Genomic DNA, 72089 nt, shown 5'->3' with positions numbered 1-72089 from the left:
GTAGCAGGAGAGGGGAGCCCACACGGGCAGCCTGTCATCACATACAGGAGGACATGGAGAGCATAAGACTATCAAAGCCATGGCTCTTGGATGAGGCAGATCCAAGTTGAAATCCCAGCTCTGCCGCTTCAAGACTGTGGACAAATTCCTTATTCTTCAGCTTCTCCATTTGTAGAGGAAGCTAATAGTACTGACCATGCAGGGCCATTATGAAATAATGAATGAAATAATCCCTTACAGCCCTTAGAACAGTCCTGCTGCTGCCGCTGCTGCTGCGTCACATCAGTCATGTCCGACTCTGTGCGACCCCATAGACAGCGGCCCACCAAGCTCCCCCGTCCCTGGGATTCTCCAGGCAAGAACACTGGAGTGGGTTGCCATTTCCTTCTCCAATGCATGAAAGTGAAAAGTCAAAGGGAAGTCGCTCAGTCGTGTCCAACTCTTCGTGACCCCATGGACTGCAGCCTACCAGGCTCCCCCGTCCATGGGCTTCTCCAGGCAAGAGTACTGGAGTGGGGTGCAGGTGCCTTCTCCGAGAACAGTCCCTGACACATAGTAAACTCTAGTACAGTTGTCCCTGAGTATCCTCAGGGGATTAGTTCCAGGCCCTAATACAGTGATAGTCAAGTCCCTTATATGAAATGGCATAGTATTTGCGTATAACCTATGCACATCCTTCTGTATACTTTAAATCATCCGTTCAGTTCAGACTTTCAGTTGCGTCTGACTCTTTGCGACCCCATGGACTGCAGCATGCCAAACCTCCCTGTCCATCGCCAACTCCCAGAGTTTACTCAAACTCATGTCCATTGAGTCGGTGATGCCATCCAACCATCTCACCCTCTGATGTCCCCTTCTCCTCCTGCCTTCGATCTTTCCCAGCATCAGGGTCTTTTCCAATGAGTCAGCTCTTCGAGTTAGGTGGCCAAAGTATTGGAGTTTCAGCTTCAGCATCAGTCCTTCCAATGAATATTCAGGATGGATTTCCTTTAGGATTGAGTGGTTGGATCTCTTTGCAGTCCAAGGGACTCTTAAGAGTGTTCTCCAGCTCCACAGTTCAAAAGCATCAATTCTTCAGCACTCAGCTTTTTTTACAGTTCAACTCTCACATCCATACATGACTACTGGAAAAACCATAGCTTTGAGTAGACGGACCTTTGCTGGCAAAGTAATGTCTCTGCTTTTTAATATGCTGTCTAGGTTTGTAATAGATTTTCTTCCAAGGAGCAAGCGTCTTTTAATTTCATGGCTGCAGTCACCACCTGCAGTGATTTGGGAGCCAAAAAAAATAAAGTCTGACACTGTTTCCATTGTTTGCCCATCTATTTGCCATGAAGTGATGGGACCAAATGCCATGACCTTAGTTTTCTGAATGTTGAGTTTTAGGCCAACTTTTTCACTCTCCTCTTTGACTTTCACCAAGAGGCTCTTTAGTTCTTCTTCACTTTCTGCCATAAGGGTGGTATCATCTGCATATCTGAGGTTACTGATATTTCTTCAAAATACTTAATACAGTATAAATGCTATGTAAATAGTTGCCATGCATATGTATTCAGTAGCTCAGTCATGTCACACTCTTTGCGACCCCATGTCACTGTAACCCGCTAGGCTCCTCTGTCCCTGGGATTCTCCAGGCAAGAATATTGGAGTTGCCATTTCCTCCTCCAGGGGATCTTCCCAACTCAGGCATCAAGTCCGAGTCTCCTGCATCTCCTGCCTTGCTGGCAGATTCTTTACCACTGAACCACCAGGGAAGCTAAATAGTTACCAATATGTGGCAAATTAAAGTTTTGCTTTTGGGAACTTTCTGGAATTTTCCCCCAATTATTTTCACTCTGCAGTTGGTTGAATCAATGGATGTGAAACCCATGGATACAAAGGGCCAACTCTATAACTTACATATCAAGAAAGTAGGCTCAGAAATTAGAATACCACAGTTCAAAGCCTAAACCCAACACTTGCTAACTGTATCATTTAAGTTGCTAAACCTCTCTAGTTTCTTCACCTAACAAATGAAGACGGCAATAAAAATGGGTACAGTAGCTGTCTAAATAAAAGCACCAAGAAGAGCATATAACATGAAGACTTACATGTTGCTCTGGTGGCCTGCATACTCCTTTCCAGTTTGTCCCCTGCTGCGGTTCTCAGAAGCGCATCTACACAATCTCCAGGGATCACTGGAGCACTGTTTAGACACTGCTAATTCAGGGAAGGAACTGGCTCAGTTGTGTGTGACTGAAGTCAGATCCAAAAGACTTAACAGAATCAACAGATGTGTGTGGTCAATCAGAATGGAGGAGAACTCCTGCATTCTAACTTGGATAAGCTCTTGCCTGATGTAAATGAGAGTCTTGTCTCCACTGTAGAATATGGAGGTGACCGAGTTCTGAATAGTCCATAGATGCTATAGCTTAACTCTAAAAGGAGTCATGCAGAAAGGGTGCTGGATAAAATCTCTGGGTTTTACTGATGAAGCTTCAACCCTGAATCTCACTGTAGAACTTATTTCTAGTAAATAGGCAAAACCATGTGTGAAACAAGATGTCTCCTTCTCCTTAGGTTTCCTTCCCCTAGATTCCATCCAGACCTAAGAATGTGAAACAAAAGGAAGAAGCAAGAGGAAGATCTAAGAGTCTATACTGAAATTCCAAAGAGAGGACATAAGGAGAAAACCAAAAAATAAAGGAGAGAGAGAGAATCCAGAAGAACTTTCACTGGAAAAGGCAGTCTCATGGACCCCCACTCAGCTGCATAAAATGAATCTTGGGTCTGGAATTCTTCCTTATCAACTGCTAAAGAGCCCATACAGACTATGTCTGGTTTATTACCTGTGTGGGAAATCTTTCCTTGTTTTAATCTCAGTGAGTACTCTCGTCCCTGCTTAAACCACATGTGTCTCATGGTACCTGGCCAATCCTAACTGTTATGATGTCCTCTGAGGTGAGGGAACAGGGTTCCTTTCACTGCAGCATGAATGGGTGCAGTGCCTGACTAATTGCCCTGTGTGACACCTGGGAGAGACCTGCTAGCCATGGGGTACAGATGCCCACTATTAAAGCTGATCTCATTCTGCCTCTTCTCTGTGTAACTAAAATGCTGTCCCATCTAGGGCTTGACTGCATTGTATCTTTTTTTGGAATCTCCAGTCAATACTGAGATGCAATGGGCTGAAGTGTTTGGAGATATACCCTAGGATCCATCACCAGGGCTCGGTGCTCTGCTTGACACCATGCCGTGTGGACACCAAAAATTCTATCCCTAAGGACTGTGACCAGAGGCCTGATGGTCTAGGTCTAACCCACGTCGGTCCTCTGGCCCCTTCCCAGGGATGAAAGGAAAGGAGAGAGCACTGAGCTCCGCTTAGAGTTTGGAAGGTGACAATAAACTAGAGACTGAGGAAAAGAAGTGAGTTTTGATCTATTCTTTTTCAGTTCAACAAACGTGCTTTAAATGTTTATAATGTATGACACGCAATTCCATGAGACATGCATGCATGCTTGCTAAGTCTCTTCAGTTGTGTCCTACCCTGTGCGACCCTATGGACAGCAGCCCACCAGGCTTCTCTGTCCACAGGATTCTCTAGGCAAGAATACTGGAGTGGGTTGCCATTTCCGGCTCCAATTCCACGAGACAATGGTGAACAAAAATGGTCATGGACATTGCTCTCATGAAGCCTGTAAGTCCAGGAGAAGAGAGACAAACTAATGAAAGAAGTATTCAGCTAAATGTAAATTTACAACAGGGATAAGAGTTATGAAAGGGAACTACATGTTCTCCTAAGAGCATTTCATAAGAAGGCCTGGCCTGGTGGTGGAAGGCAGGAAGAGAGGCGGTAGATGAGCTGGAAGAAAAGGATGAGTTAATACGGAAAAGGGAACTCCCTGGGAAGGGGAGAGGAGGAGGGGTGATGCAGGCAGAGAAGTGCACAGGCTCAGTGGCCACAGAGAACTGAAAGACACCAGTGTGCGCAGTGCCCAGGACAATGAGAGGCTGCAGGAAGAAGTCAGGCCCTGCTAGGGGTTGTGGTTCATGGTAAAGACTTTGAGCTTCCCACTGGAAAACCAGTGAACTATTTTCAGTAGAGAGGTGACACGTTAGACTTGCATTTCAAAAGATGACTCCAGCTGAGTTCCGGAGAATGGATTAGACGGTGGCAAGAGTATGTACATGTAGAGAGAGGTTAACAGGTTATTTTGACTTCCAGTTTAAGGTGACAGTTTGAACTGTATTTACTTTCACTCCTTTCAGAAGTCCTAATAAAAAGTCAGAAACGGAAGTTTTACAGGATTTCTGACAAGAATGAAGAAGATAGGGTAGGAGACAGCAGCAATAAAACTTTGCAAGCCAGAAGCAGATGGATAGATTGTCATTTCTTTTGTGAATCCAAGAGGATTCTGAATTGACAGTGGAGGAAGCTAAGATATGACCTGATATTCAGCAAATAAGTTCTCAGAGGCTTAAGAGGCTTCAATATCTTCTGCTGGGGAAGGAGGTGAAAATAGCTGATTGAACAAAGTTTATAATGCACTGAAGACACACTCTTAATGCTCTTTCCTAAAGAAACCTGTCTCTCCCAGACTATACCCAAAGATCAAAGGTTTATTCTCTGGAGAGAGTACGACTAGGGGACAATGAGTATAGATGAGATCAGGGGCTTGATATAGAAAAGAGGATATCATGTCAATGATGAAATTGAATGATGAAACACTCTATTTCCCCACTAAACCTAGCAGCCAGACATAAATTCTTCAGGAAGAAGATTATTTCTGGGGAATTCGATCAGCACACGGCGGGAAACTACCAAGTGTGGGGGAAGAGTAAAGATGTTTTCAGACATGCAAGTTCTCTAAAATTTACATGTTATGCACCCTCTCAGGAAGCTGCTGAAGTATGTACTTTGCCCAAACAAGGAAGTGAACCAAAAAAGAGAAGATATATATAATCCACTAAATTTGAGATCTCTCTTTTCCTCTTCCAGCCTAATAGATTGCATATTCTCTTTAATCGTGGTTTACTCCCTTGAGGAGGAATCAGATAACACAGTGGTTAAGAACATGGGATGCCTGAGGCACTAAAAGCAAAAATAAACTAGTGAGACTAGATAAAACTAAAAAGTCTTCTGCACAACAAAGGGAACCATCAATAAAATAAAATGAAAAGGCAACCTACCAAATGGGAGAAAATATTTGCAAATCATATATCTAATAAGCTTGCTCCTTGGAAGAAAAGCTATGACAAACCTAGACAGCATATTAAAAAGCAGAGATATTACTTTGCCAACAAAGGTCTGTCTAGTCAAAGCTATGGTTTTTCCAGTAGTCATGTATGGATGTGAGTTGGACTATAAAGTAGGCTGAGGGCTGAAGAACTGATGCTTTTGAGCTGTGGTGTTGACTCTTGGGAGTCTTGAGTCTTAAGAGTCCCTTGGACAGCAAGGAGATCAAACCAATCAATCCTAAAGGAAATCAGTCCTGACTGTTCATTGAAAGGACTGATGCTGAAGTAGAAGCTCCAATACTTTGGCCATCTGAAGCAAAGAACCGACTCATTAGAAAAAACCTTCATGCTGGGAAAGATTGAGGGCAGGAGGAGAAGGGGATGACAGAGGATGAGATGGTTGGATGGCATCACTGACTCAATGGGCATGAGTTTGAGCAAGCTCCAGGTGATGGTGAAGGACAGGGAAGCCTGGCATGCTGCAGTCTGTGGGGTCTCAGAGTTGGACACGAGTGAGCAACTGAACAACAACAAATATCTAATAAGAGTATATAAAATATGTAAACCACTCATACAATTCAATAGGAAAACCCCCCAAATAATCAGATTTTAAAATGAGTATAAGATCTGAATAGACATTTTCCCAAAGAAGACATGCAGGTGGCCAACAGGCACATGAAATGGAGCTCAGCATCACTAATTATTCAGGAAATCAAAATCAAAATCACAATGGGATAACATCTAATATCTGTGAGAATGGTTATTATCACAAAGACAAGAAGGAAGCATTAGCCAGCATATAGAGAAAAGAGAACGCTTGTGCACTGTTGGTGGAAATGTAAATTGGTGAGCCATTATGGAAAGCAGCATGGAGGTTCCTAAAAAATTAAAAATAGAACTGTCATATGATCCAGCAATTCTACTTCTGGGTACTTACCTGAAGAAAATGAAAATACTAGTTCAAAAAAATGTATGCACCTCTGTGCTCATTGTAGAATTTACAATAGCTAAGATACAAAAAATGACCTAAGCATTCATCAATAGATGAATGGATAAAGAAATTGGGAGATAGATATATATTTATTTATTCATAATGGAATATCACTCAGCCATCAAAAAGACTGAAATCTTGCCATCTGCAATAACATGAATGGATCTTGAAGGCATTATACTAAATGATAAGTCTGACAGAGAATACCATATAATTGCATGATTTCACTTGTGTGGAATCTTAAAAAAAAAAACAGAGGTCATAGATACAAAGAACAAATAGGTGGTTGCCAGAGGCAGGAGGTGAGAAAAAAGGGTGGAAGGCTTCAAAAGGTACAAACTTTCAGTTATAAAATAAGTCATGGGGATATAATATATAGCATTTTGTGTGTGTGTGTGTTAGTCACTCAGTTGTGTCCGACTCTTTGTGACCCCATGGACTGCAGTCCACCAAGCTCCTCTGTCCATGGGATTCTCCAGGTAAGAACACTGGTTGCCATTCCCTTCTCCAATAGCATTGTGAATAGAATTAATAATACTGTATTGTATATTTGAAAGTTGGTAAAGAGACTAGATCTGAAAAGTTCTCATCACAAGAGAAAAATTGTACCTTTGTGTGGTAACAGATGTTAACTAAACTTATTATGGTGATCATTTTGTAATATATATAAATATTGAATCTTATGTTATACTTGTACACCTGAAACTAAAGGCCACGTGTCAGTTATACCTCAATAAAAACAAATAAATAAAATATAAATTATTTTCCTAAAAAGAGAAAAAAGAATATAGATGCCTGGATATTGCCTTGCTCTGTTCCTAAATTTCCTCATTTGTAAACTGGGGATAACAAGACCTACTTCAAAGGGCTACTAATAAAGATCAAAACCACTGGAGGAGAATGTGGCCCATAGAAAAGGTACTGAATATACTTAAAGGAGAATCATAGTCCCGAGGAAGAATTGAGGACTTTTTAATGAAGCAAAAGATGATTAAAGAAGCAAAGAAGACACTTATTCAAATAAGAGAATGATAAATATTATGGTATGGTGGCTGAGGTGAAGTCACTCAGTCGTGTCTGACTCTTTGTGACCTCATGGACTGTAGCCCACCAGGCTCCTCCATCATGGGATTTTCCAGGTTGCCATTTCCTTCTCCAGGGGATCTTCCTGACACAGGGATCAAACCTGGGTCTCTTGCATTGCAGGCAGAGGCTTTACTGTCTGAGCCACCAGGGAAGCCTGGTATGGTACGTGACTCAAATGTGAATAGCAGTTAAGTAGTAACAGTAGTGTAAAAACTGATTACTACTCCAACTGAAAACATAAAATAAATAATATATATTAGAAAGATGGAGAGGTTCAGAAAACGTGATAAAAAGCAAATCTTCATCTTTCATAGCAGGCAGACAATGGAGAATGCCTACGGTTGAAAAATTAAGTTTAAAATAGGCTGCTGCAGTAATTTAGAGGAGGGGAAGGTTGCACTTAGGGTGACAGTGATGACAGAGATTAAGAAAAGTAAGATTTCAAAGGCTATTTGGACAATAAATTCAAGAGATATTTAGAAGATAAAAACCAAGAAGTCTTGCCAGTGCGCCGATATGGTAAGTTGAAGGAAAGTAAAGCATCAAAAGCTACCCCTAGATTTTTGGCCTATTTTATAGTTTGATGATTGCCATCAACTGAGATGGAGTACACTTAGAAGAGGGAATGTTTGGGGACTGGGGAAAGGGGTGGAGATCATGAGCTGTTTTTGGACATCTGGGTTTAAAAATACTTCATTCCACCCAAATGGAGTTTTTCAAGAAAACAGTGGAAATACTGATTCAGAGCTCAGAAAAGTTATTTGTCCTGAATTTACAAACATATGTTAGTCATCTGCAAAAAGTAGTCATTGAAATCTTGGATATAACTTTCCCCAGCAGGGGAAAATCAAAGAATGAGAGGAGTCAAAAGTCTACAGCTGAGACAGTAGGGATTCCATATCTAATGGTTTGGTAATGGAGTCAGAGAGCAAGAATAACCAGAAAGTTTGTTCTAGGAATAACCTGGAGGAAAACCAGAAGACTGTTCTATCATGGAAGTCAAATTCCGTTTAGAACATACTAAATGTGAAAGCAGCAGTTGTTTACATCTAGTTGTTTATAAGTAAGAGTTTGGAGATTGGGAAAGAGTACAGGACTCACCACACAAGGTGCCCCAACTGAAGGATCTTGACCTAATTCCTCTTTGGACCACAACCTCCACTTTTGCACTTTGAATTTGGCCTTCATATTCTTTGCAATATTTTAATTCATTAATCCTCTCATGGGCTCACTTGCCTTTTCCTTTTATTTATTAATGCCCAGGAAGGCACATCCAGGGATTCAGGAGCACGAGTAAAGAGTCAGGGTTAAAAGCATGGGCTCTGGTGTCAATTGCCAGGGTTAGAATTATGATGTGAGTGTGACCCTAGAAAATCACAGATGTTTCTATGCCTTGGGTTTTCTCACCTGTAAAGTAAAGGTGATGATAATGGCTCCAATTTAGTGTTAAATGAGATATTGCAGTGCCTGGCACATTGAAAGCAAGCGATTAATATCAATTATTTCAATTATTATCCATGGTCCTAACTCCCACCAGCATACTAGAAAATTCCTATAAACTGAATTTCTACTTTAGTTTTTTTTTTTCAATTTGGTGAAAAGCCTTTATCTGCCCCAAGTATTTTCAATGTTCCTTTAATGTCACCATCCACCCAACCACCTAAATCAGGAAACCTGGGAATGATCCTTGTTCCTGTTTCTTTACTTCCTCCATCCAAGCCTAAAATTCTCACAATAATCCCTCCTAAAACAGCTCTTTCATTTATCTTCTCCTGCTTCTCCCTTCTTCCCCTGCCCTTGGACCCTAGATTTCTGCTTTAACCTTCCAAGGCATCTCTATCTCTAGAGGTTTCCATATGCTTTTTCTCTAGGATATTTTCTAAAATGAAAATCTGATCAACAGTAGAAGACACATAACAAGCATTTAAGAACCTTCATTTTTATTTCTTCCTGCCTTTCAAGCTTCATCTCCTGCCACTGACCATACACCCCCCACACCTCAGGCATGCTGACATACGTGTCATTTGCTGGTGTGCCTGTTCACTGGTGCCTCTGGTTCTGCTCTGGTGGAGCCGCGACTTATCCTGTCCTTTGTATCTTCACTGATCTCCCTCCTTCCCAGTAAGGCAGGGGTAATAACATCTGCCAGTTGCACAGTCTCAAAGACAGCATTCGTCTCAAAGTAATTGTTTCTGTGTCTGCTTCTCTACAAGATTATGAAGCCGCTGAACAAAAGCACCAGGGATAGCTCTTGTCCCCAACAATGTCTACTCATGTATGTGTACGCTCAGTCACTGAGGTGTGTCCGGACTCTATGTGATCCTGCGGACTGTAGCCCGCCAGGCCCTTCTGTCCATACAATTTTTCCAGGCAAGTATACTGGAGTTAGTAGCTATTTCCTCCTCCAGGAGATCTTCCTGACCCAGGGATCCAAGTAGATCCATGTGCTCAACACATGTTTGCAAAATTCTCCACCAAAGATGAGCTGCCTTCTGACTTCTCACCTCAGGCTCTCTTCCCTTGTGATTCTGCTTCCCTGGTGGCTCAGAGGTTAAAGCGTCTGCCTCCAATGCGGGAGACCCGGGTTCGATCCCTGGGTCGGGAAGATCCCCTGGAGAAGGAAATGGCAACCCACTCCAGTATTCTTGCCTGAAGCATCCCATGGACTGAGAAGCCTAGTAGGTTACAGTCCACAGGGTTGCAAAGAGTCGGACACGACTGAGTGACTTCACCTTAACTCTGTTTAGGGATTCAAATACACAATAGTCTTTGGGATACTCAAAATGATTTCCATTTCTGGTTCCAAACTCTTCATCAAGCCCAAGACTATCACATCCATTTTTGTTATATCTCTCTACCTGAGTAGGCAACTTGCTCAACATAATCAAACTACACTCATCTTCTCCATAAACTATTCATTTTGACCCTAGAACCTTCCTAACCCTACCCTCTATCTGCTCCCACTCCGACATGATTCAGCTTTGTAGTTAAGATCTAGACTTGCTGCCAACTTTCAACTCTAGATGATTCCCCTTCCAACCAATTATCTACTCTATCTTTTCAAAGAATTTCTCCCTTTTACCTATGTTCTTTACTTAGAAAACTGATCTTACTCAACTTCTCTAATCCTTAGTCCTAGATTTCTGGATGGCTTCACTCACCTTTCTCTCTTCTTCTAGTCTGAGAAAGAATGACTCTCTTCCGATTAGGTGGTCTTCCTCCGAGTCTTGGTGGCTCAGATGGTAAAGCGTCTGCCCGCAATGTGGGAGGCCCAGGTTCAATCCCCGGGTCGGGAGGATCCCCTGGAGAAGGAAATGGCAACCCACTTCAGTACTCTTGCCTAGAAAATCCCATGGACAGAGGAGCCTGGTGCAGGCTACTGTCCATGGGGTCGCAAAGAGTCAGACACGACTGAGTGACTTCACTCACTTTCCTTTCCTCTCCACTAATAGACATATTCTTCTTATCCTAAGCAAAAATTAAAGTTGTTTTAGCTCAGTCCCTTCTTTTGCTTTCCTTTCATTGTCAAAATAATCTACATCTGTTGGTTACTCTTTCTTAGCACTGCTCTGTGACTTACTTCTGCTCTTATCGCTGTAATAGAGCTGTGCTGTAAAAGACAAATAATGATCCCCTAATTGCCACATCCAAAGACTTTTTCTCCATCCTCAGCCCCTTGCCTTTCTGTAGCATTTATATTGTTAGGACACAGGGCACTGTGGTTAAGCAGCCCTGAGAGTTAAACTGCCATAATTTAAAGTTACCTCTGTAGATTGAAATCTTTGTATTTTGGTAAGTTTGAAAAATCTCCTTGTTGCTCCATTAATCTTCTATAAAAAGAGATGAGAATAACGGTATAGGTTTCATAAGGTTGTTGAGTGGATGATAATTTTGGTAAGGCATGTTGCAGTGCCTATCTCATTATAGATGTTCAATAAGCATTCACAACTGCGTTTGAACACACCCTTTCACCTTTGGGGGGTAAAGTTCTTCCTAAGCTTATTTAAACCATGTTCTTCTTCTCATCCACTTCTATGTATACCTCTTTAACTTCTTAGCTGGGTGATATTGGGCATGTTTTTAAGCCTGATAAATGGAGATTATTACTTATTCATAAAAGATTGAAATGATGCATGTAAGAAGTTTAACTTTAGCATAACATCTGGCATTCAGAAAACACTGGCTTTCCTGACTAAAGAGACAGAGAAAACATCTCTGATTCAGTAACTTTCCTTCTTCTTGTCTTAAATCTGAATGTTGATTTCTGGTATAAGGCAATCACAGGGCAACTAGGAGAGAAAAACCAAGAGAACTGCAGAGATGACCATCTGATATCATTGAATAAACATCAGCAGCCCCTATGTCAGAATTTTCATGTTTGCTTTTGTTAAGCCATTGTGAACTGGCTTAAGCTATGTGATTTTCTATTACTTGCAGTGAAAATATTCCTAATGATACAGTCCCAATTTATGCTTCACAGTTTAAGCTAACAGTCTTTCTATTATCCTTCTAGGCAGTTTATGAAGATGAACCCAGAGTATCCACAGTTATTTTAAATGTAACTACATCTATTTTGAATACTTCTGCTACAAATAAACTCTCTATTTAGCTCTTTGGGAAAGATGGTTTTTAGGTGAAATGCCTGAAGGTCTTAGACATCCATCGTTCCCCTGCCTGTGGTGTAAAATGGCAGTATCATCTTGTTAACTAAAGACAACAGGTTTGCCTACATATACAATATGCCAGATTTTTTTCTCTAACTATTCCACTAAGAAGCCACTTAGTAGATTGAAAAGATAACACGTTTTGGAGTTGGACAGATGGAGATAAAGTTTGGTTTCACCACTTCCTAAAATATAAGTTTTTTAATCTTCAGTTTCTTTGATTATAAAGTACCCAAAAAAGGGGGGATAATATTCCTGCAAAAGGTTATTATGAAGAGTTAACGTTAATGCTGCCAAGGGCCTAGCATAGTGCACAGTGTGGAACACAAATAACCTGCTCTTTTACTGCTTCAATTATATAGTAGACAGTGAGTAAATATCACCACCCTGAAGCCTCTCACAGAGCATTAAAAAAGACGAGTTAAAATTCACCCATAAGAAGCTTTTGTAGATTAATCTCAACTATTCTGACCATACCCTTTCTGAGCTCCTATTAACATTTGTACAGTCATATGTTTTTCAAAAATTATTTCAGATAAGTAACTTCTACTTCAAATTATAGACTCTAACAACATGGTAATTACTCAAAAACATTTTTTATAATGCATATTTAAGGAAGAGTTTTCAGAACATACACCTCTTTCTGTCATAGATATTAGTGACAGAATGAATGTTGGTCTTTTGCAGATGGTCACATGACAAATACTAAGCCTAAATATGGTTAATAAATTTATCTAAATTTTTTAGACATATTTTCCCACAGGTACTGAGAATATTATGTGTGTGTGTGTGTGTGTGTGTGTGTGTGTATTCTCCTTAATAGTAATAAAGTCATTTCAAGGTATACTGATGAATAAGGTGGTTTCAAAATATGCCAGTTTTATTGGGGAGGAAGGACAAAATAAAACAATAAAACAAATAGAATACAACAAAAGCAGAAATGAAATTTAAATATTAAGAAACAATTTTTTCTTTTATGACCCAGAAACTGGCTTTGAAGGTAATTCTAAAATGTTTTGGGCCCAACAGCCTCTAAGAGTGCCCATTTTGAAAGACAACAATCATGTATGTGTATATTTGACTTAAACAATAGATTCCTTCTTTATTTACAACTGGACTAAAGATCTCATTTTATGAACATGATTTCTATGCTCAAAACAAAGAACATAGAAACACACAAAAAAGGTCTGTCAGGAAAGATCTTTTTTCAGTGAAGTGAAAGTCACTCACTCGTGTCCCACTCTTTGCAATCCCATGGAGTGTAGCCCACCAGGCTCCTCCATCCACGGGATTTTCCGGGCAAGAGTACTGGAGCGGGTTTCATTTCCTTCTACAGGGGATCTTCCTGATCCAGGGATTGAACCCTGGTCTCCTGCATTGCACGCAGATTCTTTACCAAGCCACCAGGGAAGCCCTCTTTTTCAGTGCTTGAGCCAATCGTCCAACATTACATATTTCAAATCTGTGGTTTTTTCCCCTACTTTTTGGACAAGTGTATCTTGACAAATACATTATTGGGTGTGTCCTTTAACATGAAAATGACCATAAGTTTTATTGTAAATATCATTTAACGACTTAATGAAACAATACTTTTAATTTGTGTGATAAAATCAGATATTTTCTTGGCTGCGGTTACCTATTTCGAGACTTCTGAAATTGATTTCCCGTCCCGGAAACGGGTCGCTTCATAGAATCTGAAGTCTGGTCGTGCCTGCCAGGCTACAGGGTTAGCTTGCCTCTAACTGATGCTTTTGAATTGCGGTGTTGGAGAAGACTCTTGAGAGCCCCTTGGACTGCAAGGAGATCCAACCAGTCCATCCTAAAGGAAATCAGTCCTGAATATTCAATGGAAGGGCTGATGCTGAAGCAGAAGCTCCAGTACTTTGGCCACCAGATGTGAAGAACTGACTCACTGGAAAAAACCCTGATGCTGGGAATGATTGAAGGCGGGAGAAGGGGACGACAGAGGATGAGATGGTTGGATAGCATCACCGACTCAATGGACATGAGTTTGGGTAAACTCCGGGAGTTGGTGATGGACAGGGAGGCCTGGCGTGCTGCAGTCCATGGGATCGCAAAGAGTCGGACACGACTGAGCGACAGAACTAAACTGAACCGAACCCGTCCTTTCCCAGATCGTCAGATTCCCGCAGCTTTTGGTAACCTAGCAACCAGGAGAAGCAGGCCGACATTTCCGGAACACCGGGGCGCCGCGATCCAATCAGCTCTGCAGAGTCGCCGCGGAGGCTGACGGGCCGCGGGAGACGGCCTGGCCGGCGGCGTCTGCACCATGGCGACGGGAGGCCGCGGGCCTGTAGTGGCGATGGCCGCTCGGTCCACTCTGTCGGCTGAGAGTGTGACTCTGTTCCTCTTGCTGGTCCTCCCTCGCGTCTCACAAGCTCAGACCTTCTTTTTCCCTTTCCGGCAGCCAGAGACGTGCGGCCACAATCAGTACTTCGATATCTCGGCGCTCTCCTGTGTGGCGTGTGGCGCCAATCAGAGGCAGGATGCCCGAGGTGAGACGGCTCCGGACGGGCCCTGGCCAAATGAGCAGCCCCGCCTTGATGCTGTGTCCAGATCCCGGCCCCGCCTTGATGCTGTGCCCAGATCCCGGCGTTGCTGAAACATCTTTTTTTTTTTTTCTTTTTTCCTGCGGAAAGAATGTTTCAGAAAGGTTAACTGCCAACGCCTGAAAGGAGGGTCTTGAAGGTTTGAGGCTTAAACACACAACGGAGGAGGTTGGGGAAACCTTGAGTCGGCTACCCGCTAGGCCTCGTAATGAATTTCTTGGCTCCAGTCATTCAATCAGCGGGCCCTTAGGGAGGCCCCTGGAAGCTGACTACCTAAGAAAGCGAAAAGGAGAAGTAATCTTTGGGGTCGCAGAGAGTCGGACAACCAGGACTGTCTGAGGTGCTAAGAGCAGGTGACAGGACCTGTTTGGGAAGGAATGCAAATGAGCGCTCGTAAACTTTGGTAGTTTTTTTTTTTTTTTTTTAATCTCAAATCTAGAAATGTAGAGCTGGAAGGGACCTTAACCATTTATGGTCCAGCCTTCTCAATTTATGGATTAAAAAATGGAAGTCCAGATGAGGTCGTCACGTCTTCTTTGTCCTGTAAATTGGAGACAGGAAGAACTCCTGTATCTCTTTGCCCTCTGCCCTCTGTATTTCCACTATACAAAATGTCCATAATAGTATAGATTTCCTTAGTACTTAGCCCTTTCATTGTTGAATATTTCTAATTCCCTCCAAAGTATCTTTATAATAATTTTTTTTTTCTTGAGATGTTCATCATTCATCCTAGTTGTCCTTTGAAACTGCTCAGGATAAGATGTTCCCCGTATTCTAAAGTCTAGGATGTTTTTAATCTCAGTTTGGTCATCCATGGTATTAACTTTCTGCCATCTTGAAATTTGATTTGTCTTTAAGTCATTGTGTAGGACAAGTCAGGCTTCTCAGGTGAGGAAGTAAGAAGAAAGCATTTCCCAGACTCATTCTATAAAATGTAAGGTTCATAGTCATGCACCCTGTTATCATAAGCATTCTACTACATGGATTCCTATTAAGTATCCACTTAATGCCTTCTTAGAGAATGCTGTCCTTACCTAGCCAGCAAATTGAATAGTGATTATCTTATAAAGTTTACTTTAATCTTTCCAAACAGAGGAAAACAGTGATTTATCTTGGTAACTTTCCTAATAAGATTTTGTTTTGACAGAATTTGAATTCAGTGAGTATATGTGTATGGTTGGGTGAAATAGACATGTAAAATCTCCCATAGCAATTAGTCAGTAGTTTGGTTATTAGTTTAATATTTATAATTTAATAATTTATTTATGCTTGCACTTAAAATTATAGCAAACACAATACCTAGTGTATGCCAGACACATTGTAAGATATAAATATAACACTTTAATATGCTAATAATATGACTAATTTAGTACTTATATTAACCCCACAAGGTACGTACTGTTCCTAATTGGAAGCCAAGGCACAGAACAGTTCCTTGCTCAGGGTCACAAAACTAAGCAGCAGAATCAAGGTCAGAACCCAGGCAGTACTGGCTCCACTGTCTTGCTCTTAGCTCCTGCTTCTCAAGATCTTAAGAGTTATTAAAATTTTCCTATCTTGGAATTTTATTTATCAAGGTCAAAATTGGCTCTTCTTTTTAGGAACTTCATGTGTGTGTTCACCAGGATTTCAGATGATTTCTAATAATGGAGGACCTGATATTACTTGTAAAAAGTGCCCAGAACACATGGTATGGAGTATTTATTTTTTTAAAAAATCTTACTGTAAAAAATAGCAAATATCATTTTTTAAACTGTAATTTAATGCTGTACTCTAATATTTTCCCACAGACTTTAAAATTATTAAGCCAGCTTTGTTTTTACTAGAGTAAATTTTGGGAGATCGGTGAAATTTTGCATACTTGGAGAAAAATAAAAAGGTATTTTTAAAATCTGAAATTTAAAAAAAAGCCATATTTTGTTTATTTCTATTTCATAGAGAAACTACTTTATAAAGGAAAATAGATGAATGAATGATATATAGAGTGAGTTCAGTGTCTTAGACTTACTGTGTCAACAGTTTTACATAATGATTCATGTTCATAATGATACCTGAGTGATAAGTTCATCAAATGCCAATTTCATCACTAAATAAATAATACCTGATGCTGTTTTATTAATCATTTCATTATATCATAATTTTTGGAAAATTAATGTATTAATAGTTACTATATATGATGATTCTTGATTAACAGAAATGTATCTTCAATCATTTTGAATAATAAAGAGTCTTAGTGTGGCAATTCTAACTTTCATAGTAATATTTCTTCTCATTTTTTTTCAAAATGCAATATTACCTCTTCTCATTATTGTATTTTAAAAAAATTTAATCTGGGAATTTAATATTTACCATTTGTCCTGGTTTATGACTAGTACTTATAGGTTTAATGATCATTTTCATACTTGAAGTTTTAGGAAATATTGACCCTAGCTGAATTATGATGAGCAAAAGCTACTAATATGAAATGGTGCCAAAGCAGACTAATTTTTCAGTGATGTTACTAAGCTTGGGGGCTTCACTGATGGCTCAAGTGGTAAAGAACTCACCTACAATACAGGAGACACCGGAGATGCAGGTTCTATCCCTGGGTTGGGAGGATCCCCTGGAGTAAGAAATGGAAACCCTTTCCAGTATTCTTGCCTGGAAAATCCCATGGATGGAGGGATGGGAGAATCAGATATGACGAAGCACACACACACACACAACTAAGCTATCATAATTTTTAAATAGTCCTATATGTATATATGTATTAACAAATACAGGGGCATTTCTTGATAAATCCATTCTTTTCAACCAAAACTTACCATAATTTGTGTCATTGTTTTGTTATTACCATTGTTTTCTATTTATTTTGTTTATATCCATGTTTGTAATAAAATTACTGTGTTTTTACCCCAGGCTTTTTTCTAAATCATGCAAGTCCAGTTTTGGATGATGTCATATTTTATCAGAAATCTTTACTAGTACAAACTATTAGTGGATTAAAAAAGATCTCATAATTTAAACAACTTTAAGTATATTTATTTACCATAAGATTCATCCATTTTGTATCATAACTTAATTGCTAAAAGCTAATTACTTGAATTTTAAAAAATTAGAATAATTATTTTAGAACAGGTAAGGCTAAACTATTAATTACCTATTTGTAGATTCAATACTGTTGAATTTTGTTGCATTTTATCTTGGTAAATTGAAAAACTGGATGACAATATTAATCATGGTAATAAAAGCTCATTTGAATTGAAAATCACAATGAAGAACTATTGCCTTTAGTTCTTAGTAGTTAATAGTAGTCAGTACATAGTTATAATATATAGCTTAATGTTAGAATATAAACACAAATTGTCTTTCCAGGAAATTTTTATGTAGCTCATATGTGTATAATTTATTTACATAATGCCTACTAATTATACCCTATTGTGACTTTTTAAACTCACATGATCAGTTAAGAAGGAGAACATTAATTAAGAAAGGGGAAATAATTTTTTTTTTTTCTTAAATTTAGAAAGGTGTTACTGAAGATGGCTGGAACTGTATTTCTTGCCCTGGTGGTTTAACTGCAGAAGGAAAATGCCACTGTCCCACTGGCCATATTTTAGGTGAGAAGTAGATTCTAGAATGTGTCCTTCTAGACTTTTTTTTTTTTCTGTTTTTAATGTATACATTGTAACCACAGGAAATATAAGTGCTATTTTTTCTGTAGCTATTTCATAGGCAAAGAATGTTCTCTAGCGCACTCTTTTCAGTTAATGGTATGATTAAGATCATACCATTTAGATCTGCCTCATTCTTTTTAATCCACTCCATGGTATTTTATAACTTTTTGCTATTTTAAATATTTAGATTGTTTTCTAATTAGTAATGTTTTGATGAATATTCTTATGTACATAATCAAGTGTCTCTGTAGGTTAGGTATCTAAAAATGAAGTTTTAGTATTATAGAGTGTGTGAATTTATAATACATACCACCAAAAGCCCTCTTAAGTTGAGAAATTTACCATAAGTCTGTGAAAATACTTGTTTCCCCAAACCCAGTGTAACAGGAGTATGCAGGTAAGAGGAAAGAAAATTTTTTAAGGAAAATATATTAATTTATGATGATGATGATGATTTGGAAATTTCTGTATTATTATTATTTTTAATGTGGGAATGGGGAAGGCTTCACTTTTCAATACTTTATGTAAGGTGTTGACATACGTTTTGTTCTAACAAGTTGTTTTGAGAATTATTGGAATAATTACAAGTGGGTTTTACTAAGTGTATAGAAGCTTATATATTGATTATGAATTACATCTTATTGTTTCTAAATTGTTTAGTGGAAAGAAATGTTAATGGAACATTGTTGTCTCAAGCAACTTGTGAGCTCTGTGATGAAAGTGAAAACTCTTTTACAGTAGCAAATGCTTTAGGAAACAGGTAAGCAGTATGCTGGGTGCTGTCTTCATTAATATCTTATTTACATATTCCTTAGGCTAGAAGTAGGCATTAACAGGTAAAGAAGCTGAGGTCTGAGAATGAGACAGAATAGGATTTAAATGGGCTTCCTAGGTGGCTCAGCTGGTTGAGAATCTGCCTGCATTGTGGGAGACCTGGGTTCAGTCCCTGGGTTGGGATGATCCCCTGGAGAAGGGAAAGGCCACCCACTCCAGTATTCTGGCCTGGAGAATTCTGTGGAATGTATAGTCCATGGGGTCGCAAAGAAGATTTAAATCTTGTTTCTGTCTCTTGCTGGTTGTTTGACCTTTGTTTGTTAAGCCAGTGTTCTTGTCTTCAGAAACGGGACATACCATCCACTTCATAGGCTATTATACCACAGCTCAGAAACATACTTTACATACCTAAAGTTTTTAGCTAAGTACTATAGAGTAAGTGCTCAGTAAAAGGTAGCTATTTTTAGCTATTTTTGTTTTATTATTGATATTATGTAATTTGCACATATCTATAATATATAGTATATAATAATAACTTTTATTTGCAATCTACTTATATTTTCTAGGTACTATATTTATATATATTATTGATTTTATTTATACCTTGCCTTTTAATACAGAGTAGTATATACTTTTGATATGTTTACTTTATTGCAAGTAATTACTTAGTTGAATGAACCTATTCTAATCTATTAAGTTAGAAAGACAAGCCCTCAGTTAAATTAGAGCTAGTTCATTAACGTTTTAAAAATAATTTTTGTTGTATTGACAGGTGTGTCCGATGTGAACCAACATTCATTAATACCAGCAGGTCCTGTGCATGTTCAGAACCTAACATTTTAGTAAGGCTAATTACATTGATAATATATATATTTTTAAATTGAATTGCTGATATTCTTACATAAACTGTGTTTTTTTTTCTTATTTATTTATGAAGACAGGGGGCTTGTGTTTCAGCAGCACAGGGAATTTTCCTCTACGTGTGATTTCAACTGCACGTTATGGAGAGCTAGTGAGTATGCTTCAGTTTTTTTGTTCTAGTGTTAAGGATATTTGTGCTTTTCTTCCTTCGGTAATTAATTTGGGGCTAAAATGAGCTTCAGTCCATTGTTGCCCAAATTGTCATAGGTTTGGCCATTAGCAGCCCTTTGAGTTTGTTCCTATGTCTTTTGGACATAACTGTATTTTTCTTGGAGCATTTCCTGTCTGGCACAACAAAATTTCCAGGCTCATCTTATACTTTTCCTGCTTCGATCCTAGAAACAGCTATTTCTCTGAGAAGCTCTTAAGGATAATATTTAGAAACAAAGATTACCATGCTTAGTATGCCCTCATTAGCAGACATAGCTAGAAAATATATACACACATTATGTATAGACGTGTGTGTGAGTGTGTGCTCAGTTGCTCAGTCGTGTCCGACTCTTTGAGACCCCATGGACTTAAGCCCACCAGGTTCCTCTGTTCATGGAATTTTCCAAGCAAGAATACTGGATTGGGTTGCCATTTCTTACTCCAGGGGATCTTCCTGACCCAGGAATTGAACCCACTGCTCTTGCTTCTGCCACATTGGCAGGTGGATTCTTCACCACTGTACCACTGGGAAGGCCATGCGTATACATACTCAGATCTATAAATGTTTCTGTGTTTATCTTATTGTTTTATGTAATTTCTAAGAGAAACATCTAGTCCTCTATAGTAATATATCAGACAGTCAATAAAGAATTTCCAAATATTTGAGTCAGTGTCTTCACATTCCCTTTCCCCGAAGACAATGAGCTTACATCTTGGTTTGTTTTTCCAACTTTAATTTTGAAAAAACTTTATTGCAGAAACGTTAAAAAAAAAAAACAAACAACAAAGACCATGACTGTGCATGGATCTTTTACTAGTTTAACCAATTATTAATGTTTTGCCAAATTTGCTTTCTCTCTGTGTATGTAAACATGCATACACACACATACATTCATTTTTTTTTCTGAACCACTTGAAAATAGGTTGTAGCTGTGTAACATTTTACTCCTAAATATCTTGTAGCTCCTAAGGAAAACAGCATTTTTCTGGTATCACACCTAAAAAGATTAATAGAATTATTTGATATACTATTCATATCTAAATTTGCCTACTTATTTCAATAAAGTCTTTTATCCCTGCTCTCTTTTTTGGCAAAGGGACCCAGGATCAGTGAAAGATCCCACATTGAAATTAAATCTCTTCAGTCTCCTTTAATTTAGAACAGAGATCTTTATCCTGTTTTGCTTTTTGGATTATTTTTTTCTTTTCTTTTTTTTTTTTCTTTTATGGTCATTGAGTCTTGCAGAGTCAATGCCAGCTTTCTTGTAGAGCATCCCAGAGTCTGCATTTTTCTCATTTTTTTCTTATGATTAGACTCTGTGAAACATCGTTTTGGAAAAATATGACATGGGTGCTGTGTATAGCCCATTGTATCATAACATGGAGCACATAATGTCAGGATATCCAATTATTGGTGATGCTAAATTTGACTGGCCGGGCATGGTGCTGTTTGCCTTTCCTCCCCCTTGTAAAGGTACTGTGACTAATAAGTTAGTCTGAGACTTTACTGTGAGACTATATACATATCCTGTTTAGCAGTCATTGATTAATCTTATCTGAATCAGTTATTAAATTGGTTCTATCAAAATGGTTTCACAATTTTATTGTTCCTTTTTATATTTTTAAGTTAGCAATCCTCTGTAGAGTGCTCTCTTTTCTCTCTGTGCTTTTTTCTCTTTAGCTTCACTGCAAACCCCTGGTATCACTAGTATGTTATGGACTGTCACTGTTATTCCTCTTTTCGAAGCTCAGTTCGGTTCAGTTCAGTCGCTCAGTCGTGTCCGACTCTTTGCAACCCCATGGACTGCAGCACACCAGGCTTCTCTGTCCATCACCAACTCCCGGAGCTTGTTCAAACTCATGTCCATTGAGTCGGTGATGCCATCCAACCATCTCATCCTCGGTCGTCCCCTTCTCCTCCTGCCTTCAATCTTTCTCAGCATTAGGGTCTTTTCCAATGAGTCAGTTCTTTGCATCAGGTGGCCAAAGTATTGGAGCTTGCAGTTCAGCATAGGCCCTTCCAATGAATATTTAGGATTGATTTCTTTTAGGATTGATTGGTTTGATGTCCTTGCGGTCCAAGGGACTCTCAAGAGTCTTCTCCAACACCACAGCTCAAAAGCATCAGTTCTTTGGCACTCAGCTTTCCTTATAGTCCAACTCTCACATCCATATGTGACTACTGGAAAAAGCATAGCTTTGAGTAGATGGTCCTTTGTTGGCAAAGTAATGTTCTGTCTAGGTTGGTCATAACATTTCTTCCAAGGAGCAAGTGTCTTTTAATTTCATGGCTGCAGTCACCATCTGCAGTGATTTTGGAGCCCCCAAATTAAAGTCTGTCACTTTATTTTTATTTCCATTTATTTCCAACAATTCCATTGTTTCCCCAGCTATTTTCCATGAAGAGATGGGACCAGATACCATGATCTTAGTTTTCTGAATGTTGAGTTTTAAGCCAGCTTCTCCACTGTCTTTGATTTTCATCAAGAGGCTCTTTAGTTCTTCACTTTATTCCATAAGGGTGGTGTCATCTGCATATCTGAGGTTATTGATATTTCTCCTGGCAATCTTCATTCCAGTTTGTGCTTCTTCCAGCCAGCCTTTCTCATGATGTACCCTGCATAGAAGTTAAATAAGCAGGGTGACAATATACAGCCTTGATGTACTCCTTTTCCTATTTAGAACCAGCCTGTTGTTCCATGTCCAGTTCTAACTGTTGCTTCTTGACCTGCATATAGGTTTCTCAAGAGGCAGGTCAGGTGGTCTGGTGGTCCCATCTCTTTAAGAATTTTCCACAGTTTGTTATGATCCACACAGTCAAAGGCTTTGGCATAGTCAGTAAAGCAGAAATAGATGTTTGTCTGGAACTTTCTTGCTTATTTGATGATCCAGTGGATGTTGGCAATTTGATGTCTAATTCGTCTGCTTTTTCTAAATCCAGCTTGAACATCTTGAAGTTCATGGCTCACGTACTGTTGAAGCCTGGCTTGGAGAATTTTGGGGCATTACTTTACTAGCCTGTGAGATGAGTGCATTTGTGTGGTAGTTTGAACATTGGCATTGCCCTTCTTTGGAACAGGAATGAAAACTGACCTTTTCCAGTCCTGTGGCCACTGCTGAGCTTTCCAGATTTGTTCGGCAGTGGCCAAATTTTCAAAGCTCAAATTGTCCCAAATTTGGACTTCCCTTTGGTATAGCTTCTGTGTTATTTTAACATGTCTCCTTCAGTCTTCAGGCACTACTTTGGTTTCTCTATACCATGTTCCAGGCTCAACCAATAATTATAATTTTAAATTGTCACATAATACTCTAGTTTATGCATTGAAATTCATGTAATTGTATGTCTATTGAATATTTAGGTTTTTTGTTATTAATATTGCTGTTAACCATTTTATGCACATAGATGTGTTTTTCCTTTTGGAGAGATTATTGACTTAAGGCACATGTCCTAAGTGTTTTTAAATTCCTGGGTTAAAAGTATGTGGATATTGTTTTATAAAGGATCATGCAGCTTTATCCTTGGTATTTGTCTGTGGCTTCATTTTGCATGCATTTGCCAGTACTGTTGTCAATACTTTCCATTTTTACTAGGTTTTTTTGTGTGTGTTAGCCAATGTTCTACACATATGTTTTTTTCTAACAAAATGAGAATTTTTGCTTGTTGAGGAGATGAAAATAGTGACTCATAATAATTTTATTTTAGATTTCTTGGACAGTTATGGTGCCATATTTCATATAATTTGGTTTTATCACCTTTGTCCATGTTCAGAGAATTTACTACGGATGGTGTTTCTCAGTGTCTCATTTTTAAGCAGGATATGCAGATGAGCTTTACAGCAGTGGTTCTTAACTAGAGGGAGGCCTGTATCTGCAGTTTTCAGAGGATGTGTGTGCCTGGGTCTCATTCTAGAGCTTCTGATTCATTTGGTTTAGAATGAAGCCAGGCATTTTCTGTTTTCAGGAAATTCCACAGTTGATTCTGATATTCATCATTGTTTGAGAATCACCACTTTGGAGATTTTAAATCTTAGTTTCTCTGTGTATCCCCAATCTCCTGTTGCTTAGAAATCATTCACAAATATTTCTTTTTTATTACTTGCAATTTAATACAGTGTAATAATCCTAAATCACCAAATGTTAACCAAATCTGTCAAGATCTAATTTTTCTTTTATTCTTTTGCACTTTGATTTTCATTTTAGTGAAATGGGCATAATAGGTTTTTTAATTATTATTATAAACATACTTTATTTCCTTGTATCTTTTCTGAGCGATGTGATTTTGTAATTCAGTCCTACTTGTAATTACTGACATTGGTTGGAACTAATTGTTTTATTCTTATTAGAGTCTATTTTTCTGATAACACTGGGAAAGTAATATTAGTTATTTCCCACTCAGCAATGTGCACAGTAATGTCTTCCTAAGGGTGTAGGGTTAAGGAATTTCTATTTAAACGTAAAACTGAAATTCATCTTTTTGTTTACAGGGCATATCTTTCACTTCAGAATGGTTTGCAAAGTATTTGCAGTCATCAGCAGCTGCTTGTTGGGTATGTTTGAATTTCTAGAAAACAGTTTTTATTTCATTTCAAAGAAACTATGGAACCATTTTTTTCCCCAGTTAATAAAACTTTTCTAAATAGATATATCTCCTTGGTCATATTCTATTAAAACCCTTTCTAAGTGGACTGAAAGAGACTAATAAAGAATATGTTATTCATTTCACACTTATTATACATAAATATGTCCAGACTTACTTAGCTGAAATTGAATGTTAGGGGAAACTGATTTGTACTATCATTTAGTAAATGTTTGTTGATGACCTACTGTATGCCCGGCCCTGTTCTGAAATCTTTTAAGTTATCTATTTTAGGAAAAGACAGAGAAAAATCCCGTGTGGAACTGTAAGTAATTGTCAGGTGATGCCAAGTGCTATAAAGACAAGCAAATTGGGATAAAGAGCATAGAGAGTAGAAGGTGGGCCTAACTTATGGAGGATGGTCAGGACAGGCGTCTCTGAGAGTATGATATTTGAGCCAAGACTTGGAAGTGGAAGTGAGCCATGAAAATATCTAGGGGAAGAGAATTCTAAGCAGAGACCACAGTAAGTGCAGAGGTCCCAAAGCAGGGGTTCTCTGGCATATTCATGCTAAAGAAACAGGAGGGAGACCTAAGTGGCCAGATCAGTGACCAGGGAAAGTGGAGAAATGAGTTGAAGGATAAAGGGAGTGACTATAAGACCTAGAGTTTACTGGAAGGGGTGCAGAAGATTTTGTGCAAAGGTACGCAGTGGTTGGCGTCAGGTTTTGAAAAAGATCATTCTAACATGGAAAGTAGGTTTTGTTAGGGCAAAAACAATCAGGGGGAGCAATTAGGAGGTTATTAGAGTAATCCAAGTGAGAGGAAATGGACCTTTGGACAAAGGTGGTTCCATGGAAATGAAAGAAGTGTTAAGCTTCTGGATATATACGTTTAAAATTGAGCCAACGAGGTTTAGTGATGAGTTGGATATGAGAAGGGAGAGAAAGAAGATTACTGCAATGATTTTTATTTGAATAACTGTAAAAACGAAGTGGTCTTTTCCTGAAAGAGAAAATTGAGAAAGACGTTTGAGGATCAAACTCCGCAGATTTTGTTGTTCATAAAACAAATTACTTAAAATAGATTAGCTTTATATGCAATAGATATAAAATAGATTAAATAAAATAAAAATAGGTTAGATTTCTATTCTAATATTAGAAACCAGTTATTATTCTTTCAAATATAATTATTTCATGTAACAGTTTTTTTAAATGTCATGTTGTAGGTTTTTAGTTGGTTCTTCTTCGTTCAGTTGCTTGTCTTTATATTTTCACCTAAAATTTCAGGTAAAATTTATAAATTATTAACCTGCCATATGGAAAGTTCTTTTCTGCTTTAATTAGAGGAAAGGTATTAAAAGCAAAAGAATATCCAAAAAAAGAATTTGCAGAATTCAAATTCTAAGCATAATTAAATTAAAACTAAGCATAATTTTTGTATCAACTTTTGTTTAGGATATTAAAGTCCGTATATTTCTTTGTCATTGTTTTCCTGTAGGTGTATGGCAATCTAACATCTTGCCAAGCTCTTGGAAATATGTGTGTAATGAACATGAATTATTATGACTCCTCTACTTTTGATGCATGTGGATTGTTTCAGGTTATCTTTGAAAATACTGCTGCACTGGGCACTGTTCATTCTGTTTCCTTTTGGTAAGGTTATTCTAATTAATGAACCAAATTTGCAAAATTGGTCATTGTGACCAAATTCAGTGCAATTACTTTCACAAATATGTACTAAGACCGTTCCCCCAATATTAAAACAATTGTGATTGTTTATAGGAGACAGAATCTTCCATGGCTGTTTTATGGAGACCAGCTAGGATTAGCACCTCAAATACTTAGTACTACACCTCTTCCTACAAATTTCAGTTTTAAAGGGGAAAACCAGGTACAAATCTCTATATTATTGAAGGTTAACTACATTTTGATTTATAATTTTGAAAGGTAACAAGAATATTACTAGACATAATTCTTGATAGATTTAAAAACTTTTAGTGACCAAACTAAATCTAAATATTAGCTACTGAGGAACTAAACAGTATAGAGTCTAGTTTTCTTACTTGAGTGTCTGGATGCCTCTGGATTGTGTGTTATGGCAGCAAGAAGTACCTGTGGGTTGGGAGGGGTTTCATCACCAAACACAAAGCCTTTTCTGTCCTATATCTCCACATTTTTCAAAGGGCTGCCAAAGATTGAGTGGGATTCTATGTGTTTCCTCAGCATGTCACAGGTCCAAATTCTTACCTTCATTTCTTTGACCTTCTAGAATGAAAGAATAGATTATTTCCCCCTCTATTCATCCCCCATTTGCGCACACACACACTCATTTAACAGGTTTGGAAAGAAGTTATCTGTCACTGCCTCTCAATTCTGAAGTAATAGTTTTTGTGCAAAAACCCAATCCATTTATATTAAGTGTGTTTAATCAGAGAGATACACTGATTAATTTTTCCTCAAAGTAATGATTGATGAATTCAATATTTGGTCTCTAGAAAAAGAAAAGATCATTTGGCAATGAAAAAATTTGTATAGACTATTATATATACTCTGAAAGTCTGAACTCTGAAAGTTTTTATAGACCGTTATATATATATTCATAGACTTTCAGAGTATGTGACATTATTTTATTCTTGTTTTTCTGTAAGCAGAATACAAAACTGAAGTTTGTTGCTGCTTCCTATGATGTGAGAGGAAACTTTCTCAAGTGGCAAACTTTAGAAGGAGGGATTTTACAGGTGAGTATGATTCTAGAGAGAATCCCTAACGTGTTATTTTTGACTGAGGCAAAATGAGGAAAAAACTAGATTATTGCTTGAATAGAACATCAGTTTGCTTGCTAGAGTTGATTTTTCTTGTTTTAAATTGGAATTTCTTAAAACTAAGTTATAACAGAGATGCCCCCTTAATTTTTCACTCCCTTGATAACATTAAATAAGTATTATATAAAGTATATATCCATGTTAAGTCTTGAGAACCCTTAACTATAAGCAAAGAAAAGATTCGTGAGACATATTTATCAGTTGTGTTCTTTTGTTGTAGCTTTGTCCAGACACAGAGACGAGACTAAATGCTGCTTATTCCTTTGGAACAACTTATCAACAAAGTGTAAGTTGGAACTATTTTAGGCAGTCTACATTTTGGCTTTATTTTTCACATCAGCAATAATTGGAATAATTATTGAATTTTGAAATTAGTAATTTTTTGTGAAAAGAAAGTGAAAGTGAAGTCGATCAGTCATTTCCAACTCTGCAACCCCATGGACTGCAGCTCCTCCATCCATGGAATTTTCTAGGCAAGAGTACTAGAGTGGGTTGCCATTTCCTTCTCCAGGGGATCTTCCTGACCCAAGGATCGAACCTGGGACTCCTGCATTGTGGGCTACTGAATAATTTATGAATGATTTTTATTAATATAATCAGCATGAAAACAGTACCTTGTCATCCATAGAGTCTTAAACATCATAATTGTGTATTTGCTTCTGGCATATAGGTCTTAAAAATAATCCCTACTTTTGAGCATTTTAGAATGAAGCAGAAGTACTTCATTTTAAATAAACAATAAAGTGTTATCACTGCCTCCTCCCTCCACCCTCCAGTAACAAAATGCTTCCTTTTCTCTCTCTCCATACTCGCCTCCCTCCCTCCCTGACCTTCCTTCCTTTGGTAATGCATTTTAAAACTACAGTATGGGACAAAGCAATATTATGAGCCGTTAAACATTTGAAAGACCTTCAATAGTCTACAAAAATACTTCTTGATAAAATGCTTATACACACACCAGAGAACAAAACTGTGATTCCAGCTTTGTTAAAACAACAAAAAGCACCACTGGGGAAAACAGATGAGAAAAAGAAACATTTTTAACAGTGGTTATCTCTGGATGGTGGGATTACAGATTATTTTCTTTCTTTTCTACATTTTCCAGATTTTCTATCATGAACTTGAATTTGCTTTTATTATCAGAAATGACTTGTGTTACTTTAAAGAACTGATGTGTGTCTACTTTGGGCCAGAATAGTCAATACTTTTTAAATGCCACTGCTCTGTCCTCAGCATTTTATCATTTTTATCTCATCTGATCCATGAAATAGCTTTGTAAAATACATACTAGTTGTGTTTTGTCGATGAGGAAATGTTGCTCAGTAATATTAGGTAATTTGTTCAAATTCTTTCATCAAGTAAATGTTCTGTTAGGCTTGAAAACCATGGTTTTTCCGTCGAACACAGTTGCCTCTCAGGGAGTTCACAGCCTACTAGAGAAAGCAGCTATATAGACAAAGAATTGAAAAGAATGTGATGTGTTGGTCTATAGATATGAACAAGGAACTGTGTTGGTTCGAAGAAGTGTCCTTAACAGTTCCTAGGGAAGTTCAAAAGGCTTTACGCAGTGAGTGACGCTTGAGCCTGCAGAATGAATATCAGTTTCCCAGGGAGCACAGTGGGGAAGGGAATACCAGGCAGGAACACCATTTGCAGTGTCAGAGAGATGTAGAATAGCATAGCATACTTAGAGACTAGAAGTAGGTTAGTGTGACTGAACCAGAGACAAAGAGGAAGCAGTGGGAGATAAACCTGGCACTATTAAGGGGAGTCAAATCATAACCAGTGTTTATCCGGAGAAAGAGTTGGGACCTCACCCCACAGGATAGGAGTTTTTAAACCTTTTTATTGCTATACAGTTACAGTTGAGAATGAATGTATAGCCTCTACAGCTGGGTTGTAGGACAAGATTCAGGTGATTCTTTACTGTTATTTTGGCCCTTATAAAAGAATCATATATAGTATTCATGTTTTAAAAGATGTATGAAAATGTGTATAAACAGTATAGTTGGAAGATACTTTTACAATTACAAATCTTTTAAAGATAATAAATATGCTTTCTAACTTTCAATTTGGGTACTTTTATTTTTAATTTTATTTTTCAGTGTGAGATTCCTATCCCTAAGATCTTAACTGACTTTCCCACTCCTACATTTTATGATGTGTACCTTGAATATACTGATGAGAATCAACACCAATACATTTGGGCTGTGCCTGTGTTAAACTTAAATCTTCAGCACAAGAAAATGTTTGTGAACCAAGGTAAGGCATCCATACACACCACTCTTTCTCTGAGCTGAAATCAATAAATAAGTCAACCAACATAGCTTAATAAACCACAGATTATAAGAAAAGTCATGGATTCTCTATGATGGTAAGCTTGTTTGTTTTTTTAAAATATTTATCTGTTTGGCTGCACCAGGTCTTAGTTGCAGCATGTGGGATCTCAGTTCCCTGACCACAGATCGAACCTGGGCCCCCTGCCTTGGGAGCACAGTGCCTTAGCCACTGGACCACCAGGGAAGTCCCTGACTGTAAGGTTTTATGTAGCATGCCCCACAGTAAAACAGTAAGGTTGTTGGTGTATTTACTCAGTGTGCTTAGTCACTCAGTTGTATCTGACTGTGCAATGCCATAGACTGTAGCCTGCCAGGCTCCTCTGTCCATGGGATTCTCCAAGCAAGAATACTGGAGTGGGTTGCTCTTCCCTTCTCTAGGGGATCTTCCCGACCCAGGGATCAAATCTGTGTCTCCTGCATTACAGGCAGAGTCTTTACTGTCTAAACCACCAAGGAAGCCTTATTTACTAAATATATCAGGCTTTTTATTAAGAAATTTTATCATTCCTGAAAGTTTATCTTGAGAAAAACAGTAGAACTATAACATCAGGGCTTCTTCAAACCATCCTTGAGCTGCTTTTTGGACAAATTAGTTTCTTTTGTTGTTTCTCATTTTATAAAATCCTATTTATTCAGGTAATTTGCAGGGAAAATCCTTCCAAACTGAGGAAAAGTCCAGACAATCAGAAAACATTCAAGTGTAGGTAGGGAATGCTATTAGTAGGAGTTTCTCACAGCAGGAGTTGTTTTTGCAACCATCTTATTAAAGTGTACTAATTTTATGTTTTAAATTTGTCTAGTAATCTTCACCTTGAGTGCCATCTTGAACAATTGAAAGTATTTTTTTAAACCCATCTTTTTTTTTTTTTAATTGATAAAAGACAGTAGTTCGGGCAAGTGGCTTCTGACTCGGCGCATTTTCTTAGTGGATACACTAAGTGGAAGGGAAAATGACTTAGGAAGCCAGCCAAGATTAATTAGAGTCGCCACCCAAATATCACTGAGGTAAACAAATGTCTAATTTACTGAATGAGGCTTGGAGTATATGGAAAAATGTCATAGTGAAAGTGTTGACCTGTAATTGTCAGATGAAAACAGTAAGAACACCTGAACTGGAATGATACATAATGTGTTCTTAGATGTCTATATAGATTGGGATAGACTAATAGAGGGGATAATTACTTCAGAAGGGCTTCAAGAGTTTGCCAAAATCCATGTCCTAAGCCCCACTCTAGACTTGCCAAGTTAGAACGAGTTGAGAGGTGGGGAGCAGTGAAGATCCACGAGCTGATGGGGCTGAGTTAGAGCCCACCAGATGATTGCAGCAGGCGGGCCTCCCAAGGCTCCATCTCCTTCAGCACCCGCTGCTCCAGGTTGGGCCTCGTTAGTTACCAGCACCTCGCTGTTCCTCGGATACTTGGACGATGGCCTGCCTTAGGGTAGTGCCATGCAGCCCTCACCGTCTCTTCTCCGCTGTGAGATTCCCATCTCTGACCTTATCCGGCTTTCCCACTCCAGTACCTTATGATGTGCACCTTGAATACACCGATGAAAGCCACACCATCATCTTTATGGTGTTTCAACATACACTGCTTTTCCATTGTTTTTTCATTTTGATTTTCATGACAGTCTTCATGAGGTAGGCAGTACAGAAGCTTTGTCCTAACCCTTTCTGAAATCTACCTGTGCTCTTTTTAGCATTCCCTCAATCTGCCAGTGTAGATTCCCCAGTGAAAATGAAGTTGAAACCAGCCAGGTCTGACTTTATACTGATGAAACCATGCTGGCCGCTGGTACTTGGCATTTTCCTTTCTGAGTTTACAGATAGTATGTTACTAATTCGTTGAATTCAGCAAAATGTACCCTATTATATGCCACAAATAGTACTAGATATGACACGTTATCTTTAAGAATTCATCTTTTTTTTAGTATTTATTTTTATTTTATGTATTTATTTGGCTGTGCCGGATCTTAGTTGTAGCACGTGGAATCACTAGTTGCGGCATGTGGGATCTAGTTCCGTGATCAGGGATTGAACCTGGCCCCTGCACTGGGTGTGTGGAATCTTAGCCACTGGACCACCAGGGAAGTCACCAAGAATTCATCTTTTTTTCAAAATCAGGATATTATCTGCCTTTCTCTAGGCATTACTTTAAGTTCTCAAAAGTGGTATACAGTACTTCATTGATTTTGTTTGTAAACTTTGTAGGGCCTAGATCAAGAAGTGTTTTTTGAGGGTGTATTTTAATATAAAGTTTTGACCACTTCAGATAGCCTGTGTTAGTACTGTTAGTTTACATTTAACCTTTTCTAGTTTTTAATAACTGCTGGTTCTGAGATCACCAAGACTATGCATATCACATTCAGAAGAAACAGTAAATTAAATGTTATGTTTAAGGGCCTCAGTGTATTTTTAACTGAAAATGAATTTTCTTTTAAACAGCATCCACCTTGTACCCAACACAAAAAATGGAAACATTTACCCTCCCTTAATTACCATTGTCTACAGTGATGTTGATATCAAAGATCCCAACAGCCAGTCTGTGAAGGTGAGCTCCGTCTTGGGCATTGCCTGTCTATGTGTTAGTGTGGAACTGAGAGAGTTTTCATTATGATCAAAAGACTATTAGTCCTTTTCAGAGTTTTAAATAAACATAGCACTTTATATAGTCAAGACAGTTATTTCTTACTAATGGTGAGCTCTTATGGATTCTGCATATAAAAAGGCAAGAATTAAGTTTGTCAGCGGGTAGTGTCACCAGCCGCTGGGCCTCCCTGTTCTGGATGCCAGGACATGCTGAGCCATATGGCCTCTCCTCTCATTCTCTTTGGCCACCTTGCTTCTGTTAAGATTTTGCCTCTTTGCCTAACTAAACCAGGAACTCAAACCTTAAGTGGGCATGTGTGTTTCTCTTCTCACCAGTCTTGCCCACTTGATAGAGACATACTTAAACAGGCAGAAAGAGAATCTAATTTTTAGTTTTGTAACTAGTAGCACTAAAGTGAGATAGAGAATGCAGTTTGGACCTACAACCAGTCTTCTGACTGTTTCCCAACTCAGTTAAACTTAACCCCAGAACCCGAGTCCTCCCCTGCCTAGAAGGGTCTGTGTGTGGAAGTGAGACCATGTACACACTGAAAGCAGGCTGTACCAAAGAAGGAGCCTGGCAAAGGCCGAGCTCTGCCTCACCCTGCGATTGAAGCACCCCTGCCTGAGGAGGGGTAGATAAGAGCAGATGGAGGTCGGGACCAGAGCTAATCCTTCTAGACTTCTTCCTCATCCCCTGTCTCCTCCAGAAGCATGACAGTTGGAAGGTGAACATTCCTTACCTCCCAGACTCACTGATAGCTTTTAATTTCCACTTTTTTACTTTTCTGAATTTTAATATTCTAGTTCCTCAGCCAGAATTTTTGGCCTCTCTGTTGAGCTTGTACTTCTACTCTGCTACTGTTGGGTTCAGGCTTTCATAAAGCGAAAAGTAGGCACACAATATGACTTCGAGGTTTCACATCCTCATTTTTATTACCTGATTTGATGTTAAAATTCATTTCTGTTGCCTGAATTTATATACACTGTAATGAGAGGAGAAAATCCAGGAACGTGCTTAGTAACAACAAAAGACTGCCTTGTTTAAATTTTCCTGGAAGGTCATTTTTGGGTAGTTAAGAGTATATTTATCTTAATATAAAACACTTCTGGGTGTTTTCTTTAAATATTTTTCTTGTCAAAAATATATCTAAACTGTTTTGACAAATTGGAAAATAAGCGATAGGAAAAAAGTTGAGAGAATCATAAAACTATACTGAGGAAGCCCACCTCAATCATTCTAATTATAGAATGCACAGATTTCATCATTTCTTAATTTCTCATGACAGCTATTGTAAAAGTTCTACATTCATTTTGAGCATCCAGCTGTATTTCTGCTCTCTTACCGTCTCTGCAAATAACCTATCTTCCTGTTTTTCTGAGCAGATCAAAACCATCCAATATGAATTCCCTCAGATTTCCTCTTTAATACTTCAGTATCTCTGTTTCATTATCTTTCTTGACTCTGGTTCCTATTTCTAAGAATAAAGGACCCTTCCCACTTTCTTAAGTGATTTTCAACCCTTACTTGTTTAGGATATCTTCTTCTATTTAATTTTGTATATTTTATTATAATATATTCATGTGTATTTTCTCATGTTTCGCCCCTGACCTTTTATTCAGCCAGCTTCTCTGCTGGTTCCTTTCCTTTGCCTTTCAGGTTGCCCCATCTTAAAAACAAATTAGCACAACCAAATCATAAAATCTTCTGTCAACTCTGCCAACAATTCAGGCTGCTATCATGTGTCTTTCCTTGATTTCCCAACCATTTATTCTTTTGTCATTTGCAGTTTGGGTCCTGCCATTTTGCTTCTTTGAAAACTTCTTTCATGAAGTCAGCAAGGTATTCCACATACACTGGCTTTTTTCTTTGACTTTACACTTACACAGTTGACCCTTGAACAACACAGATTTGAACTGCATGGTTCTGCTTATATGTGGACTTTTTCTTTTTTTATAACTAAATATGTACTGCAGCACTCCTCAAAGCTGGTCCAGTTCATGGATGTGGAGGACCAACTCTAAAGTTCTATCTGAACTTTTGACTGCATCAGAATTGGTGCCCCTAACCCCTATATTGTTCAAGGGTCAGTCGTATAACAGTTGACTCTTCTCATGACCTCCTCCTTCTTGACCCTGTTCTGTGAACCTGGTAAGACTTAGGTGTCTTCCCTCTCCTATTTCTCATGCTACTGTTTCTCTTAATCCTTTATGATTCTTCTCTCTCCTGTCTCTGTATAATTGTGTCCCTAAGATTCTTGTTTACATCTTTGATTAATTGGCCTTCTTCCTATGTGATTGTTTAGCCAGTTGCTGAACTCTTGATACACAAGATAGGTCACATGCCTCAGTTACAGAAACCTATCAGAAAATGAAATATGATTAATTTGACTTGACTGCTGTTAATGAACCTAATCTACCTTCTAATGAAACCCTCTTTCTTTAATATATGCTCTAAATGGTTATTTAAAGTAGTGTGGGTAATTCCCCAAAGTTTATTTATTTATGTATAAGTAAAGGTCAACTCTAGTAATATTGATAGTTTAAAAGTATGATATTTTTGGTAAAATGCAGCTGTGAATGTATTTTTATAGTAAAAATAGGTTTGTATCATATAACTTCAGTATGGCTAATTTGCTTTCTTTTAAACATCAGGTTTCTTTCTCAGTCACATACGAAATGGATCAAAGAGAAGCACAAGTCCAGACAGATGTGAGTTTCTTTTAACCTGTGAAAATACTTACAGTATATTTTTTAATTAAAACAAAAATTTTTTACATATTCAGGAAAGTTGTCAAAATAAAGAGATTGCCACATATCCCTCACCAAGTCTCCCTTAGCGTTAACAGCTTACGTAACTGTAGTTATTGTTGTTCAGTCATTAGTCGTATCCAACTCTTTGCGACCCCGTGGACTGCAGCACGCCAGGCTGCATACTGTAGTACTGTGGTCATAATCAGGAAATTATAGTGATGTAGTCCTGTTAACTAATCCAGGCTTTCCTGGTGGCTCAGTGGTAAAGAACCCACCTGCCAATGCAGAGATGCAGGTTCGATTCCTGGGTTGGGAAGATCCTTTGGAGAAGGTAATGACAGCCCACTCTAGTATTCTTACCTGGGAAATTCCATGGACAGAGGAGCCTGGCAGGCTTCAGTTCATGGGGTCACGAGGAGATGGACACTATTTAGTGACTAAACAACAACAAATTAACTCATGTAAATACTCTTTGGATTTTACAGATTTTTTTCACTATCCTTTTTCTGTTTCAGGACCCAACCATCGAGTGTGTCTTTAGTTTCCTTAGGTCTCTGACGGGTCGTCAGTCATTCTTTGTCTCATGACTGACCCTAACACTGGTATTTTGTCCTTCAGTTGCTTATCTGGTATTTTCCCATGATTAAATGCAGTTTCAGCATACATACCATGAAAGTGATGTTATACCCTTCTCACTGAGCCATATCAGAAGATACTTGGTGTCAGTATATCTTATTAATGGACTTCCCAGGTGGTGCTAGTGGTAAAGACGCTCCTGCCAATGCAGGAGAGATAAGAGACCTGGGTCCCATCCCTGGGTCAGGAAGATCCCCTGGAAGAGGACAGGGCAACTCACTCCAGTATTCTTGCCTAGAGAATCCCATGGACAGAGAAGTCTGGCAGGCTACAGTCCATAGGATTGCAAAGAGTCAGACATGACCAAAGCTACTTAGCACACACCTATCTTATTAATAGTGATGTCAACTTTGATCGTATGGCTAAGATGGTATCTGCAGAGTTCTCCATTGTATTTTTCCACTTATAATTAATAAGTGTCTTGTGGGGAGATACTTGAGATTATACAAATCTCCTGCTCCTTATTATTCTTTTGCCCTCTAATTTTAGCATCCATTGATAATTCTTGGCCAGTAAAAAATATTACTGTGATATTTGTCTGGTGGTGGTTGTGTTTTTCCATCATTTCTTCTATATTGATTAGAATTCTGTAAAAAGGAATTCTCCCTTTGTCCATGTGGATTTATTTATTCATTTATTATTAAATCAGTATGGGCTCATGAATATTTATTTATTCTAGTAATTTTAATTCGTTACCTTCTATTTTCTTGCCCAAATTGTCCCAGATTTGTTCATTGGGAGTTTCTTTAGTTTGGCGCCTATGTCCTTTTAGTGTACCTTCTAATTTTTGAGCCTGTTTTGAGTACTTTGTTACTTTTTATTTACAGTATCTTTGAACACAGATGAAATTGCATTATGAAATTACATAAATCCCAATTTTTTTTTTTATTTTAGATTGCTTTAGGTGTGTTGGGTGGACTAGCTGTTTTATCATCTCTTTTGAAGACAGCAGGTTGGAAGAGACGCATTGGGAGTCCCATGATTGATTTACAGGTATAATCACAGGACTTTTTAAAGTATATTTTTATCTTTTGACTATTTTATATCCTTCTAATAAGACACAGCTAGCGAATGAGTAAAAAGTTGCCCCAAGTTTCTCTGGGGTATATGACTAGGAGACGTACATGACTAGGGAATGTACCCTTGTTTTCCCGCCAGTGTGCACCACGGCTGGTGGCCAGTCTGCACCCACCAGCAGTGGTCTCCTTGTTTCCTCGCATCCTCACTAACACTTGCTGTTTTCCCACCCTTTTCCCATTTTTTTGCTGATCTGGTGGGATTTAATTTCCATTTCTTTGATTACTCTTCATATACTTTATTAATCATTTGGGCTTCCCCTTCTGTGAACTTCTTATTTATACCACTTGCTCATTTTTCTACTGTTTCCAATTTTTCTTGTTTATTTAAACAAGTTTTTTATATTTTATTTTATTTAGTTTTTTTTGTATTTTCTAAATGTAAATCTTCTTTTGGTTTTTGACATTGAAGTTTCTTCTCCAAGAGTAAATCCATCTGTTATTTTATCTGTCTGTTACTTTGTTTAGTAGAAACTCTTGATTTTAATACTGTCAAATCTGAGTAGGTTTTCATATTATGGTGTGTGCTTTTAGGATCTTGTTTGAGATATCCTCCCCTATGTCAAGATCAAAAAGATTCTCCCATATTTTATCCTATTAACTTTATGGTTTCACTTCTCATTTAATTGTTTTTATGTTTGTTCTTGTTTTTATTTTCATCTGTCATTTATTATTACTGTAAGCCAGGTACTTTTTTAACCTTGACATGTGTAATTCCTTTAGTCCTCACAATAGCTCTATGAAGTTAGGTATCATGGTCATTCCCATTTTATACGTGCTGAAATTGTAGAGATTAAATAAATTTCCTATTCATTTAATTTTTACCGTATCAAAGTAATAGGTGGTATTTCCATCGAGAAAGGCTTATAGTAAACTGGTTTGTGCTGGGTTATCTTCCTGTCTCCAGAGCTAATGTGCCTGGAAATCAGAGGAGGGGGCTTGATTTACTGTTTGGGGAGTCAAGAAAGGTATCCAAAAGAAGTGAATTTTAAGCTGGGTTATCAATGCACTATCTAAGTTTGAACAAACTCTTGGAGATAGTGAAGGACAGGGAAGCCTGGCATGCTGCAGTTCACGGGGTTGCAAAAGTCAGACACAACTTAGCAGCTGAACAGCAGCAGCAGTCTTTGCATTCCACAAATAGTCACTGATGGCTTGCTGTCTGAGTGCCAGATGCTCTATGAGGTGCTGGGGGGTGTGATAATGGGCAAAGGGAGACATGGTCTCTGCCCTCAGAGCTCCAGAGAGTTTGCCAGAGAGAAAAAGAGACGAATATCTGTTGAAATAATGCTCATTTCATTCCCCAAAACATTTGGGATTAATTTGTGGAGTGGTTAATTATTGAGCAAGTTGTTGGAACTGACAGATGAAGCTAAAATTTAATTTTGGCCTAGGTTGTAAAGGAACTTGTGGATCAGGAATTTACATTTTAATGAGGCATCACTGTACATTTTTAAGAAAGAGAGTGACACAGTCCAATTTACATTTTAGAAAGCCAATTCTGATGGTAGTATGGAGGGTACGTTGGGGAGAAGGATTCCAAACGTGAAAATTAGAAAGCGATTCTAAAGTTCTTAGTTGGTGAAAGATGAGAAGGGTTGAATAAGATAGAAGTTATTGGAAATGGATCAAAAGGTATCTGGGAAGTGGCTGCAGTCAGTCCTTCTGACTGATCCATGGATACATGAAATAAGAGCTTCTCAAGCTTGAGAAACTGGGTTGATAATAATGTTATTAATAATAATATGTTATTAAAGTAGTATAAATAGAATGAGTCTATAACAGCTGTGATTCTCTTTTTAAATTGCAGACAGTTACGAAATTCTTGGTGTACTATGCTGGTGATCTGGCCAATGTTTTCTTTATCATCACTGTAGGAACAGGTCTTTACTGGCTTATTTTCTTTAAAGTAAGTGATTTTCTGAATTTAACCTTAGTGCCACAACCTGAATAACTTGTAAGCTCTCTTTATAAAGCAACTGTTTTTACTTAAGGGTGTTTCTAATCAAGAGTACTGGGGCAAGTGCTAAACTCACTGTTCCCTGAGTGTGTTGTATTTATTTTATGCTTTCTTTGGGTTATAAATTGTGCCTAGTAAAAACCTTGTGTGGTCATACTTAGCAGTGTAATTTTCATCACAGGCACAGAAGTCTGTCTCTGTTTTGCTACCAGTGCCAGCTCAAGAAGAACGCTTTGTTACTTATGTGGGATGTGGTTTTGCTCTGAAGGTAAGTTTCAAAGCACAGGTTACTGAATTTTAAAAGTCTGCTTAAAAAAAAAAGTCTGCTAATAAGCACGTAAGTCTTCCGAGTTAAAATGCTTTCAAAATCTTTGGTGTAAAATTAGTTGAATTTTAGAAGAAGGTATGAATTGTTCTTTTTTACTAGGAAGTCTGCATTTATTTATAATAGGTATCTCATTCTGAAGATCTGCCTTAAATAATTTTTTATTATTTAATGTAGACTGTTAATCAAGAGTGAACGGTACCACTCTGGATAAACTGCTGAACTCTTAGCATTGGTTCTCTCTGCCTCCACATTCCTTTCCTCCTCTTCCCATGGGAGCCCCCGCTCCTTGCTTCACTGTTCTTTCAGTGGATGTGATGCTCTTCACATGTCTCTGCTGTACATCTCATCCAGTTATGTTGTGATTATTAAGTGACTGCTGTTCCCACTGATCTGTGAGCCCCAGGAAGAGAGGAATCATCCCATACTTAAATTTTTTACCTTTGTTTGATCAATAATGCACCTTCTCGGAAGAAGCCTCGGTTTAAACATATTCTGTAAATGAAAAGGATTTTTTTTTTTCATCAGAAATCTTAATAGTAGAAATAGAGAAAAAGGCAGTAAGAACATCCTAAAACTTTCATTAGGACAAACCAATTACAGTTGGAGATACCTTTCCTTATAAAGAAGTTAAAGGCTTTTGGAACCCTTGGGAAAGAGAGTCCTTTAGGCAAGATCCCTGTGTGAGGAGGGAGGCAGCATGTCTACCTTCATATTCCTATTTCTAAGAAAGACAGAAGGAGGAAAGGTGAAATTAATGTGTGTGTAGAAAGTCTGTGAATTTGGTGACTGTTATATGATGAGTTTCTGGTGAGCCCCTGATGGTATGACAACTTTGTCACTTGTGAAACTTACAGTGAAAATATTAGTCGCTCTGACTCTTTGCGACCCCATGGACTATAGCCCCCCAGGCTCCTCTGTCCAGGGATTCTCTGCAAGAATACTGGAGTGGGTTACCATTCCCTTCTCCAGGGGATCTTCCTGACCCAGGGGTTGACCCTGAGTCTCCCCCATTGCAGGTAGATTGTTTACCATTTGAGCCACCAGGGAAGCCCCATATATCTTCTTGTGATTTCAGATGTTTGTTTCTTAAAGAATTAGCGCTGGTTTCATAAGCAGACTTAATGCCAGTACTTTAAGGTGTTGCGTTTGTCATTCTCAGGCTCTGCAATTTTTGCATAAGCTCATCTCCCAGATTACCATAGACATATTCTTTATCGATTGGGAGCGGCCTAAAGGGAAGGTTCTTAAAGCTGTTGAAGGTAATGAAAGTAACCATTTGTACCAAGTTTCTTTCGCCACCACTGTAAAGCGAAGAAGGTGAAACGGTTTACTCATTTTACCTCCCCAACCAGGTGAGGGTGGTGTCCGGAGTGCTACTGTTCCTGTAAGCATATGGAGAACTTATTTTGTGGCAAATGAATGGAACGAAATTCAGACTGTGAGAAAAATTAACCCACTCTTTCAAGTACTTACTGTCCTCTTCCTTTTGGAGGTAAAAACTATTTGATAGAATTGTATGCAATTTATGGGTACCTCATAAATGTTAATGTAATTCCAGCTAAGTTTTCCTGTCAGTGAGAGTTTTCTGAAGTTTAAAATATTATTATCGAGCCTTTAAAAAATACGCATAACATGAAATTTATCATTTTCAGTGTACAGTTCAGTAACTGTTAAGTATACTCGTATTGTCGTATAGTCCATCTCTAGAACCCTTCATCTTGCAAAACTAAAACTCTGTGCTCGTCTTTTTCCCTCTTCTCAGACCTGGAACCACCATTCTACTTTCTGTCCCTGAACACCTACTAAGGACCATGTCCTGTGTTAGGATTTGGGGCTACAGCCTAACCACACACACTGAATGGGTACATGCTCATGGCCCCTTTACAGTTATTTGATGGACCTGGGTAGGATTATCAAAGGAAGTATTCAGAACTGAATATGAGACTGAAATATGGAAACTGTATAAGTAACAGATTTTCTCTAGAACTAGCTGCTTAAGTAAGGTTTGATGTAAATTTTGTTGGACTCCTTTGTTTGTCTGCATTCCTTTTTCCTTCTTTCTTACTTTTCTCCTTCCTTCCCTTTTTTGAACCTAGAAGAACATGTGTGTCTCTGAGACATAAGAACACCATCTCAAAAACTTACTTATAGTCCTGTTTTTTAAAGCTTAAAAGGGATTGTGTGAAAAAGTCATTTTATAATCAAGTAAGTTTGGAAAATACTGGATTCCATAAAGTCATGTAACTTCCTTTACCATAAAACTTTCCAGAGCCTTTAATCTATGAGAGTAGAAAGCATAGAGGTGAGTATAACATGATACCTTCCTCAAAAAGCATTTTGGAAAATAGTGTTTTAAAGTATAAAAAGTATTTTGCGTAGTGCCTGTCATGGATTGCTGGTTGTTCATTGGTAGTTTACTGAAAGTGAAAGCTGCTCAGTTTTGTGCGACTCTTTGCGACCCTATGGACTATAGTTTATGGAATTCCCTAGGCCAGAATCCTGGAGTGGGTAGCCTTTCCCTTCTCCAGGGGATCTTCCCAACCCAGGGATCGAACCCAGGTCTGCCACACTGCAGGCGGATTCTTTACCAGCTGAGCCACAGCTTTATTTTTTTGACAGAAATTTTTAAGCTTTGTCAATGTATATGATAATAAGGTTATATTTGTCCTTGAGTCGAAGGGGATGACAGAGGCTGAGATGGTTGGATGGCATCACCAACTCGATGGACATGAGTTTGAGCAAGCTCTAGGAGTTGGTAATGAACAGGGAGGCCTGGTGTGCTGCAGTCCACGGGGTCTCAAAGAGTTGGGCATGACTGAGCAACTGAGCTGAACTGGCCTTGAGTCATATCGAAGAGACTACCTAATAGACTAGCTAAAATTTTGTATTAAATACTTTGTAATTAAAATACTTGATAATTATTTTTATCTAGATTTTCTACTGTTTGTACAAACTTGAATACTTAAGTTTTTCAAGGGAAGGAGTAGAGAGAGGTGTCTAATTTTCAGACTACAGGGGTTTTCTTTTTCCATATATTTTAAAATTATTTTGTTCTTTTTATTTAAGGTTGTGGGATTCAAGAACTTAGCATTAATGGACTCATCCTCTAGTCTTTCCAGAAGCCCACCTAGCTACATAGCTCCTTACAGCCGCATTTTGAGATATGCGGTGTCTTCTGCTCTTTGGCTGGTCATTGGAATTATACAGGTAACAGGAGATTATACTTTTAAGCAACATAACCTCTCTATATTTTTAACTCTGTTTATATACTGATCGTCAGCTGTTGACCACAACAGGATTTCTACAGTATAAAGAAGGTGACAAGAACAATAATAAAGATTCCCTGGTGGCTCAGATGGCAAAGAGTCTTCCTGCAATGCAGGAGACCCAGGTTCAATCCCTGGGTTGGGAAGATGCCCTGGAGAAGGAAATGGCAAGCCACTCCAGTATTCTTGCCTGGAAAATCTCATGGATGGAGGAACCTGGCAGGCTACAGTCCATTGGGTCGATGTATTAATAATAAAGATAGCAAATAGCTAATTCTTACATAGTATGCTAATCCAGGCACTGTGTTAACTGCATTACGCAAATGAACTTACTTAATCTTTATAGTAGCCCTCAGAGATAGATTCTTTTAAATATCCTCATTTTATAGATAAGGATGTGGTGGCACAGAAAGGTTAAATATTTGCCCAAATATTATATTAGAAATCGATTAGAAATGAGCAGAACTGGAATTTGAACCCAGAACAATTAGAAATCAGCAGAACAAAAAAAAAGAAAAAGAAACCAGCAGAACAGAAATTTGAACTCAGTCATTCTGATTTCAGATTTCATTTCTTATCATAGTGGGGCTCTGAAGGGTCTTTCAGAGTCTACAGGATTTAGTTTACGTATAATGATAGGAATTGCTAAGGTACCGTCAATCTTTGCTTTTGAAAACTAACATTTTGTTTACATTCATTTATATATCATTAAATCTCACTCAAATTACCAGTACCCCTGCTGAAATTTTCTTTGAAATATTAATTGAAATAGCTGAAACTAAAATCTGAGGACCCACAGCTCTAGCAGAGGATCTTTGCTATGCTTATTTCCTTTATCTTCTTATAGCTAAAAAAAAATAAAATAAAAAGAATGAAAGGAAAAAAGGAGAAGCAGGAGCTACTAACTCTAGTCTCTGCATTTCTTTTTCTTGCTTATAGACACGCCAATGAGTGGGAAAAGCCTTTCAGTTTAAGATTTCTTTAACTTTTGTCAACTGAACTATGAAGTAGAAAGTTACTTATTTTTAATGTGATTATATGTTCCTGAGCAAATATAAACTGTTGTAGTTGTGTGCACACAATGTAATTTAAGGCTAAAGAGTGCTTGTGGTTGGGGGGAAGGCATAAGTAATAAAGTTTCAGTTCAATTAAAAAAAAAAAAAGATTTCTTTAACTTTTAAATAAGCAAAGGAAGGTGGGATTTCCTATAAACTGGAGAGCTTATATTTGCCTTAAAAACTAAATTTTAAAAAGATTTTGGAATTGAAGTCCCCAAATTCCTACAGAATTAGATCTAGGTGTCATTGTTAAGAGTTGTTCAAACTTAAAGCTGCAGAATAGAGCTAGTGAGGGATAGTTTGACAATCATAGAAGAAAGACAAACAGAAATTAGGATTTGAAATAAAATTAGATTAAAATAATATGGGGTTTGATTTTTTTTTCCCTTTTAGTTTTATTGAGATATAACTTACATGAAAGTTGCTCAGTAGTGTCTGGCTTTTTGTGACCCCAGGGACTATACAGTCCAAGGAATTCTCTAGGCCAGAACACTGGAGTGGGTAGCCATTCCCCTCTCCAGGGGATCTTCCCAACCCAGGGATCGAACCCAGGTCTCCCACATTGCAGGCAGATTCTTTACCAGATGAGCCACCAGCGAATCCCTGGTGACATATAGCAGTGATAGTGACTGTTGTTTGTCACTGTATGTCACTAATACAGTTTTTGTGAACAGATCAGATTTTTCTGGATGTGGAGAAGGCAGTGGCACCCCACTCCAGTACTCTTGCCTGGAAAATCCCATGGATGGAGGAGCCTGGTGTGCTGCAGTCCATGGGCTTGCTAAGAGTCAGACACGACTGAGCAACTTCACTTTCACTTTTCACTTTCATGCATTGGGGAAGGAAATGGCAACCCACTCTAGTGTTCTTGCCTGGAGAATCCCAGGGATGGGGGAGCCTGGTGGGCTGCCATCTATGGGGTCACACAGAGTCGGACACAACTGAAGCAACTTAGCAGCAGCAGCAGCAGCAGCAGAGAATTTAAAGGAGTACCATCTGAAGCTTTTCATATTGGTTGAGTACAACAACTAAAAAAAAAACCCAGACTGACAGGGCCTGAAATGAAAGTAGCTTTTCTCTGTCTCATGTGAAAGAAGAGTAGGGGTCAGCAGTGCAGGGCCAGCAGGGTGGCTGCTGTCAGACCTGGAGGCCTGTTGTTCTGCTTTGCCCCTCAGGACTTCACCTCTCAGGTCACCTCATGGTCCATAATGTCTGATGGGCTTGCAGGTATGAACCAGGGGAGAAGACCTCACCCTTCCCTCTTTTTTTTTTTTTTCCACTATGAATTTTAATTGAAAACATTACAACAGCTTAACTACCCATAATGAATTATGAAACTTTAGTAGTTAAATTATTATTATCATTTATGAAGCATTTATTCTTCCTTATTTTATAGACCTGCAGAAACTTTGCATACTTGTTGTTTTCTCCATTTCAGAGGAAGATTGTGAAAAGAAAGTCTAAAAGTTTTATAAATCAAAACCTAATTGAGAAGTAAAACACAGGCAGAACAGAATCTGTGTATAGCTGAGCGTAGGTGGTTTTTAGCTCGGATTTTAGGCATGAAAACTGTTTAGCTCATTTCACATGAAACAAGCAGGTGAAGTAGTGAAGCTGAGCTGTGAAAACCCCTATCAATTATTTTTAGCATGCCTCTTAATTGTTTTTTTCCCCTGGTTTCTTGTCTTGTGTGCTGGAGTCTCGAGCAGGTAACCCCTTGAGGAGGTGTCGGTGATAAATGGGCTGTGAAGTAAACATCAGCAAACGCAATAAGGCACATCCTGCCATAACTATGTAGCCCACCCAGACTGTTTAGCCACATACCCATAGATAAATCCAAGTACTGTAGAAAAGAGTCAGATCCTGAAACGTGTTCAGCTAGTATCCGGCCCTTGTAATCCTTGAGTGTGAGCAATGAGTCCAGATGCTCCAGCATGACGGGGTGAGCAGGTGGGAATGGGGCAAGGGCCCCAGCTGGGGGGCCATACGGGCCGGGGGCTGGTCCTCCCTGCAGACTGGAGGGCCGGCTGACCCAGGGAGTGTGATGACCGCTCACCCCCTCCTCCTTGAGAGCCTTTTCAGAAGTGTGTTCGACCTCTCCTTGGCCAGAACTTGGTCACATGGCCACTCCTCCCTGCACTGTCTGCTGGGCAGCAGCGTGCCCACACAGGGGGTCTGTCCCGAGGGGAGAGGGGAAAGGCTCGTTGGAGCAGCAGCTGGCCGTCCTGGGCACTACCGTCTAACCTCGCTTTTTGTCTTTCACTCTGCTGCCATTTGATAGAGATGTATGTCTCTCCATGGTCACATCCTCAGATTATCAGTGTTTATGCATCCTTAAGAGTTTCTTTAACCTTAAAGGTTAAAGGAGTCAACTTTTAGCAGTTCCATAAATTTGTCTGTACAAACGCTTCTTGATTCTCATAAGGTTAGGTTTTATTCTTCACTCCCCAGCCCAGCTTCTTCAGTTTTTAAGTGGTATCTCTTAGTTTTTAAACTTTGTCACTGTTTTTCATGTCATTTAAAGGAGCTTTAAAATATGTATGTAGTATATTTAGGAAAGCGTTTTTAGTATTCAGCTGCTGTAGATTCATTTATGCGTTAATTCCCATATCTGAGTATATTTTATGTGGGAGGCAATGGCCAGCCCAAAGCTACGCTGTAACAGGAGCAAGTTACAAGTGTGACAAGTGCCCTGAAGAGCGTCAGCAGGCAGATGAGACGGCAAGTAGAGGGAGGTAAGGGGGAGGAAAGTTAGGACTGGGGACAGCTTTGAATAGGGTGGTTAGGAAGTGTTGTCTTTCTCTGAAGGATATCTAAGCTCTACAGTGTAAACGCTTCTCTTTTGATTTATATAACTTCCCTTTGCAGCATTATTAGATCTAAGAAAACACTTGAAACCATTCCATCTGAATGTTTAACACATTATCTGTAGTTGAAACACAATGCTTGACATATGCTTTTTATATGCTACTCTATATCAGAGATTAATTTGAAAAACAAGCAATTTCTCTAGTAGGCTTTGGAATTTAGGAGATGAGCAGAATCGCAGAACGAGACCTAAACTGGCCATAAGGCATTGGTTTATCCTAAGGTTTTCAAAGCCCCTTACTTCCTCTCCCTGTGTTTGTCCTATCTTATTTTAATGACACAGAAAAGTTTTTAAATTCAAAATAAGCCCCCTCAGTGAATCTTAACAGAATTCCAAAACACTCTTCCTTTGACAGAAGAATAGGAGATGCTAAGTAGGATTTTATCCCACAGGAATCATTATTGGCCCCTATGTTCTTGTTTGGAACTTAGTTTTTCTTAATATACTGTACTGTGGCTATAAAAGAAAATTAAATCCTAAAATCTAATAAGCATGAACTTGGCTTAATGTTTCAGATTGTGTTCTTTGGTGTCTTCTATGAGAGATTTATAGAAGATAAAATTCGACAGTTTGTTGATTTGTGCTGTATGAGTAACGTAAGTACTTTCTGACTTTATCTTGCAACTGTTATTTCTCCCTTTTTAAAGGTCATGAGTACATTAAAAGAGGCTTTGAAGTGATTTGCTATGATTGGATTTTTAGTCTGATTTCCACTGGTGGTTAATTCCATAGATGGTTATAATGAGCTACAAGTTTAATATTTGCTGCCTTAAATTTTCCTTCTCTATTTGCAGCTTCTTAATTATAAATCCCTTATGCTACCAAATAGTTGACTCAGCCTGAAATCCCTGAAAGGTTTTCATGTGTCAATCCTGTTTGTTCTTTTCTTGGAAGTGTCTTCAGTCTCTTTTTCATCTACTTTTTAAAATAACCTCATTATCCTTTATTACCTTATTATTCCCTTTATATATTGTCTAAGAATTCAGTTCTCATTATTTTGAGAGAAAGGAAGCAATTTCAAGAAGCACTTAATTTTTATTGTTTTGCAGATGAATTGCTAACTGGTCCTTCTCTTTTTATAGATATCAGTGCTTCTGTTATCCCACAGATGTTTTGGCTACTACATCCATGGTAGATCAGTACATGGGCATGCTGATACTAATATGGAAGAAATGAATAGGAATCTTAAAAGAGAAGCGGTATATTTTACATCTTTTTTGTTTTTTTAAGCTGAGAGGTTCTTGTAATCTGGGATTTGTAGTAGTATTTTTTAAAAAATCCTCATTGATTACTTTTAAAAGTTGCTAGAATATCAACTCATTACCCTGAACATTAAAAGAGAACAAATCACATATCATCCTGCAGTTCCATTATGGAGTGTATTTCAAGGTAAACTGAATAATTCACGAGGGAAAGATCTTCCTAAAGGAAGCAAGTAAAAGAATTCTAAATTAGAAAATTACCATTTTGTATTGACTAATGAATTAATACATATAGGCTACAATCATCAATGGATGCTAAAACAATTAAGTGAAGGATAACAGGGAACTTTATAATCAGGTTGACATTATCTGAACACACTGACTGGCTCAGTCTTACAACAAGTGAAAATTAGGAAGACTGACATTAGGTACTTCCTGTTATGATGCAGTAAGGAAGTACATAATATCACCCATGAAATACTCTTGCCTAAGAAAATTGAGCCTGAATGTAATCAAGCCTCTAGCTCTAACAGGAAATCAGGTCTCTAGTTTACAGTAAATAGAGGGGATAGAGAGACAAAATAAGTAATACCACAGAAGTGTTTAGCCAGATGCAGAATGTTAGGATGTCTCATAAGACAAATGACCCAGTGTCCCCAACAAATTAGAGGCATGAAAAGAAAAGGAGAAGTGATAATGGTGGTAGAAGAAAGTTGTTAGATGTTAATTTTAAGGTAAAAAAAAAATCAAATACAACATGTAGACTTTGAATCCTGATTCAAAGAACCAACTATCAAAAAAAAAAAAAACCTTTGGAAAAAATCTTGGCGATTTAATGGGCTAAATATTAAATTATATTAAGGGAAGATCAATTTTATTAGGTGTGAAAATGGCATTTTTTTCAAGGTCTTATTGTTTAGAGATACTAATTTGCGAATGAAATGACATGGTATCTGGAGTTTGCTTTAAAAGAAAAAAGTTAGGAAGATAGATGAAACAAAATTGGTAAAACAGTAATTGCTGAAGTTGAGTGATGGATGGTTCACTGTTCTCTCTACTATATATTTTAGAAAACGTCCATAAGAAAATTTTAAAAAGAAAAATATGTACCTAAGAGGAAAAACAAGAGGATTTATTGATTAAGGGACTATACCTGTGACTTGCAAGAATTTAAAACATGGTCATAACATCTCAGTTCAGTTCAGTCGCTCAGTTATGACCAACTGTTTGCAATCCCATGAACCGCAGCATGCCAGGCCTCCCTGTCCATCACCAACTGCCAGAGTCTACCCAAACCCATGTCCATTGCATCGGGGATGCCATCCAACCATCTTATCCTCTGTCGTCCCCTTCTCCTGCCCTCAATCTTTCCCAGCATCAGGGTCTTTTCAAATGAGTCAGTTCTTTGCATCAGGTGGGCAAAGCATTGGAGTTTCAGCTTCAACATCAGTCCTTCCAGTGAACACCCAGGACTGATCTCCTTTAGGATGGACTGGTTGTATCTTCTTGCAGTCCAAGGGACTCTCAAGAGTCTTCTCCAAACACAGTTTAAAAGCATCAATTCTTTGGCGCTCAGCTTTCTTTATAGTCCAACTCTCACATCCATACATGACTACTGGAAAAACCATATCCTTGACTAGATGGACCTTTGTTGGCAAAGTAATGTCTCTGCTTTTTAATATGCTGTTTAGGTTGGTTATAACTTTCCTTCCAAGGAGTAAGCATCTTTTAGAGGAACAATTTATTTAATACATTGAACTGAATCAGTTGGTTAACTGTGAGAAATTATACCTGGATTGAAGAGTTAGATTTTAAGAATGAAACTATGAAAACCTAGAAAAGAATATTTCATTTTGGGAGATGACAAAGCATAAAATAGAGAAAGTATCAAAGTATTATTTATGGTATAGAATATTTATTAATGTATAGGACATTTATATAGCCACAATTATATAGATAAAAAACGTAGGGTAAAATTTCCATAGTAAATATGACAAAGATATTGATCACAATACTGAAAACATGTAAACCAATAAGCAAACTAAGTTAAAAGCTTAATAGAGGGAATTCCCTGGCAATCCAGTGGTTAAGACTCTATGCTTCCTTTGCAGGGGGACTGGTTTGACCCTGGTTGGGAAACTAAGATTCTGCTTGGCGCATGAGCACAGCCAAGAAAAAGAAAAAAAACAAGCAAGCAAAAAAAAAAAAAAAAAAAAAAACCTCTTCAATGACGCAAAGATTTTTTAAAATGAGTAAAGTAACAGAATAGACTAAAAACCTCTAAAAATGTTAAGCTCACAAATCATGGAGGAAATGAATGTAAAAATGATATATTTATTTTCTTCAAATTACCAAACTTTTATTTTAAAAAGCTAATACTTAGTAGCATCAAGGACAAGGTATAATGGGCACTGATCTTAGGATACATTTTCATAAACCTGCTGGAAAGCATTTGTTACCAAGAGCTTTCTTAGAGTTCATTATCTTCAGCTTACTGATTCTATGAATCTAACTAAAGGAAATAGTTAACAATGTGAATAAGTGATTATGTTCAGGATCTTTATCATGAGTTATTTATAAGGACAAAGAATACATAAAAATGAAAGAATATTAAGTTATTTATAAGGACAAAGAATACATAAAAATGAAAGAATATTAAGTAAATTGGTTTATCTATACAGTGAAACCTTAGGTAAACATTAAAACTCATGTTTTATAGAACATTTAGTGATCCCAAGAGTTGCTCAGAATATAATGTTACATGAAAAAGAAATCAGTATGATCCAGATTTTATACCATCTCTATGTATATGCCTAGACAACAGCTAATGGAATACCTTAAAACACTGGTATCTCCTGGTGTTGCAATTATAGATGAATGTTTTTTCTTTTTGTATTTCTCTGTATTTTATAAATTCTCTACAATCAGAATTTTTTTTATAAAGAAATTCACTACACATAGACTGCCTTGAAGTCAGTAGAAAACCAAGTGTCATGTTTGCAGCTTAGGTTTATTTTATTTTTTTTTTCCACAGTCTTTATGAAGTTTTTATTTTAAAGATGAAATTTATTTCAAAAGTTCTTATATAAACCAATCATGAATAAACTTTTATAATGAACTTCTCAAATCTTTTTACTATCTATCTTTCTGTCTCAGCTGGTAAAGAATATGCCTGCATTGTGGGAGACCTGGGTTTGATGCCTGGGGTGCGAAGATCCCCTGGAGAAGGGAAAGGCTACCCACTCCAGTATTTCTGGCCTGGAGAATTCCACGCGACTGTATAGGCCATGGGGTCACAAAGAGTCAGACAGGACTGAGTGACTTTGACTTTCTTCTTGGGATAGCATTGTTATAATAGTATTACATTTCCTTTTTTATTCAAATGAACTGTTTTCAAGATTAATGATTATTAGCAAATCTTGATGCAAGATAAACATGATACTATAAAATTACCATTTTCTATCAACTATCTAAAGTAAAAAAGTATTTGGTACTAAGTGTTCTTATGTTCAAATTCAAAAGTAATTTTTAGTCCCAAGGGAACTTGGTACTCCAAGACTTAAATTTTAATGATATTTACATAATATATATATTTATATTTTTAATCACTAAGTTCCTCCTCATCACTGAAGTATGTGCTTTTCTTTATCCTTGGGCGTCTTGAATCATCTGATGTTGAAGGACCTCCTGAACTGGGTTTCCATCTTTTTTGTTCTTCTTCAATTTTGGCTTGCTGGAAAGCTATGGCCTGACTGAGGCTGTCAAGAGCAGGATCTTCCCCTTCATCTTCACTTTCTTCTACTGCTTCAATTTCTTCTTCTGGCTCAGGAATTTTCTTTTTTTTCTTTTTCTCTTTCTTCTTTGGAGGTTCACGTTCTCCAAGCATATTTTTGGGACAGGCATAACTTAAGTGTCCACTTTCCCCACATTCATAACACTTAGATTTATCAAAGTAGTTTCGTCTTCGGATGAACTCAGCTGCTCTTCCATTGTCAATAGCAATGCTTGCTTTTATCACTCTACCAAATAACTGTTTGTTGTTTATTGCCCTGGTACAGTTTTGTGCAGAGTCTTTATCCAAAAATAGAATAAATGCAACCCCTTTACTCCTCCTGGTATCTTTATCTTTCATTATAGTAACCTTTACAACTTTGCCATACTTGGAAAATATCCGATATAAGTCATTGTTGGTCAGGGAAAAGGGCAGATTGGATACATACACTGTGCTTTTACTTGGGGCCAATCCACCACTCATTTCTTCAAGTGGGGCCGGCCCGGGGGGGAGGGCCAGAAGAGCGCGAGCCCTCAGCTCACTTGGGGCTCAACCCCGACCGTACGTCGCTCCTTGCAGCTGCCTCTGCATCACGGGTCCCGGGAGGGGTCGGGCACAGGAGACGAGAAGCTGCAGCTTAGGTTTAGACAAAGGAGGAGAATGTTAAGCTCCAGAGTAGGCAAATAAAGTTAAGAACAGAGGCAAGAATACTTAAGCTGAACCGTGAAGCATCTATGAAAATTGGCTAGGTCAAGGGTAGGGTAAAATGTTACCTATGAGAGACATCTCAGGAATCAAATTGTGTCAAAGAGACTTGCAGTAGAAATCTGACCTGTAACATTAACCATTGGGTCATATATCACTACCTTTTTAGTGAAATTAATTGAGGAAGTGTATTGAAAGTGTTTGACACTATTTCCACTGTTTCCCCATCTATTTCCCATGAAGTGATGCGACCAGATGCCATGATCTTTGTTTTCTGAATGTTGAGCTTTAAGCCAACTTTTTCACTCTCCTTTTTCACTTTCATCAAGAGGGTTTTAGTTCCTCTTCACTTTCTGCCATAAGGGTGGTGTCATCTGCATATCTGAAGTTACTGATATTTCTCCCAGCAATCTTGATTCCAGCTTGTGCTTCTTCCAGCCCAGCGTTTCTCATGATGTACTCTGCATATAAGTTAAATGAGCAGGGTAACAATATACAGCCTTGACATAATCCTTTTCCTATTTGGAACCAGTCTGTTGTTCCATGTCCAGTTCTAACTGTTGCTTCCTGACCTGCATAGAAGTTTCTCAAGAGGCAGGTCAGGTGGTCTGGTGTGCCCATCTCTTTCAGAATTTTCCAGTTTATTGTGATCCACACAGTCAAAGGCTTTGGCATAGTCAATAAAGCAGAAATAGATGTTTTTCTGGAACTCTCTTGCTTTTTCCATGATCCAGCGGATGTTGGCAATTTGATCTCTGGTTCCTCTGCCTTTTCTAAAACCAGCTTGAACATCTGGAAGTTCCTGGTTCACATATTGCTAAAGCCTGGCTTGGTGATTGCAGCCATGAAATTAAAAGATGCTTACTCCTTGGAAGAAAAGTTATGACCAACCTAGATAGCATATTCCAAAGCAGAGACATTACTTTGCCAACAAAGGTCCGTCTAGTCAAGGATATGGTTTTTCCTGTGGTCATGTATGGATGTGAGAGTTGGACTGTGAAAAGAGCTGAGTGCTGAAGAATTGATGCTTTTGAACTGTGATGTTGGAGAAGACTCTTGAGAGTCCCTTCGACTGCAGGGAGATCCAACCAGTCCATTCTGAAGATCAGCCCTGGGATTTCTTTGGAGGGAATGATGCTGAAGCTGAAATTCCAGTACTTTGGCCACCTCATGCAAAGAGTTGACTCATTGGAAAAGACTCTGATGCTGGGAGGGATTGGGGGCAGGAGGAGAAGGGGACGACAGAGGATGAGATGGCTAGATGTCATCACGGACTCGATGGATGTGAGTCTGAGTGAACTCCTGGAGTTGGTGATAGACAGGGAGGCCTGGCGTGCTGCGATTCATGGGGTTGCAAAGAGTCGGAACTGAACTGATGGAAAGTGTTTAGAGAACCAAAAAAGACCATTTATAAAAGTTGGTAATTCTAGACTAGACTTTTTATCATTTATTAAAGAGCAATAAATTGATTATAAAGAAAGCTAAGACTATCAATATATGGTAAACTTAGTATTTGAGTTTTTGTTTGTTTGTTTGTTTTTAAGTAGGGAGGAGTAAAGCCACCTGCACAGAGGTATGATGTAGAAATTAGTAAGACCTGGAGGGTAGTGGCAACCTTGGATACTATTAAAATTGCTTTGTCTCAAATAGAGTTTCAGTACAACTTCAGTTGGCTTCCAAGTCTTGTAATATTAAATATTGCATCTTCTTTTTAAGATAGGCAGAATTTTCATTATCTTGATCGTAACATAATTTTTTTTAACTTTTCAGGAAAATTTATGTAGCCAAAGAGGTTTGGTGCCGAATACAGATGGTCAGACTTTTCAGATTGCAATTTCTAGCCAGATGAGGCAACACTATGACAGAATTCATGAGACACTAACAAGGGTTTGTATAACTACAATGCAGATATATTTTCTCAATATTTCGTGTTATTTAGATACCGAGAACGTAAGGCATGTTTCATTTACCCTTCTCTCTTTTCACATTAGAAAAATGGCCCTGCGAGACTCTTGAGTTCCTCAGGAAGTACTTTTGAGCAGAGTGTAAAAGCATATCATACTATGAATAAATTTCTTGGCTCTTTCATCGATCATGTATGTATCATCATTTATTTCTAAGCTAGAGTCAAAATGCAGTATTTAAAAGGGTAACCAGGAATGTCAGTTATTTCTTCTGTCAACCATGTCAGTGAACTTAGAACCCTTGTGGAGTTGGTTGGTTGGTTGGTTGGTTGTTTTTGCTGTAAAAACTAATACTGTTTTGGCTGAAAAAATTAATACTTTGTGGATGGAGTTAGGTTATGTAAAAGTAAAACGAGATTGTTACATGTCTATTAGCATGATGATTACCTTAAAATATGTCTATACTGGAATTTTGTTAGTTACCAAATATTATCAATTATTTATTGTAGAAATATGCTATGGTTGTATTCATGAAAAGCTCGTTATAAACTGATTTTCAGTACAGCTAGCCCTAAGTACTACTATCAGAGTTTAAAATTTAAAACATTCTTAAAGAGAATTTTGTTATAAAGTCCAGTGTAATAAATTGTCTTTGAAGAACCAAACCCAAAGATTTTCTTTGGGTACTTTCATTTTTCTTTCCTTCTGATTTTATAAAAATTGGGAAGCATTTATTTCACTGCTATTTTCAAATGACTCTTACTTTTTGTATTAGGTTCATAAGGAAATGGACTACTTTATAAAAGATAAATTGCTTCTTGAAAGAATTCTTGGAATGGAATTCATGGAACCAATGGAAAAAAGCATCTTTTACAATGGTATCCTTCAAATGCCTTTGATGAACTTTATTTTTATTTCCCAAGCTTGAAAGAACATAATTGTAGTTATTGTCTTTTGATTTTATACCTTTATCTAGAAAACTTAGTAAACTTCAAGGAATTATAGTAGTTTTCTATGTCCCATTTTATTATAGGTCATGTAGGAAGAAACATATATACAAGATAATTATTCTACAAAAAAGTAAAAAATGAAGCTGAATTTTAAAATCAGTTGTACACATGGAAGAGATAGTAAAACAAATACATAAAAGTTTATGTATTGAAATATTCATTCAGTGCCACACTTATGAAACATTTAAAGAATAATGTTCATGATTTATCTTAAGTTTTTGTTTTATCCAACTTCTTAAAAATGGCACATATGTATGACAGGAATAGTGACTAAAATGGTTTTTTTATCATTAAAAAGAAAGTATGTCACTTTTAATACATATGTTAATGACCTCTTGTGTGGCTTGGGAAGAATGGAAATGGTATGCTATACCCAGTATCCTGGCCTGGATATCACTTACCCTCTTGTTATTGAGAAGCACATGTTGTGCCAGTCCTGGGATACACAGACCAATGGTCCCTCCCTTGGGCATCTTGATAGCAGATTGTGGAAGGTAGGCAAGTGATGGGTGAGTGGAGTGATGCTGGGATAGAAGTGTGTGCAGACACGAATTATACTGGGTGTGGAACGGAAACTTAGCTAGACACAGAATGAAGCCAGATGACAACATGGTGAAGTCTGAACTGGGTCTTAAAAATAAGTTAGTTATCAAACAGGAGGGTCCAGGGAAGAGAGGTGAAGACATTTGTGCAGAAGGGGGAAAGGGCATTATGTACTTACGAACTTTATGATTGAAGTCTGGAATGGAGTGAGAGAGTGCATGAATGATAAAGAGGGCAGAGACCGAATCCCAAAGGCCTTGTCTGACACCTTAAGGAGTTTTGCTTTATTTTATCCATAGAGCACTTGTTTTCAGAAACATTTTTTAAAAATGTTTTGTCCTACAGGACATGCACTGGTTGCTCCATGAAGGTATGAAAAGAAAATATTAAAAAGTCTATTTGTATATTTGCAATTCCATCATTCTTAATTTATATATTTTTAAAATTATATGTAGTGGTAATTCATAAACTATGCCTATTATGAGATGCATGCTCAACATTTTATTCTGATAGGGATACATGATCAGAATAATTTGGAAACCACTTCTAATGAACATGGATGTCATCAGAAAGCCTTCATATCTGATTCATAAATTGGAATAATTATTTTGGCAGGAGTTAAACAGATGCAAGACTATAATAATATGACTTAGTCATTAAGAATATAGCTTTCAGAGTCTTCTGGTCTTAGGTTTGAAATCTGCTACTAGTTTTGTGAACATGAGAAAGTTGTTTTCCTTTCTGAACTTTAATTACTAAACTCCTGTAAAATATAACCTTCTTTTTTTTTATTTTTTAGTTTTTTTAGTTTTTTTAGTTTTTTATTTTTTAAATTTTAAAATCTTTAATTCTTACATGCTTTCCCAAACATGCACCCCCCCTCCCACTTCCCTCCCCAAAATATAACCTTCTAAAGGTTGTTGTGTTTACACATGTGTATTTCGTTGTGTAAAGAACCTGGTGTGGGTAGGCACTCAGTAAAATGATGTTGTTACCATTTCTAATAATAATAATACAATCATCATCACCATCTTCATCTCTGTAGGGAAATGAGAATATGAGCAAAGGCAGTAGTGATGGGATAAAGAGGAAGAGATTGCCAGAAATGTTAAGGGAAAGAAGGGGTAGGAGAGAAGAAATAGTCAAAAATGATGTGGAGTTCCAGCTTGGCGAGGTGGCTGCCGGTGGTGCCGCCCTTCACTGAGAGACGGAGTGGAGTGCAGGTGGAGGATCAGGTTGTGAGGGGAAGAGGATGAGTTTGGTTTTGAGTATGTGGTGTCTTGTGGCACCTTTGAGACATCTTGGAAGAGATGTCCCGTCGGCCATTAAATGTAAGGGGCTGGGGGACTGAATCTGAGGGGAACGTGAAAGCGCACAGTAAGTTGGGAAGTCTCGTCAGAGGAGGTCATTGCTGGAGCAGCAGCAGTGAAAGGTTGCCCGGGAAGAGTCTACAGAGCTGGCTTGTTTGTTAGAATATGTATACAAGTATATGCACAGAAGTGCACATCTTGTAAGGATATAGCTTCATGCTCAGTGAATTTTCACAAACTGAATATATTCCTGTAACTAGCATCCTGATCAAAAAAAGTGTTATAAGCAAGCCAGATGCCCTCTTGTATAAAAACAAGGGTCCTAACTGGGTGTTCCTGGGCCACTGCATCGCTGAAGAGGCTCTGGCCCTCTCTGAAATTGTGTGCGAGAATCATATGTGTGTGCTTTCCCCACTGCCTCCTGTGAAAGGATCTGTACCTTTCATTAGAATTTTAAAAGGGTGTTCACATCCCCAAAAGGATGAACCCACCCCTGCTTGGAGAGTGAAAAGAGGTCTCAGAGCAGAACCTTGGGGAACTGTTTGAGGCATAAATTGTAACATACTCTTGTAGTCCTTGCTGGTTTTGTTTTGCCTTAAAAAAAAAAAAATTGAAGTATAGTTGATTTACAATGCTGTGTTTTTATTTACAATGCTCTGCTATACAAGAGAGTGTGTTTTGCTTTTTAAATTTAATCTTATCTTTGAGAATTTTTTCTAAGATTCTTTAACCTTTAGTTATGTAAACAAATAGAGAAAGGACATTCATTATCTGATCATTGAAAAATACAGACTGTATACTTAAATTAGTAGCAGTTACCAAGCTTTTGCTGCAAATGTTAAAACTACTTTCCTTGGTTAATGTTTTAGATTAGCAAATTTAATACCCCTTGTTTGTTTATTATAAGTCATGAAATATTTTTTCTTTTTTTTAAATTCAAGTATAATTGACATATAATAGCCATGGAGTATTATAGTAACTAGTTATTTTAAATATTCAAGTTTTATCACCAGAAATTTATCACATTTATTATTCTATTTTTAAATTTCTAATTTATATCTTCTTAATTGCCTTTTTTTAAAATAGATGAAGGATATTCTTTCAGCAATGTTCTGTATTATGGAAATGAAGCTACTCTTCTTATTTATGATCTGATGTTCTTCTGTGTTGTGGATTTGGCTTGCCAAAATTTTGTTTTAGCAGCCTTCCTTACATATCTACAACAAGAGGTAAATTTAAGAATTTTTTGTGGATTTCTTTGAAGAGAAATATGTGGGAAGTGGATATTTATTTTTATTGCAGAGAGTATCAGTGTCTACTTACACTCAGAATTTATAGAGATTTAGAATTTGATTAGCCCTGCCAAAGAAAGGAAAAACATTTCAGCCAAGTTCATTTTACACTCTCCTTCAGAGTCACTGAAATACCAAGGACTTGTGGAGGGCATAAGTTGCTTGACCAAATGTGAAAGAAATCCAGTAGGAAGACACTTAAGTTACCTTTCTCTCTTAGATGCCAGCATTGAGCAGAATTAGAATCCCATTTACCATCTGCACCAATGTTACCATTACAAAAGGCAAACTCTGAGATCTAGCTCAGGGCTCAGCCAGTATAACTTTCAATTCACATATCACCTACCTGCTTGGATGAAAAAATAGCTGCGTGGATTAGTGTGGAACCTGAAATGGAGACTTCAAGAAAAGCCAAGTTTGTTCTAGAAATGTTAGCATTCGTATCACCGACATATTCCCCACTTAGGTCAAAGTAGTGTATGAATTAGTGGTCTGATGAGTTAGTTCTTGATAGAGATCTAGAATTAGGAACACATTTTGTTCCTAACAGTTCTTTTGATATTTCCATAGATTTTAGAGCTAGGGGAAACTTGTCTTGCCAAATATTTCTAAGTATATTCCTATGAACATAAGGGAATTTGTATTAATTTATTAAAACATATTCTGAATAGGGACATACACTGCTTCAGTATTATGAAAGATGATAGTCTTGAAATAGTTTTGTATATCACCATGGAATTCAGGTGTCTGCTACATGAAAATAGCTGCAAGAATTGGCTAGTTTAATTTAGATATTTTAACTGACATTCACATTTAATTTCCTTTATATGTATTTTCCCTCTGAATTGTTTTTACTTTTTTTTTTTTTCAGATTTTTAGATTTATTCGTAATGCAGTAGGACAGAAGAATTTGGCATCCAAAACACTGGTGGATCAAAGATTCCTGATTTAATTTATTGAGTAGATAAGGACAATTATAATCATGGCCAAAAAAAAGGTCATGATTATCAAGTCAGTTTGCTATATTTTTTAAAACTTGTAATACAAATTATTCTATTTTTATTTGTTTTTTAATCTACAGGAAGATTTATTTTTATAACTCATAGAGACATAAACTTGCTTTGTGAATATGTAATATGATACAATGAAAAATATTGTTTTCCTGTTATGCATGGTATTTAATTCACCAGCTCATAAACTAGATAGCTCTGACAATGGGACCAAAAAAAAAGTCTAAATTGCTTTCAGCATAACATTTTTTAAATGATAATCAAAACAGTCCCCATCATTTGTGTCTGTAAGATTATTTTATAACTAGATTTGTGTATATTTTCTCACATTGAAAAAAAAATTGATTCCAGTTCAAGCCTAGTTTTCAGTTCATTTTGTTTTACGTATTTTATGGTTAAATAAATGTTGAAAATATTTTCAAGTTTACTTAGATATTTGAAATTGTATGTGGGCTGACTCAGTTGCTCACTCTGGCAGTGAACTGATTCACTACTGGATTAATAGGCAGTTTGTGAAGTGGTACACTCTCATTCCTTTGTTTCCCTGAAGTATGCTGTTTCTATGAAGTGTATTTATATCTATAATATATAAATATCACTTATATTATTGAGCTGTAATATGTGACATTTTCCCCGATAGTTTTTTATACATTTTAATTACTCAGCATTTTAAAAGCACTTCCAAACATTTGCTCTTCAATTGTGTTTAAAGATTATAAATAACAAATGAACTGTAAGTTATCATGTTATGTGAAAGTGGTTTATTGAAAGCAAACTTAGGCCTGAGCCACATAGCCAATAATTCTGCATGATATCATTTTTTTTCAAAGTACTCTTTAATAATCCTTTTTATTGTATACTGTGAACTTGAAAGTCACCTTTTATTCAAGTAAGAAATGTAATCTTATTGGTCAAGTAACATTTTTTTCTGCCTTCTGGTTAATGCTATGTAAATACTTAAATGTATTGCTATGTAAATATTGTTTATCTTACCAAATTGAAAATATAGAATAAAGCATATTATTAGTGTTTCTCTTTCCTGTTTGATTTAGTATGTATTTTGTGAAGTAGCATTTAGGAATACACTACTGAATCTGGTGTCCCCAGCCATTGCTGAAGCTGAATCCTTTAAAAGCGTTACTGGAACCTTGAGGATGACTGAGGAGAAAGAGGGGAGGCTAATAAGTTGAGGATCTGAAATTCTGCTTTCTTAAGGGTCGGCGTACAGAGATGCCTTTCTAAAAGGCTCAGAGATAAGTAAACATACCAGCCTGGATTTGTAAAGCCACCTACTCAGAAGCTTATGAAAAAAATAACAACTCTCATTCCACATATGAGAAGTTAATATTCATGTGAATGTTTCTAAGTGGAAATTTTAAAACACAGGTCAGTTGGCTCATCTGCTGATAAATTAAGGCAGAGAAAAGACATTTGAAGTAGTTTTGCACAGTACTATTTTTACTTTGGTGAGGTATATAAGAGTGCGCTCGGGTTTTCCTGTATTGTTGACTGCTGTGTTCATATTGCATGATTTAAACTTTGGGATCACGTGCTTAATTCTCTGCTAGACCTGTAGTCTTTTGTCCGTTTCTGTAACACCAACCCACTGTGCATGCGTGCTCAGTCGCTCAGTCATGTCCAGCTCTTTTGCCAGGCTCATTTGTCCACGGGATTATCCAGGCAAGAATACTGGAGTGGGTTGCCATTACCTCCTCAAGGGAATCTTCTCAATCCAGGGATCAAGCCTGCGTCTCCTGTGTCTCTTGCGTTGGCAGGCAGATTCTTGGGAAGCTCCCCACCCACTGTACTTTTTATCTTATATCCGTAATTTTTCTGATAACATGGAAACATTTGGTAAATCTCTTGGTCATTTCATCATGAAGCAACCCTAGGTTCACCTAGAGGTCCTTTACAAGCTGCCGTGTGCTTCGTACCCTCCTTAGAAATGCACGGGCCCTGAAAACAAGTCTGTACATCATTCTCTATCATGTGATGTCCATGTTTGCTTACTTCTTGTGCTGCTTCCCTACCAAACTGCCTTTTGAGAAGGTCTGCTGTTTACCTAGACTGAGAAGCATTCAAAGTGCCCATTAATTCAGTGCTTGCAGGCATGAAACAGGTGAAACAGGTACTTTTTTGTTGTCTGTAAACATTGACAATAAAAGCTGAGAGGAAATAAATGTAAATGGAAGAGCAGTATGGCTTAATGGAAAATGCTTCAAATTTAATAGCAGAAGCTATGTATTTGAATTAAAATTTTGCCCTTTGTCACTCACAAGCTTTGTGACTTTACACCAAGTCATTTGGCATCTTTGAGTTTCATTCCACACGTTTACAATGGAAATGATATCCTTTGCTTACAACTTGTACAATTAATTCATTAGGATAGACTTATAATAACCATAAACACTGGAATTTTATATACTTTAGTTTGAAATTTGTGCCTTCTTGCTAATAAATTCTATGATATTAAAACTGTGGCTACTGATTGCAGTAGTTAACCAATGAAGATGCTGGGCCTTCTGCTTCAGTCTCCCCAGCCTCAATGAGGAACAGGCCTCGGCTGATGTCACAGCCTTTAATGAAAGGAGGCAAGAAGGAGCTTTCACACCATGCTGTAAGTGTGCTTTGTGGTACACATTAGAAAAAAGAGTAGAGAGTGGAATATCGTCTCTGGAAGGGAGGGTTTCTCTCTTACATGTTCATTCAAGTGACATTGCTTCCCATTCCCACTCCAGAGGTGCTCAGAAGGGTAAGACAATTAGTAAAGGAAACAGGCATGTTAACCAAATCACAGCAATCTGAAAAGTGCTACAGCCACCAGGGTATGATGTGGGGAAAGTTCTTAGGTATCTGGTCATCAGGGCTTTGACCTGACAAAGTGGTATTTGATCTAAGATTTAGACGAGTGCAGTCAAAGGAAAAGTATAAGCTCCGAGATGAAGCGCATGGCCACTGAGTACTCTAGGTAGTTTGAATACGTATATTTATGCTTTTTACAAATACTCTGTATATTACATTTTAATATCTTAATTTTTTTTTTTTTTCCTGGCTAGGGAGAGACTGCCCTATTGGGACTAGCCAATTCTTAGAGGTAGCAAAGGGCTCAGCCAGAAGCGGGCCTCTGATACCAAAACTCACCAATCCAGAGCCATACCTGCACCATAGGGGAAAGGATTTTCATTTGTTGGGCTGATGTTTGCTGCTAAATCTCCATATTCCCTGCTCTTATAATGAATACAACTAGCATATAGGAGAAATAAGTATTAACCTTTAAGATTAATCATGTTAACCTTGGGTTAAATAAATTCCTTTCTTGATTGTAACTCACTACACCCTCACCCTATAGGAATGCAACTTTATTTGGAGGGTGGTGCCTGGTTTAAGAAAAAGCACCCTTGGAAAAAATGAGTTTTTTGGTTATCAGAAAGAAAGGGTCGTAAATGTCAGCAGGCCTCATGGCCAGAAGATGATGTAAAACCCCTAAGATCTTTTTTTTATGCAAAGCACCTGATTTTGATAAAGGTCAGGACTGCTGACCCCCGTGTGACTCTGTATTCATCCCTATGTGTAACAAAAGGTGTATAAGCAAACCCAAAAATAAAGAAATCCGATCAGTTTCTGGAAAGACTGATTCCCCCATGTCGTTCGTTCTTTCTTGCTTCCCGTTTTTCTGGCTGAATTCCCATCTGGAATGTGGGTGCTCGCCATGTCTACTTACTTGTCCCAGCTTTCAAGCCCACGAGAGAAGGAGCCTAAGGAGGGGCACCTTCTGATATTCAAGTGGCGCCGGTGGCCCAACGTAGATGGTGCAAATTCCTTGTCTTGGAATTTTATTGGTATCCCACATAAACATGGCACCCCACTCCAGTACTCTTGCCTGGAAAATCCCATGGACGGAGGAGCCTGGTAGGCTGCAGTCCATGGGGTCGCTGGGAGTCGGACACGACTGAGCGACTTCACTTTCACTTTTCACTTTCCTGCATTGGAGAAGGAAATGGCAACCCACTCCAGTGTTCTTGCCTGGAGAATCCCAAGGACGGGGGAGCCTGGTGGGCTGCCGTCTATGGAGTCGCACAGAGTCAGGCACAACTGAAGCGACTCAGCAGCAGCAGCACGTAAACCAAGTTATTCAGCCTCTTTTTCTCTCCTACTATTTTCTGGCCGAATTCCCATCTGGTGCATGGGTACCCACCAAGCCTACTAATTTTGCCTGGGCTTCTAAGATTGGACCGGGGGGGCCTCAGTGTCTCCTCTCCTTCGGGAGAATGGGAAGACGCCTGCGGCCTACATAGGTGGTGATTGGTATTCCATGCAAACCAAGTTATTCAGCCTCTTTTTATCTACTAATTTTCTAATCCCTCTCTATCTGTAATTAAATAAGTTATTTCCAAGGACGCTGACTCTGTCGCCACCTTCGAATCACCCTGGATCCACCAGGGCTGGACCCCAGCACAAATGCATCAGTTCTTTGCATCAGGTGGCCAAAGTATTGGAGTTTCAGCTGCATCATCAGTCCTTCTAATGAATATTCAGGACTTTTTTCCTTTATGATTGACTGGTTTGCTCTCCTTGCAGTCTAAGGGACTCTCAAGAGTCTTCTCCAACGCCACAATTCAAAAGCATCAGTTCTTCAGCACTGAGCCTTCTGTATGGTCCATCTCTCACATCCATATGTGGCTAATGGAAAAACCATAGCTTTGACTATGAGGATCTTTGTTGGCAAAGTGATGTCTCTGCTTTTTAATACATTGCCCAGGTTTGTCATAGCTTTTCTTCCAAGGAGCAAGTGTCTTAATTTCATGGCTGCAGTCATCATCTGCAGTGATTTTGAAGCCCCCAAAAATAAAGTCTCTGTTTCCATTGTTTCCCATCTATTTGCCATGAAGTGATGGGACTGGATGCCATGATCTTAGTTTTCTGAATGTTGAGTTTTAAGCCAACCTTTTCACTCTCCTCTTCCACTTTCATCAAGAGGTTCTTTAGCTCTTTAGTAGTAGTAAGTCCCATTAATATTTAATTCTGAAAGAAAGACCTAGATTAGTTCCTCAGGAATCTCCATTAAGATACTGTCACATTGCTGGGAATGCTAGAAGACACAGCAGACAAACTGTGGATCTTAAAAAATAATTTTGCTTCTATTATAGTTGCATTACCAAAGAAATACATGTCTGTGGCCCAAGGGTAAACAAATGGCAGTGGGACGGAGACTAGAAACAGAGCCACAGGCATACATATACAGTCACCTGATTTATGACAAGGGCAGTACCGTGAGGAAAGCGTGGTTTCTCAATGGTCAACTGAATAGTGCAGCATAAAAAAAATGAATCTTCACCCCAGTGTCACCCTTACATAAAAATCAGTTTCAGGTAGATGGTAGATCTAAATGTGAAAGGTTAAATGATAAAGCTTCTAGAAAATAGCATTGGAAAATATGTGCATAACATTGGCGTAGGCCAAGATTTCTTAAACAAGACCCAGAAAAGACTGACAGTGAAGGAAGACACTGTTAAGTTGGACTTCACAATTTACAGTAAGTTTACAAATGTGCATATTTACAATAAATGTAAAATTTCCATTTACCTTGAAATTAGGAACTCTGTTCATCAAAAGATACTGTTATAAGAATGAAAAGAGAAACTTCAAGTATGAGGGAAAAAAATTTTTTTAACTTGTGACAAAGTGCTCCCATTCAGAATTAAAGAACTCAAACCGGTAAGGAAAAGGCAGACAACCCAATGGAAAAATGGGTGAAAAAACTGAAGGATGCATCTCCCAAAAGAGGGATTTCAGTGAACAACAGGCACATCATGAACAGGGCTCAACTTTAGTCATCATGAGAAGGCAAAATAAAATCAAGGAGGTACATGGCAACCCACTCCAGTATTCCTGCCTGGAGAATCCCAGGGAGGGAGGAGCCTGGTAGGCTACAGTCCATGGGGTCGCAGAGAGTCGGACACGACTGGGCAACTTCACTTCACCACCAGCTACCAAACCACCAAAATGGTTAAGCCTTAAAATAACAAGCACGGTCGCAAAGAGTCGGACACGACTGAGCGACTGAACTGAACTGAACTGAACTGACGGAAGTGGAGCGAATGACCGTTGATACTACGTTTATTATGTAAAGTGAGAGGATGTGTCTTACTGGGTTGGGCTGTTTTCCAAGTTTCTCAAGGATGTGGAGACGCCGTCTCTCCCGCAGGCGGCGGCAGAGCGCACGCTGGGCCCGCCGGCCCCCCTCCGGGGCTGCGGGCCGCGCGTCTGCGCTGCGGGGCTGCGGGCTGCGGGCTGCGCTCCCCACTGCGGGGCTGCGGGCTGCGCTCCCCGCGGCCGGCTGCGCGGCCTCGACCTTATGACCGCTCCTCACTTCTACTGTCCCTCCTGTATACGTAATGCTGAGGTTTTCCCCAACCCAGGTTTAGGAACTGGATGCTAAAAATGGAAATACAAGGGAGAGACTCACAAAACAGCTTATGTTCCAGGGTAGAAAAAAGAGCTCCTTAAAAATCTAATGATTATGGAAACCCCCCCCCATCATTTTTAATAGGCTACACCTTCACATTAAAATCTTAAAATCAAACCATTTTCCAGAGTATGTAAGGTCTCTTTTATACATACAGTCTCATCAAATGGGACTCTATATGGAATTTTCCTTGTATGCTATATGATATATCACAACATAAAATATGACATATGTTAATATATGTTATATACTTTAATTGTGGCAACTTCAAACCTTCAGCAAAAGGCAATATAGTTTCCAAAACTGTGTAGCCGACTCTCTTTACGTGAGGCCCCTATATTAAGCAAGATAACAAGCTGCTGCTGCTGCTGCTACTAAGTCGCTTCAGTCGTGTCCAACTCTGCGCGACCCCATAGATAGCAGCCCACCAGGCTCCTCTGTCCCTGGGATTCTCCGGGCATAAACGCTGGAGTGGGTTGCCATCTCCCTCTCCAATGCATGCATGCATGCTAAGTCGCTTCAGTCGTGTCCAACTCTGTGCGACCCTATGGACAGCAGCCCACCAGGCTCCTCTGGCCACAGGATTCTCTAGGCAAGAATACTGGAGTGGGTTGCCATTTCCTTCTCTAAGAGAGGTTTTTCAGTAAGTATGCGGCATGTGGACATGTGTGTGCTTCCCCCCTATTTTTTGCTTATGTAATATTTGTACTTTCTAATACTATTATCCCATCACTTCTGGGGAAATAGATGGGGAAACAGTGGAAACAGTGTCAAAGAGTTTATTTTGGGGGGCCCCAAAATCACTGCAGATGCTGACTGCAGCCGTGAAATTAAAAGACACTTACTGACTCCTTGGAAGGAAAGTTATGGCCAACCTAGATAGCATATTAAAAAGCAGAGATACTTTGCCAACAAAGGTCCATCTAGTCAAGGCTATGGTTTTTCCTGTGGTCATGTATGGATGTGAGTTGGACTGTGAAGAAAGCTGAGTGCTGAAGAATTTATGATTTTGAACTGTGGTATTGGAGAAGACTCTTGAGAGTCCCTTGGACTGCAAGGAGATCCAACCAGTCCATTCTGAAGGAGCTCAACCCTGGGATTTCTTTGGAAGGAATGATGCTAAAGCTGAAGCTCCAGTACTTTGGCCACCTCATGCGAAGAGTTGACTCACTGGAAAAGACCCTGATGCTGGGAGAGATTGGGGGCAGGAGGAGAAGGGGACGACAGAGGATGAGATGGCTGGATGGCATCACACTCAATGGACATGAGTTTGATGAACTCTGGGAGTTGGTGATGGACAGGGAGGCCTGGCGTGCTGCAATTCATGAGGTCGCAAAGAGTCGGACACGACTGAGCGACTGAACTGAACTGGATACTATTATACTGTTACTTTTCTACTTTATATCTCATGTTCTTTTACCTGATGGAATCAGAAAAAAATAATCACACAAAGTCTTGGCCTGACTGAGAGAGCCATGGTCAGTGCTGTCGCTGGGCCTGGTCTCTACCAATTTGATCACCTTTAACTTTGCCTGTTTCTCTCCCATGGGGAGAGAATGGTGGGATTTACCTCAATATATAATTGATATGTTTACTGCATTCACTAAAACTATATCCTATAACTGTATGAACTTACAAACAACTTTCCTATATACATCTTCCAATTACAAATCCATGTTTAAATGATGTAGCAAATATAAACAAGCTTTTTCACCAAAGATTTGGACTACCGACCCCCCTCCCCGTTGCTCCCCACCCCCAACAATCAGTTATTTTGGCTACTTGGGCACAACCATGAGCTATAAAAGGAAGCCCTTGGGTAGCAAGAGGCACCACTTAAATTCATCTCAAGCGAAAGATCAGGTCTGTTTTGATCACTTTCTTATCCTAATTGTCTGACATTGCACCTTGAAAATAAAACCAAATGTGTGAAGGGATGAAAATGGATGGAAAAATGCATGAATGAATGAATGGGTATTCTGGTCAAGGTTATTGTCTATAGTCACAAAGTCCGGGGAAGATCTCATGATGCCATTACTGCTTGCCCCTGTGGAGCAAAATCAGTTTTCAAGTATTTATCCAGTGCTTATATATGTCAGATACTGGGCTCTACTTTTATAAAACTTAAAGGTGAACAAAAAAGGCAGAATAACAAAAAAAAATACAACTGTAATAAGTATTCTATTAGTCTCCTATAGCAGCTATAACAAATTACCACAATTTAGTGGCTTAAAACAACATAAACTTAAGAGGTCACAGTTCTAGACAGCAGAAGTCTGAAATGGGTCTCACCAGGCTAAAACAAAGTTGTCAGCAGGGCTGTGTTCCTTGTGGAGACTCAAGCACACACTCTGCCTCCTTGCCTTTTCCAGCTTCTGGAATTCCACCTGTATTCTTTGCCTCTTGGCTCCTTCCTCTTTCTTCAAAGCCACCAGCATCAGTTCAGTTCAGTTCAGTCGCTCAGTCGTGTCCGACTCTTTGCGACCCCATGAATCGCAGCACGCCAGGCCTCCCTGTCCATCACCAACTCCCGGAGTTCACTCAGAGTCACGTCCATCGAGTCAGTGATGCCATCCAGCCATCTCATCCTCAGTCGTCCCCTTCTCCTCCTGCCCCCAATCCCTCCCAGCATTAAAATCTTCTCCAATGAGTCAACTCTTCGCATGAGGTGGCCAAAGTTACTGGAGTTTCAGCTTTAGCATCATTCCTTCCAAAGAAATCCCCGGGCTGATCTCCTTTAGAATGGACTGGTTGGATCTCCTTGCAGCATAGCATCTTCAAATCCCTCTAGGACTCTGAATCTCCTGCCTCCTTCTTTCACTTATAAGGACTCCTGGGATTATTGGGCCCACCAGATAATTCCCATCTTAAGGTCCTTAACCTCATCATATCTTCAGAGTCCCTTTTACCATGTAAGGTCATGTATTCAGAGATTCTGGGGATTAAAATGTGACTATCTTTGGGGGCAGGGGGCATTATTCTGCCTACCACAAACAATTAAATCTATAGGGTACAAGAACATAGAACTTAAAATACCTAAAATTGTTTTGTAGCCTGGTAAGGCCTTGTGTAGGAGGAATATTTTAACTTTGACATAAACAATGAGCAGGAATCAGCCAGGATGATGGGGTGGGAATGAGGGTGAAGATTTGCAGAGACAAGGAACATGAGCAAAGGACCTGTTCTTCAGTAGCTCAGTTGAGTCTGACTCATTGTAACCTCATGGACTGCAGCACACTAGGCTTCCCTGTCCTTCACTATCTCCCAGAGTTTGCTCAAACTCATGTCCATTGAGTTGGTGATGCCATCCAACCATCTCATCCTCTGTCACCCTCTTCTTCTCCTGCCCTCAGTCTTTCCCAATATCAGAGTCTTTTCCAATGAGTCCGTTCTTCACATCAGGTGGCCAAAAGTATTAAAACTTCAGCATCAGTCCTTCCAGTGAATAGTCAGGACTGATTTCCTTTAGGACTGACTGGTTAGATCTCCTTGCTGTCCAAGGGACTCTCAAGACTCTTCAGTACCACAGTTCAAACGCATCTGTTCTTTGGCACTCAGCCTTCTTTATGGTCAACTCTCACATGCATACATGACTATTGGAAAAACCATAGCTTTGACCATATGGACCTTCGTCAGCAAAGTGCTATCTCTCCTTTTAAATACACTGTCTAGTTTTGTCATAGCTTTTCTTCCAAGGAGGAAGTGTCTTTTAATTTCATGGCTTCAATCACTGTCCACAGTGATTTTAGAGCCCAAGAAAATAAAGTCTGTCATTGTTGGCATTTTTTTCTCCATCTAGTTGCCATGAAGTTGCGGAACCAGATGCCATGATCTTAGTTTACTGAATGTTGAGTTTTAAGACAGCTTTTTCACTCTCATCACTTTCACCCTTATCAAGAGGCTCTTTTAGTTCCTCTTCACTTTCTGCCATTAGGGTGGTATCATCTGCATATCCGAGATTGTTTGATATTTCTCCTGGCAATCTTGATTCCAACTTGTGATTCCTCCAGCCCGGCATTTCACATGATGTACTCTGCATATAAGTTAAATAAGCAGGGTGAAAATATACAGCCTTGATGTACTCCTGTCCCAATTTTGAGACAGTGTGTTGTTTGATGTCTGGTTCTAACTGTTGCTTCTGTCCTGTATACAGGTTTCTCAGGAGGCAGGTAATGTGGTCAGGTATTCCCATCTCTTAAGAATTTTCCAGTTTGTTGTGATCCACACAGTCAAAGGCTCTAACATAGTCAATGAAGCAGAAGTGGATGTTTTTCTGGAATTCGCTTGCTTTTTCTATGATCTAATGGATGTTGGCAATTTGATGTCTGGTTCCTCTGCCTTTTCTAAATCCAACTTGAACATCTGAAAGTTCTCGTTCCACAACCTGTTGAAGCCTAGTTTGAAGGATCTGAGCATTACCTTGCTAGCATGTGAAATAAGTGCAATTGCATGGCAGTTTGAGCATTCTTTGGCATTGCCTTTCTTTGGGATTGGAATGAAAACTGATCTTTTCCATTCCTGTGGCCACTGCTGGGTTTTCCCAATTTGCTGGCATATTGAGTGCAGCACTTTAACAGCATCATCTTTTTGGATTTGAAATAACTCAGTTGGAATTGCATCACCTCCACTAGCTCTGTTCCTAGTAATGATTCCTAAGGCCCACCTGACCTCACACTCCAGGATGTCTGACTCTCGGTGAGTGACCACACAATCGTGGTTATCCAGGTTATTGAGAACTTTTCCGTGCAGCTCTTTTGTGTGTTCTTGCCACCTCTTCTCAATCTCTTCCGCTTTGTTAGGTCCTTACCTTTTCTGTTCTTTATTGTACCCAACTTTGCATGAAATGTTCCCTTAGGTATCTCCAGTTTTCTTGAAGACATCTCTAGTCTTTCACATTCTATTGTTTTCCTCTGTTTCTTTGCATTGCTCACTGAAGAAGGCTTTCGTATCTCTCCTTGTCATTCTCAGAAACTGCATTTAGATGGGTGTATCTTTCCTTTGCTCCTTTGCCTTCTGCTTCTCTTCTTTTCTCAGCTATTTGTAGGGCCTCCTCAGACAGCCATTTTGCTTTGTTGCATTTTTTTTTCCCCCTTGGAGATGACTTTCATTGCTGCCTCCTGTACAATGTTACAAACCTTTGTCTATAGTTCTTCAGGTACTGTATCATATCAAATCCCTTGAATCTATTTGTCACTTCTACTGTATAATCATAAGGGATTTGATTTAGGTCATACCTGAATGGCCTAGTGGTTTTCCCTACTTTCTTCGATTTAAGTCTGAATTTTGCAATAAGAAGCTCATGATCTGAGCCACAGTCAGCTCCCAGTCTTGTTTTTGCTGACTGTATAGAGCTTCAGCAAAGGCCCTGAGGTAAGAGTAACTCTGTTTACAGACGCTCCGGGTTGGCCATTTGACAGAACTGTCCAGCGGTAGAGAGAGGATTTGCTTAGAGTCCAAGAGGAAAAAACAAAGTTCTAGATTCCATTTACTTTCCCATTGCAGAAGCCAGCACAAGATTTCGGGGTTTTTGTTTTAGCTAGCTAAATGCAGTTCCATCCATGGGACAGTTCTTGTTTTCTGGAGCCTTTCTTGAAGCCATCATTTCACAGTTTCAAAGTTTATTTTTATTTAAAAGTGAGAGAGACCAAGGTCACAAAGCCACAGCCAAGGCCCGCTACTCCTTGGGGATGGTCTGCTCCTTGCTGGGGCTCTGTTATTCTGCTCATGTTTCTGTGTGGGCTGTTTTCTTTTTGTAGCCATTCTCTGTCTCTGAAGGACAGAACCGACACAGCAGGAAAAGACAGCTATTAGTAGACCAGGGCATTTAAAAAATAGTTTTAAAATAAATCATAGAGCTTTTTCCCCTTATATCACTATTGAACATTTCTCAAGCCAGCTCTCATTAGGAGTAATTATAACCAGTGTTTGTATGACATTTTGATGCCCAATATTTTAATTAATATTTGGATGTCATTCCATGTATCCTTTTTAGCTGCCTTGTATCATATGAGCACAGCACTGCCAGCTGCCAGGGAAACTCATTAAATTGACATTTTCAAAACTTCTGTAACTTACTAGACCACTGGAGCTCTAATCCCTAGTGTGTAGAGGATTAGGAGATACTAGGACCAGAGTATCTATCTATCCTGGATACTAACAAAACCAGAACTTCAAACCTATTTCTCTTATCATGTCCTCTCCCTTTCGTTCTCATAAAGCAATAGAAAGAGCCCTCATTTAATCCTTTTTTTTTTCCAAGTTTTTTTGTGTGCGCTTAGCATAAAGAGGCAGAATAAAATTGTAGCAAAGAGCAAAAGCTTTGAATTCTGAGCGATCCAAATCTGAACTCCCCAATCCTCCATTTCCTTTGTGTGGGATCACAGGTAGACCCTTTGGGTCTGTTCTGCATCTGTCAGACTCAATGATCACTGTCTCAAGAGGGTCATTGTGACGATCAAAGGAGGTAACAGGTGTCAAGTTGTTAGCACAGAACCCAGAACAGGTAACTGTACAGTGAATGTACATCACTGTGATTGAATTATTGTCTTGACAACCTCAAGACAAATTGATGTGA

General features: G+C 38.5%; 2 protein-coding genes and 1 pseudogene across 4 annotated transcripts; 1 reads left to right on the top strand and 2 right to left on the bottom strand.

Moving 5' to 3' along the window:
- Positions 1-14201: 14201 nt before the first annotated feature.
- On the top strand, positions 14202-60086 carry TMEM67 (transmembrane protein 67). Of its 3 annotated transcripts, none has more exons than XM_069601186.1 (28): positions 14202-14474; positions 16130-16218; positions 18034-18127; positions 18845-18944; positions 19731-19800; positions 19896-19970; positions 24514-24576; positions 26105-26259; positions 26389-26497; positions 27258-27344; positions 27649-27714; positions 29534-29690; positions 30649-30772; positions 32211-32316; positions 35010-35066; positions 36639-36737; positions 38631-38729; positions 38962-39048; positions 40268-40367; positions 40461-40600; positions 42175-42315; positions 46817-46897; positions 47384-47500; positions 53751-53867; positions 53972-54076; positions 54660-54762; positions 57834-57976; positions 58911-60086. In XM_069601186.1, the coding sequence occupies exons 1-28, from the start codon at positions 14249-14251 to the stop codon at positions 58989-58991; spliced, it is 2991 nt and encodes a 996-aa protein (XP_069457287.1). In that variant the 5' UTR covers positions 14202-14248; the 3' UTR covers positions 58992-60086. The 3 variants fall into 3 exon arrangements, with proteins under 3 accessions (XP_069457287.1, XP_069457288.1, XP_069457289.1); XM_069601187.1 differs by having other exon boundaries at positions 14214-14474; positions 26207-26259; XM_069601188.1 differs by lacking the exon at positions 14202-14474 and adding an exon at positions 14879-14931.
- Positions 45067-45368, bottom strand: LOC138446317 (signal peptidase complex subunit 1 pseudogene; annotated as a pseudogene).
- Positions 51048-52918, bottom strand: LOC138446316 (zinc finger CCHC-type and RNA-binding motif-containing protein 1). The gene has a single exon (XM_069601189.1). The coding sequence runs from the start codon at positions 51756-51758 to the stop codon at positions 51105-51107; it is 654 nt and encodes a 217-aa protein (XP_069457290.1). The 5' UTR covers positions 51759-52918; the 3' UTR covers positions 51048-51104.
- Positions 60087-72089: the final 12003 nt, after the last annotated feature.

The sequence above is a fragment of the Ovis canadensis genome, chromosome 9, assembly GCF_042477335.2.
Source record: "Ovis canadensis isolate MfBH-ARS-UI-01 breed Bighorn chromosome 9, ARS-UI_OviCan_v2, whole genome shotgun sequence".
NCBI lineage: Eukaryota > Metazoa > Chordata > Mammalia > Artiodactyla > Bovidae > Ovis > Ovis canadensis.
Note: the sequence above shows the minus strand (reverse complement) of the source record. Positions and strands in the feature narration are given on the sequence as shown.

What these genes read in the sequence shown, in the direction of transcription:
- TMEM67 (XM_069601186.1), top strand. Translation starts at nt 14,249, where the DNA reads ATGGCGACGGGAGGCCGCGGGCCTGTAGTGGCGATGGCCGCTCGGTCC. An exon ending in GTTCAGAACCTAACATTTTA is followed by an intron (nt 19,801 to 19,895) that starts GTAAGGCTAATT and finishes TTATTTATGAAG; the next exon opens with ACAGGGGGCTTGTGTTTCAG. An exon ending in TTGGCTCTTTCATCGATCAT is followed by an intron (nt 54,077 to 54,659) that starts GTATGTATCATC and finishes TTTTTGTATTAG; the next exon opens with GTTCATAAGGAAATGGACTA.
- LOC138446316 (XM_069601189.1), bottom strand. Translation starts at nt 51,758, where the DNA reads ATGAGTGGTGGATTGGCCCCAAGTAAAAGCACAGTGTATGTATCCAAT.